The following is a 72,089-nucleotide window of genomic DNA, read 5'->3' on the forward strand; positions in this document are numbered from 1 at the left end:
ATGAGCCACATGGTGCTGGTTACCAGCGGGACGCACGGTCTTTCCCCTCACAGAGGGTCTTCTTGGTTTCACATGGGAGGTCACAGCATGTGCCTCTCCATCTTTCTTCTTCGCAAACGACCCATAACGTTTGGTAGAAGAGCCTTCTTCTCTGGTCAGACGTCCTTCTCTAACCCCTTATTCTAGACGCATCCCCATATTCACCATCTTGGTGAAGTCAGAAGGAGCGCTAGCGATCATCCGCTCATAATAAAAAGAACTTAAGGTCTTCAAAAAGATCTTAGTCGTCTCTTTCTCTTCTAGCGGAGGCACGACCTGTGCTGCTAACTCTCGCCACCTCTGGGTGTACTCTTTGAAAGTTTCCTTATCCTTCTGGGACATGGCTCTCAATTGATCCCTATCGGGAGCCATATCCATATTGTACTTGTATTGCTTGACGAAGGCCTCGCCAAGATCGTTGAAGGATCGGATGTTCGCACTGTCTAAACCCATATACCAATGCAGAGCAGCACCAGACAGACTGTCCTGAAAGTAGTGGATGAGCAATTGGTCATTTTCGGTCTGAGTCGACATTTTCCTGGCATACATGACTAGGTGGCTGAGAGGGTAGGTATTTCCCTTGTATTTTTCAAAGTCAGGGACCTTGAATTTCACAGGGATCTTCACATTAGGAACCAAGCAGAGTTCGGCAGCAGACTTGCCGAAAAGATCCTTTCCTCTGAGAGTTTTCAATTCCTTGCGAAGCTCAAGAAATTGATCATTCATAGAATCCATCTTCTCATAGACATCTGAGCCCTCAGACGGCTCAGAATGATAGATGGTGTCGTCTACTCTAGGCAGAGTATGCACGACAGGAGGAGGAACAACAAGGACCGGGCTAGATGCTGGCATAGGAGCAAAGGTGGGAGCAGGACCCTCAGGCATGAAATTGGGAGGCATCCCCCACGGGAATCTAGATGGCATGGTTGTTGGAGCAAAATGTGCACTGGCTGCAGGCACAGTCAAGGAGACAATCTCAGAGATGACTGTCCTCTGGGGAGGAGTTGAAGGTGTCGGAGAAGACTGGCTCTGGGCAGCCATGAATGACTCCATCAAGGCATTTAGTCTGGCCACTTCCTCTTTCAGCTCGCGGTTCTCTTGTTCCAGATGATCCATCAGTCTTAAAATGTTGGCTCTGGTGTAGTACCGGTGAGTTAGCTTGTCTTCAAAATAAATGAAGAACACAGAGTTAGACCACAGGACAAGAAGCCGGGAACAAAACCTGCTTATGCACATGATGCATGCAATGCTCGTGCATATGATATTTTCTTTTATTTCAATAGGAACTTTAGGGTTCTATTCGCAAAGTTTGGAAATATTAAACATTTATCACATATGGAAATATTTCATTAAATAATATCGGGGAATATTTGTACACTAAAGAAGTACAGTATTGGTAACCATATATAGGAGAAAAGGAAAATAATCATCCTATGGATCCCTAGAAACAATCATCTAAAGCTCAGGACACAGGAAGATAGGATGCACGAAGCCTCTTCACTTCCCTCTCGTAGGCTGCCTCCATATCTGCCTTCTCCTTGGCGAGTCGGTCGTACTTCCTCTTCCAAAACTTGGAAGACTGAGGAAGTAGAGAATTCCATGCAGCATTAGGATCATCAATAACTTGATGTTCGAGGAACTCTATCAAAGCATCTTTCTCCTTGATCTGCTGAAGCAACTCCTGTCTTTCACGGATCCAAGCACGTGATCGGTCTTCGTCTCTCAACTCCTCTACTCCTTGGTTAGGGAAGGTTGAAGGCCCAGCCATAACCAAAGGTGTAGGTCTCGGATACTCATAAGGCATGAGATACTCAGACGCTCTCTTCCTAACCCAAGCAGTGTAAGGCTCCATAGCAACACAATTCTTAGGACCCAACTCTTTCCTTCCTTTCCTATGAATCTTGCGCCAAGCGCGGACCATTCTGCCCTTCAAGTTTTGGGGATCTTTACCCTCCTGAAAGAACACACCCTCTAACAGAATGTTATTAGGTTTATCCTTTAGGGGGAACCCAAGCTGACGCCATGCCAAAACAGGGTTGTAGTTAATCCCACCACATGTACCAAGAAGAGGTACATTGGAGAATTCACCACAAGAGTCGATAATCTGCACACCATCATACACACGGTTGTACCAAGAGATATCATCATTAGTGAGAGACATGAGTCTCGTGGACCACCGTAGACATCCCTTGTTCTCCTTGAAGGCGACCGTCTGTGGTAAGTGAGAAATAAACCACTTATACAACAGAGGCAAACAACACACAACGGCACCACCGCCCTTTGCATTCCTCATATGCAAAGAGAAATAGGTATCACCCAACAGAGTCGGAACGGGATTAAGAGTAGAGAAAATCCTAATAGCGTTCACATCCACAAACTTGTCGATGTTGGGGAATAACACTAACCCATAGATGAGAAGTACAAATATGGCCTCAAAGGCATCCTCACTCATGGCCTTCCCATACACAGTAGCTTGAGCAATGAGGAACTCAGAAGGGAGACCTTGAAATCCACCTTTGGTAGTCATATGAGCACCAACCAGAGATTCATCTATACGCAACATGTCAGCTATCTCTTGAGAAGTAGGAACACTCTCCAAGCCACTGAACGGAAACTGGTCTAGAATAGGTATACCCACAAGTTAGGCATACTCCTCAAGTGTAGGCAAAAGCTGGAAGTCCGGAAACATGAAGCAGTGGTACAAGGGATCATAAAACTGCACCAATACACTCATCAACCCTTCGTCCACCTGATTAGTCAGAAGAGGAAGAAGCTTCCTAAAAAGAGCCTTGAAACCCAAGGGATCTAGTACATAGGATGTCAGATTCCTTAACTCTTTCAAATCTGGTTGTCTGAAACTGTACTTCTTTGTATTCCTTCTTTGTCTTTCCATGTCTGAAAATTTTGCAAATAAACCCCCTTAAGTTCCTTGAAAATTTTCTTCATTATTGATGATATGAATGCAAATGGGTGCATGAATGCATGAATGCAATAATCACACTCAAGGATCAAGCAAAGCACACCAAACAAAGGTCATGGGATGGATCACATCATCCTTAATATCAATCATCCATTTTGGTGGATTATGGTTTACACCTTATCGACACCCAAGTTCCATTGATATTAAGGATACACGAATGGATCAACCATGAATCAAGGGTTTGTTGCGAGTCACGAGCATGGAGTCTCGGTTAAGAACCACCCAAAGGGAGTGTACTAGGGTTTAAACCTGCCAAACATGTTCTACAAGAGGTTCCCATAGTCATCATCCCATCTTTCGGATATTATCGGATAAACGACTACTCGTATTCCAAAAATATTCTCATGAGAGACTCTTATGAGTGTAGTATCGCGTAACAGTCGTATCAAATCTTACACTTGAACGACTTTCACACTACATCCTAAGAATAGGCCAAGATGGGCTTGGTAAACTAAGGTCCTTGGCTTCTAAGGTCTATATTGGGAAGAGTAATGTCTAACCACAACTACTTGTGTGACATTATTGATCCCAACATGACCTCCACCAAGTGAATGGACTTGCAAGTCAACTTGCTAAGGAATAACTCCACAAAAGTCAACAAGACTATGCCATTCTCCTATCCTAAGTGCGCTCGAGTCCGTGTATAGAACTCATCTCACAAAGATCACCAAGCATACAAGGAATTAATATTCAAGCAATTCAATCATTACATACAATACAGTAATCCCAAATTGCACAAAAATATGTCACAAGACAATACAATACAATACAATACAACAAAAATGAAAAGTAGGCAAAACCCACTAGGCAAATAGTCCCCAGCAGAGTCACCATTTTTCTGTAGCAGGGTATTCGTTACCATTAGAAATATTGACTAAATCCAAGGTAAATCATACAAGTCGAGTCGCCACCGCACTTCTATTTATCCAAAGGAATGGTCAGAAAGCGAACAAAAACCTAATAGTTTTATCGAATCAAAAACTAGTAAAAGAGAAACAGAGATCTGGGTAAGGGGGTTGGTTATGTAATGGGAAGGTGTTAGGCACCAAAAACATCCTAGGTACTCCTAGGGAGCCCTTTTCACACTTGTTGTAAAGGTTGTTGTTTTGTGAAAAAAAAATATTTGTGCAAACATGATTGAAGGGATGAGAAGAGAATATACAGGTTATTTACATTTTGTGTTTGGATGGATAAACCCATTGCCTACGTACCATCTTAAAAAGATTAGGATCAAAACCTCGTAGTTCGGGGTAAAAATCTCAAAATGAGTTGGTGAATTGATTGGTCCAAAAGCCTTAAGGTCTTTTGTTATCAAAGGGAGAAAACTCAACCTAAAACTACAAATCCACCATGTGAGGATAGCTAGTGAGGGGTTAACCCTATAATAAGCATGGAAGACTCATTGTCCATCACTAAGGATATAGGTGAGTATTACATCTACCACAAGGATAACTCAAACCTAATAGCTAAAGGTTATGAAAATTTGATTAAGGAAGTGGCCATTGGAACCACAAAAAGACATTTGAATGGGTTATATTGACCAATTAGAAGTATATACAAAATGGTCAAAGTTAACTTAAAGATTCAATTCAAAATAAGTGTTATGAAAATAAAGTTTGAAAATAAAAAGCCTAAGGCTTAGGTTTCTAATGTTTGAAAACAACGGTTAAATGTTTGCACAAAAAGTTTTGGCTTGGGTTAGAGTGGAGGGAAGAAGAAGAATGGCTAAGTCTAATGTAAAAGCAAAAAGGTGACGGATAAAGAAACAAAACCACAATGGAGTTCCTCTCTTGAGATCATATTGATGTTCCAAGTAGCTCCCATCCTTTGGAATAAGCAATCACAATAATAGTAAGCTCAATCAATCAAACAAGTCTCTCAAGAGATCCTCAATGTATCTTGTGTCTTTCACTTTGGATGATCATGGCAATGGTCCTTCAATTTAAGCTCTCATAGAATCCCCTAACACAAAAGCACACACATCAAAAGTTCCATGAAGTAAATCAAGAATGGACAAGAGTGAGTTTAGAGATTTGGTCCTTCTAATCCATCTTCATCATTAAGGTCTTTTTACTCCAATTTTGCATAGGGAATGTCCTAGAAACTAAGTCCATTTGTCCATTTTTTGCATTTGGTCCACAACAATCAAAACAAAACACAAGCACAATAGTATATACACAATTATGTGCTCAAGTGAGCAAAAGGCAAATGGCATTAATATAAACATGTACTCAAGTGAGCAAAGAGAAAAGCAAATGGATAATATGTGCAAGAATAGTAAATTGCATAAAAGTAAAGTGCAATAAGTAAATGTTAATGGTTAATGGTTAGTGTTAATAGTTAGTGTGCCATAAGGGAAATTTAGCGCTATGTTAAGCAATCATAATTGGACTTATGTAGAAGTCACAACTATCTGAGGCCGGTCAATAATAATGTAGGCAACAACACAAGTTAGAAGTCTTGATTAGTGAACCAAGTTCCAACAACTTGCCATGCCAAAAAGAAAAAGAGAATTGATCTTGTATTGGTTTAAGCTTTTTGCATGATTTAGAAAATAACCTATCCTTAATGCAAATCCATTCACTTGATCACTTGATCAAGATGAATTAGATTTGAATCAAGGAAGATTAAGTCTCCCTAAACAATGCTAACTTATCAACCTTCAACTCTTTGATCAAAAAAGAAAGAAGAAGAAGAAGAAGGGGATGAAGAATGGATAAGGAAATGGAAAGATCAAAATGCATAAGGTCAAATAAAATGTACCAATCCATGTGTATTAACCAAGTGACATTGAAGGTCAAAGTCAAACAATGAGAAATCAGAAATGAGATGAAGATTGGAGATCAAACAATAAGCAAAATATTTTTTGACATTTTCAATATTAAAATAAACTTGAATTAAAAATAAAAGAAAGGTCAAACTTCAAAATCACTTCAAATCAACCTTGAAAGGTCCAAGTGATTTATCCCAAGTTCAACAAGGTCAAACAATGTTTGACAAAAAATTTCAGCATTTTTAAAAGTCAGAAACTATTTTTAATCAATTAAAAGTGAATAAAAATAACCTAATTGAACTGAAATCTCAAATAAATCTCAAATCAATTAAAAAATTGATGAGAATATTTTTCATAGATCCATCATCATTCAAATAGGATAGGAAAATATTTTTGTATTTTTTGAATATCAAAAACTATTTAAAATGAATTAAAAATAACCAGAAAAGAGAAAATTCACAAAAAATATCAAATTATGAAATAAAAAATATTAAAAATCAAAATTAGAAACTAGAAATTATTTGGGGGAGAATGCAATTGGTCCCATATTTTTTGGATTAAAAATGAAGAAGATATTGATTTTTGAAAATAATGGAAATTAAATAAATTAAATCAGAAAATTGGAAATTCAAAAAAACCAGGAGCGTTAGATCTGAGCTCATTAATTGAGCTGGCAGATCATGCGCTCCAGATGCGCGCTTCCACCATATGTCCAAGTCCACGCGTAACATAATGAATAAATGAAAGTCATAACAAGCGAGGGCCAGCATTAGATCTGGGAAACTCAATCCAACGATCCACATTCAAACTCGCAATGGAACGGCCACCGGAGCCACCTTCTTCTCCGATGAGCTTGTGTTTTCCGGCCAAAATTGCAGGCAACCAAAACTTAACCAAAATACACGATCCATACATCATTGGAAAGCTGGGATGATGTACATCATCCCTGTATCACTCAATTCCACTCTAGATCTCTATATTGAGAGAAATCAGAGATGGAAATTCTGTGATGTTCAAAAGAACTTGATGGATTTCAACAATTAAGTACTCAAATCAATTGCCTCTATGAAGAGGACTTCAGCCAACACAAGATCCAAGCAAATAGAACAATTGATGATGAGTTTCGAAGAAAAAACCAGTTGAAGAACAACCTTGATTTTTGGAGATTTGAGCTTGATTCCTTGCTTCCTTTGCCAAAACAGAAGATCAATGGAGTAAAGGATGAAGGTCTAGAAGCTTTAGATCCAAATATTCAACCAGATGTAGTTAAATTTTAGATCTGAAAAATTTGAGGAAAAGTGAAATAGCTTCTTTGGTGAGAGGTTGGGTTTTGATTTCTGCAGCAATTCAGGTTGATTCGAGGGTTCAAATTTGAATGGAATAAGGTCCTTATTTATAGAGGGAATGGCAAGGAGAGGGTGATTCAATATGTGTGCATGAAGTTGGACATTCCTTGCATGGGCTTGCATGATCATGCACAAGGCCCAAATTCAATGCCAAATGCAATCTGAACATACCAAAGTGAAATGGACGTGTAATCTGAATGACAATTTCTTGTGCATGGAATTTTGAAGTGTTATGCATAATTGAACCAAAAGCTTCTCCTCTTCGAAAATACCATTTGCTAAATCCAAACATGAGCATGTGAGTAATGGTTGGAAAGGTTTTGATGTAAGGAACAATTGTTATGTTGGGAAAAAATCCATTTGAAGTGTGGAAATTGGTGAAATTGGAGTTTAAAGTGCAAGGTGCAAAACATGTAAAGGCAAAGTTTCTAAATTTGGCCAATGTTCAAGCCCTTCTGTTATGATGATGCAAGCCTCGACTGAAAAAACCTCTAACAAAAACGTTGTAGAGCTTTTCAAGACAATCAAAATGGACTTAAATTATGCATCATTTGGATTTCTGATGAAAGCGTTATGGGCACTTGAAGTTGGACTTTTTTTGCCTTTCAATGCATTTGGCCCAAAATGACCTATAATGTCTTGCATTATCACATGTATTTCCTTTGAGATTTTTATATTTTGTCCAACATAACAGTTGAAGTAGACATCTTAAGATTTCCAATTCCTTTGATACCACCTCAAAATCATAAACAATGAATGAGTTATGTTCTTGGGAAGTTGACCCAAAATTAGGGTTTCAGTCAAAAATGACCTATAATGTCTTGGAATGGGAGATGACCTTCCAAGCTTCAAATCAATTTTTGATGAACATGAAAGTTGTTCATATTGTCCTTAAGATAATTTTTGATATTGAGATCATCTCCACTTGACCAACACATAAAAAGTTAGGTCTCAGTGCATTTCAAAATAGTCAGATGAATTGACTGATCAACTTCTCAAGTCCACAACTCATATCCTAATGAATTGATGATTGAGGACACTCAAATAAGTTCAAATATGCATGAAATGATGAGTTAAATAACTTCCCTTGATTGTGTTTGACCATGGGCTGAGGTTGCTTCATGAGCAAGGCATTGTGGTGCACAGATGAATTAGGGTTTCCCTGAGGAACCAACCTCAAACCCTTTGACTTGCTTTGATCAAAATGATAAATTGAGATGCTAGGGAGACACATTTGATGGATGAGAGCTTTGGGAACCATTACCATGCTTGCTATCATCTCCTCTTGACCATATCTTTGTACCAATGATCTCCTTGAAGCTTTTAACCTTGTGATTGCTCAAGCTACAAACAAAGGATGTTAGTGACATATTTTTGTGCTTTTGGTTAGTAAACAAAATGAGAAAAGCAATGATATACAATTCAAGCATGCTTGGTGATCTCAAACCACTCACAAGAGGTCCCACCCAAAGGGCCAAGGGAACCAACATGCTAATGATCCTTGAGGCAATGCAAATGCAATGTTATGATGCCATGAGGGATCTTAGGGACAAAATTAGGGTCTTTCACTAAACATGAAAAGATGAGGGAAGAGAAATAAAACCACTTGGAGTTCCCTTCTTGAGATCATAAAGATGATCCAAGTTGCTCCTTTCTTTTGGACTTAGCAAGCAATAAGCAAATAACTCAAGCAATCAAGCAAATATTCAATCAAGCTCCTAGGAATCTTCCAATTGGATTTTGTCTCTCTTATCTTGAATGCTCGTGACAATGGTCTTTCTAATTGGCTCAAGTTTAGGATCCCTATTACACAAGATAACACAAATCAAAAGTTCCACAATGCAATAAAAAGAATGGAAAAGAGTGAGTTTAGAATTAGGGTCCTTTCAATTCATCTTCAAGATTAAGCATTCTACAGGCATGAGGCCTAGTTGCTCTTCAACATATTTAGCATTCTAAAGGCATGAGGCCTAGTTGCTCTTGAAACTCCATTTAGCATAGGTAAGGTCCTAAATCTAAGTCCTTTCCCAATTTGCATTGGGTTCACACAAACAAAAATAAGACAAGCACAAGGCAATAGTATATACACAGTAATATGCTCAAGTGAGCAAAAGTCAAATGACATAAACATTAACATGAGCTCAAGTGAGCAAAGGGCAAAGACAAATGAATTAATGAGAAAGAAATTAAATTGCATTAAAGTAAATAGCAAGAATTAAATGCTTGAATTAAAAGTTAGTGATTAGTAGTTAGTGTTAGTGTGTCATAAGACAATTTAGTGCTATGTTAAGCAATCATAAGTGGACTAACGTAGTAGTCACACCTATCTGAGGCCGATCAATAAAACTATAGGCAAATAAACACAAGTTAGAGATCATGACTAGTAAGCCAAGCTCCTACAACTTCCCATGCCAAAAGAAAAGAAGAATGACCTTGTATGGATTTAGGTTTTTTGCTTGACCAAGAAGCAACCTATCTTTAATGCAAAGCAATTCACTTGATCTTTGATCAATATGAATTTGATTTGGATCAAAGAAGGTTAAGCCTATCATATGTCAAGGCTAACCACCAATCATTAACTCATTGGTCAAAAAGAAAAAGAAGATGGAAATGGAATGTACATAATTGAAATCCAAAGAACATAACCAAGACACATTGATCAAACATGAATGGAATCAACATCAATCAATGGTAAACAGAAGTGAGATGAAGCTTAGAAGTCAAGAAATAACAAAAATATTTTTGGTATTTTTTTGGAATCAAAATAATACATGAAATAAAATAAAAAAATAAAGGTCAAACTTCAAATCCAATTCAAATCAACTTGGAAAAGTCCAATTGGATCATCATAAGTCTAACATGGTCAAACAAGGTTTGACAAAAAATTTCATCATTTTTTGAAAACAGAAACTAATTTTAAACAATTAAAAATGAAGAAAAATAACATAATTGAACTAAAATCTCAAATAAATCTCAAATCAATTAAGAAATTGATGAGAATATTTTTCATAGATTCATCATCATCCAAAGTTGTTAAGAAAATATTTTAGGCATTTTTGAATATCAAAAAGTATTTTAAATGAATTAAAAACAACCAGAAAAGAAATAATTCACAAAAAATATTAAATGGAATCACAAAAATAATTAAAAATCATTTTTAGAAACTAGAATTTAAGAGAATATTTTTGCAAATGGTCCCATATTTTTGTGATTCCAAATAAAGAAGTTATGAATTTTTAAAATAAAATGGAATAAAAGATAACTAAAATAGAAATTAAAAATAGCAAAAATCCTGAGGCGTCAGATCCACTTCATTAATTGACGTGGCTGATCTGGTGGATGAGAAGCGCGCGCTCATGGTAAACCTTAGTCAATAGTGTGGCATATGGCATTAAATAAAGTCAAATAGATCAACAACCAAGATTAAAACGTGGAACACTCATCCAATGGCTGAGGCTAGGACGCATGGGGACGGTGGTGGAAACCACCGTCTTCTCCGGCGAGAAGGCCAGTTCCGGCCACCTGTTGCAGGTTTTCAAACCTCAACCATAGCACGCGATCTATATACCATTCGAAAGTTGGGGTGATGTACATCACCCCTGTGACCTTAGTTTTTTCTCAAGACTCTCATAGAAGGAGAAATCTGAGATGGAAAAACAAGGTACTCAAACTGAACTTGTTCAATTCACAAAATTAAAAGCACAAATCAATTGCCTCTCACATGAGGACTTCAGAGGTACCAACCAATACAAAAAATGCTCAATATCCAAAGAGATTCCAACGAAAACAGTTGGAAGGAAAACCTTTGAAGTGAACTTTTCAGTGCTTGATCCAATCCAATTCTTCAGTGCAGCTTGATCTTGAAGTAACAAGGAAGCAAGGCTTAGGAATTATAAGTCAAAGATCAACCAAGGAAGTTGAAATTTGAGCTTGAAAAATGAAGAGAAAAATCAGAATTCCTTTAATGGAGGGTTGGGGATTCAGTTGTGTAGAGCTTCAGGCGCCTTTAGGTTGAGATTTGAAGTGAGCAAAGCATCCTATTTATAGCCAAGGCTGATGCAATGCAATGGAAAATTCGTGTGTGCATGAGCTTGGGTCTTCCATGCATGGGCCTGTACAGGCGCATGTGAGGCCCAAACTCAATTGGTTTTGCATGCTGAACACAAATGAATGAGTTTTAGACGTGCAAATGGCAAGGCAATGTAGTATGCAAGAAGATTTCACATGTTATGCATAATTGAACCCAAAACTTCACCTCTTTGAAAATGCCATTTGCAAAATTGAAACATAGGCATGTGGGTAATGGTTGGAAAGGTCTTGACATAAGGAACAAATGTTATGTTGAACAAAAATCCATTCGGAGTTGGGAAAATGATGAAAACTAGCCATGAAGTTCAAAGTACAAACATGTATATGGAAATTTCGCCAAAATGGACCAACTTCAAGCCCTTCTGTTTCAGTGATGCAAGCCTCAAATGACAAAACCTCCAACATCAAAGTTGTAGATATTTTCAGGACAATCAATTTGGACTTAAAGTTTGCATCATTTGGAATTTGTATGAGAACGTTATGGGCACTTGAAGTTGGACTTTTTCACATTTCAATGGCTTTGGTCCAAAGTGACCTATAATGTTTTGTACTATCACATGTGTTTCGTTTTGGATTATGAAATTTTGTCCAATATAACAATTGAATTAGACATCTTAGACTTTCCAATGCACTTGGTCCCCCCTTAAACTTATGAAAAATGAGTGAGTTAGGTCCTTGGGAATTTGACCTAAAATTAGGGTTTTAGTCAAAATGACCTATAATGTTTTGAAATGAATGACGACCTTCCAAGTTTCAAATGGATTTTTGATGAACATGAAAGTTGTTCATATGGTTCTTAAGAACATTTTTATCTTAGGGTCATCTTAATTTGACAAACACATCAAAAGTTAGGTCTCAGTGGATTTCAAAAATAGTTAGATGAATTGACTGGTCAACTTCTCAAAGACAAACTTCAAGTCTTGATGAATGAATGATTGAGGACACTCACATGGGATCATATATGAATAAAATGATGAATGAAATAACTTCCCTTGATCATATTTGATCATAGGTTGAGGTTGCTTCATGAGCAAGGCACAATCAATGCACATATGAATTAGGGTTTCCTTGGGAAACAAACCTCAAGCCCTTTGGTTTATCTTGATCAAATTGGAAAATTGAGATACTTGGGAGGCACATATTATTATTGAGATCTTTGTGAACCATTTTCATGCTTGCTTTCACTTTCATCTGGCCACTTCAATGGGCATAGGGGTCTCCTAGGAGCCTTGGATCACATGACTGCTTGAGCTTCAAAACAAACAAAGTTAGTGACATATTTTTGTGCTTTTGGTTAGTAAACAAAATAAGAAAAGCAATAATATACAATTCAAGCATGCTTCGTGGTCTCAAGCCAACTCACACAAGTTCCAACCCTAGGATAAAGGAGCCAAGATGTTATGATCCTTGAGGCAAATGCAATGAGCAATGTTATGATGCCATGAGGGATCTTAGGGTCAAAATTAGGGTCTTACAGATATAATGTCACATTCAGTAAAGATTTATGTTAAATGTATAGGATGTACTCAATGTGTCAGAGCTTGTCCCACATATGTATTAGAAATGATACCTTGGGGTGGATGTAAAGCTAAGCAAATAGCTTCTGCCCCAAAAATGGAGGACTGTGTTGGTTGTAAGAGGTGTGAGTCCGCTTGTCCGACGGATTTCTTAAGTGTTCGAGTTTATTTATGGCATGAAACAACTCAAAGTATGGGTCTAGCTTATTGATTCGTTTCAAACAACACCACACGAATACATTTTTTACTCGCAAAAACTCGTGCTCAAAATAAAATAGAAAATCTTTTTTTTCTATTTTGAGCACGGGCTTTTTTGGCCCAAGTGTATCTTATTTTTATTATGAATTATTTTCCTTGGTTAACAATCGTTGTTGTTTTGCCAATAGCCGCAGGTTCCTTAATTTTCTTATTCCCTCATAGGGGAATAAGGTAATTAGGTGGTATAGCATTTGTATATGCTTAATCAATCTCCTTCTAACAACCTATGCATTTTCTTATCATTTCTAATTGGATGATCCACTAATTCAACTGACGGAGAATTATAAATGGATCCATTTTTTTTATTTTGAATGGAGATTAGGAATAGATGGACTCTCTATAGGACCCATTTTACTAACAGGATTTATAACTACTTTAGCCACTTTAGCGGCTCAGTCGGTTACTCGAGAATACCAATTATTCTATTTGCTGATGTTAGCAATGTATAGCGGTCAAATAGGACCATTTTCTTCTGGAGACATTTTACTTTTTTTCATCATGTGGGAATTGGAATTAATCCACGTTTATCTACTTTTATCCATCTAGGGGGGGAAGAAACGTTTCTACTCTGCTACTAAGTTTATTTTGTACACTGCAGGAGCTTCTATTTTTTTATTAATGGGAATTATGGGTATCCATTTATATGGCTCTAATAAACCAACATTTAATTTTGAAACATTAATTAATCGATTGTATCCCGCGGCACTAGAAATAATATTCTATACGGCATTTCTTATTTCTTTTGCTGTCAAATTGCCAATTATACCCTTACATACATGGTTACCAGATACCCACGGAGAGGCACATTACAACACTTGTATGCTTTTAGCCGGCATATTATTAAAACTGGGAGCATATGGGTTGGTTCGAATTAATATGGAATTGGTTTCCCACGCTCATTCGATATTTTTCCCCTGGTTAATGATATTAGGTTCTATTCAAATAATCTATGTCGCTTCAACATATTTTGGTCAACGTAATCTAAAAAAAAGAATAACTTATTCTTCGGTATCTCATATGGGTTTTCTAATTATAGGAATTGGTTCCATAAGTGATACTGGTCTCAATGGGGCCATTTTACAAATCATATCTCATGGATTTATTGGCGCTGCACTTTTTTTCTTGGCAGGAACTAGTTATGATAGAGTGCATCTTCTTTATCTTGACGAAATGGGGGGAATGGCTATCCCAATGCCAAAAATATTCACAATTTTTACTATCTTATCAAAGGCTTCTCTTGGATTGCCTGGCATGAGTGGCTTTGTTGCAGAATTGATAGTTTTTTTTTGGAATAATTAGTAGTCAAAAATATCTTTTCATGATGAAAATACTAACTACTTTTGTAACAAGAATTGGAATGATATTAACTTTGATTTATTTATTATCAATCATATGGCAGATGTTCTATGGATATAAGTTTTTGAATACACCAAACTCTTATTTTTTTTAATTTTGGGCCCAAAGAATTATTTATTTCTATTTGTATCCTTATACCCATAATAGGTATTGGTGTTTACCCCGATTTCATTTTCTCATTTTCGGTTGACAAGGTTGAAGCTATTCTATCTCATTTTTGATGGATTAAAAAAAAACACATTGTGAATACTTTTTCTAGTTTCATATTATTCATAATGTTCATGCACATTTACAATTAATTCAAAATAGATCACAATATAAGGATCGAATGGACAACACTATCACGACGCTACGAAGAATCAAAATAAAAATAATAGGAGCAATAGGAAGAATCAGAAGAAAATTAAACAAAATTCTGAATTTTATGAGTCCTATTAAATTCTCGGGATTCTATATTCTTTGGTTCTTTATTAAGCTATTTTTTTATATTCGTATGCAAACTGTATCTATGTTGTTATTAATTTTGCATTATTTTTTTCTCCTTCTTTCTGACTGGTTAAGATTAATAGGAAGAATTAGAATCTTTTTCATTTCGATTTTGATTTCCCTTTTGATTTCAATTTTCATTTCAATTCATAATTTTCTAGAAGCTCAAAGCAAAAACATTCATAATTTTCTAGGAGCTCAAATCAAAAAAATTGAGAATTTTCTAGGAGTTAAAATCAAAAAAAATCAGAAGGTTCTAAGAGGAATCAGAAAAATAATGAAAATACTTCTTCATTTTATGCGTTCTTTTCACTTCTGGAAATTCTATCTTCTTTGGTTCTTCATTAAGGCATTCGTCTATAGTATTCTCGTAAAATCTAAATATGGCTTGTTCGTGCTTTGTCATTTTCTTTTGGTCCTTATTTTTGAATTATACCTTATTTTTGCACTACATTTTGGTTTGCTATTTGGCTATTTTGTTTGTTCTGATTGTCAGCTACTTTGTGTCAAAATAAGGACACGGTATTTTGTGAATTTATTCTTATCTTCTTTTCTGCTGTTCGTTTTCTTTTTTCTTTTTCCAAGGTTCTTATAGAGATAGTCAATAGAGTTAAGGTTAGTCAATGCTAGCCACTTGACTAACCGTAATTCTTAAGATAGTATATAAATATACTCAGGTATTAGGAAAATGCATTTAACAAAATCATGTATGTATATATAAATAATAAGATGAATGGAAATAAAAGGAAACAAAATATTATGCTAATATTAGGAAAATGCATTTAACAAAATCATGTATGTATATATAAATAATAAGAAGAATGGAAATAAAAGGAAACAAAATATTATGCTAATATTAGGAAAATCCATTTAACAAAATCATGTACGTATATATAAATGATAAGATTAAAGGGGTCCACGAAGCATTTTGTCGCTTACTACGCCCTTCCTCATCTCTTTAGTCGTTCCACCTGTTAAGTAGTCATGCATTACGATAGGAACGCCCAATTCTCTAGCAAATACAACTCTTTTTAGCATTTCTTCACATGTACCCGCAATAGCAGTGAAATAATGTCCTTTGATTTCACCTGTTTTGGCCTGTGATTTATAAATTGCTTCGGCACAAAATAAGAAACGGTCTCTCCAACACATAAATGGTTGGGTGTTCAGATTTTCATCATCTTTGGTAAAATCAAGTCCCCCGCGGAGACATTCATAAACTGCTCTACCATAATTCTTAGCGGATAAACCCAATTTTGGTTTAATAGTACATCCCAATAGGGGACGTCCATACTTGTTCAATTTATCTCTCTCAACTTGGATTCCGTTAGGAGGACCTTGGAAAGTTTTAACATAAGCATCAGGGATTCGCAAATCTTCTAGACGTAGAGTGCGCAAGGCCTTGAACCCAAATACATTACCTACAGTGGAGGTAAACATGTTAGTAACAGAACCTTCTTCAAAAAGGTCTAAGGGATAAGCTACATAAGCAATAAATTGATTATCTTCTCCAGGAACAGGCTCGATCTCGTAGCAGCATCCTTTATAACGATTGAGGCTCGTAAGTCCATCGGTCCATAAAGTTGTCCATGTACCAGTGGAAGATTCTGCAGCTACCGCTGCACCTGCTTCTTCAGGCGGAACTCCAGGTTGAGGAGTTACTCCGAATGCTTCCAAGATATGAGTATCTTTAGTTTGATAGTCAGGAGTATAATAAGTCAATTTATAATCTTTAACACCAGCTTTGAACCCAACCTTTGCTTTCGTTTCTGTTTGTGGTGACATAAATCTCCCCTACAACGCATGAATTAAGAATTATAGCAACAACAACAAGGTCTACTCAACATAACTTAGGAGTTAATAAAACCTTTTACAAATGATCCATCAACTAATATTATCAATGAATCTGACTGGGTCATTGTTAAATTTTACCATGATATTTGATTTGGGAAATACATCATTATTCTATACTCTTTCATATGAATGGCGCAACCCAATCGTTTTTTATTTTGAGTCTGTTATTTTTTTTTGGAATATCATTTTCTAATCTAAATAATAAAAAAGATATTCTTGACCTTGACAGTGATCTATGTTGTATATGTAAATCCTAGATGTAAAAATCGGCAGAATTTTCCCAAAAAAAAGAAAAATTGGTAAAAATGATATGCTAAGTATAAATCCTATGTTGAGAAAATAAAAAAGAAGGACCAATGAGATAGAAAAACGGAATCATAAACAAAGTTCAGGTTCTAATTCCATAGATAATATAGTATTGTCTATAATCTAGATGACTGGGTTGCCCTTGAAAATTCAATCATTGAAATTTTAAAACAATTGAATTGATTGGATGGTACCAAGAAAATAGATTATTAACTTACATTTATTATTCAATATCATTAACCACTTGCTTTCTTATCGAACTTTTTTTTTTCAAAAAAAAAAACCGATATTTTGCAATATGACAATAACTCCTCCCCCTTGTGATATACATTCCTCTTAGTCTCGACGTTAGGAATTATTTTTTTCGCTATCTTTTTTAGAGAACCCCCTAAAGTTCCAACTAAAAACACGAAATGATTTTGAATTATCTCAATTGAAGTAATGTGCCTCCAATATCGTAATATGGGGGGCTCATTACTTCAACTAGTCCCCATGTTCTTCGAATGGATCTCTTAGTTGTTAAGAGGGTTGCCCAAAAGCAGTATATAAGGCATACCCAGTAAAACTTACAATTAAACCGGATATAGAGATGGAAATTAGGGTTGCTGTTTCCATGATTGTATAATATCAAGACTACAATGGATCTATAGGGTAAGATCCTTTATCTACAGCGGAATGGTATACAAAGTCAATAGATCTCAATCAAAAGAAAAGGATTCATGGCTACACAAACCGTTGAGGGTAGTTCTAGATCTGGTCCAAGACGAATTGTTGTAGGAGATTTATTGAAACCATTGAATTCAGAATATGGTAAAGTAGCTCCGGGGTGGGAAACTACCCCTTTGATGGGGATTGCAATGGCCCTATTTACGGTATTTCTCTCTATTATTTTAGAGATTTATAATTCATCCCTTTTACTGGACCAAATTTCTGTGAATTAAAGAATTCTATTCACAAGAACCAACTAACTAGCTTTTCAATAGAAAAGTAAAGTTTACCATTTAGATTGTTCCTTTTTAGCCATTCCATTTTGATTTATTTGGTAGTTCAACCGCGAAACTTCTTTCTTTCTATATTTCCGGAATATGAGTGTATGACTTATTATAATGGATCCTATTAATAGTACAGAACATAAAATGGATACGTCATCTTATCTTGATAGATGACTTTACCCCGTCAGATATTTATTCTAGTATCTGGAGCATGGAATATAGAAAATAAATAGATTCTAAAGTGTTAGAACTATGATTCATACTTAATATTTATATTTAGACCTCGCAACCAGACGAAAAAAATGAAAGACTTAGAAGAATTCATTTAGAAAATGAAATGGAATTTTATTCTTTAAAACTGCCGCCGCTTATCCATTTCTTTGTATTTTTTTTCATTATATCTATTTCTTGAAATTGAATAAGTGACGATTCAGCAATTCTTACTCAGGGAATTCTTGGACTTCGATTAAAGGTTTTTTTCCGAAATCATCGTGGTTCTGGTATGAATCTCAGGTTTTTAATTGATTCTTATAGGGTCTTAACAAGATAATTCTTATCAATAATAATAATAAAAAAGACAACAGTAAAATCTTATTATAGACACAATACAAAAAAATGAAGTAAATAATAGAAGATTCACGAGGCCGACAAGGATCAAGAGAAAAGACGAGTGAGCCGACTTGAAATTTTGGCATTATAAACACTAAGAATATTTTTTTTTATTTCTATTTTTTTTTATCTTCAAAAAAGACTGGAATCATAGGATTAAGTTAAGAAGTGTAAAACTTTCTATTACACATATCTGTTTTCCAAATAACGAGTATTTGAGTCTTTTTGTTTGAGCCGTACGAGATGAAATTTTCATATACGGTTCTAAGGGGGGTCCCCTAGTTTACCTATCTCAATAAAGTCTACGATTGGTTCGAAGAACATCTTGAGATTCAGGCCATTGCCGATGATATAACTAGTAAATATGTCCCTCCTCATGTCAATATATTTTATTGTCTAGGAGGAATTACACTTACTTGTTTTTTAGTGCAAGTAGCGACGGGTTTTGCTATGACTTTTTATTATCGTCCAACCGTTACGGAGGGTTTTGCTTCTGTTCAATATATAATGACCGAGGCTAACTTTGGTTGGTTAATCCGATCAGTTCATCGATGGTCAGCAAGTATGATAGTCTTAATGATGATCTTGCACGTATTTTGCGTGTATCTCACTGGTGGTTTTAAAAAACCTCGTGAATTGACTTGGGTTACAGGTGCAGTTTTGGGTGTATTGACTGCATCCTTCGGTGTAACTAGTTATTCTTTACCTTGGGACCAAATCGGTTATTGGGCAGTCAAAATTGTAACAGGTGTACCCGACGTTATTCCTGTAATAGGATCCTCAGTGGTAGAGTTATTGTGCCGCAGCGCGAGTGCGGGACAATCTACCTTGACTCGTTTTTATAGTTTACATACTTTTGTATTACCTCTTCTTACTGCCGTATTCATGTTAATGCACTTTCCAATGATACGTAAGCAAGGAATTTCTGGTCCTTTATAGAGAATACGAATCATAGATATTTGTAATCAATCATTTTGGGGAGGAGTCATAGTATTTCATTGCTACAAATATGCATTATTTTTTTAATAAGACATGTATTTGGATATTTCCCTTCAACTTAACAAAATCAATTGGATTTTTTATTTGACATACACGAATAGTTGATGGGAACTCTCAGAAAAAAGAATGGATTATGGGAGTGTGTGACTTGAACTATTGATTGGGCCATGCAGATATATGACTTAATCTTATCTTCCACATTTGAATTCACAATTAAATGTGTCTTTGTTCCAACCACCGCGCGAGTCCTCTATAGAGGATAGTCCGGTTCGCTTGAAGATAATCTTTTCTATGATTAGACTCGATCATATCCTGCATGAACAGGCTCCGTAATATCCAGTAAAATAAGTAAGATGATATAATCTAGATTATGTCATATGTATTTCATTAAACTTAATAGTATGGAAATCCATTCATTTCCTATGCATTGACTCAATTTATGATACTATCGGAGTTAAACAAGTAGATCTAAAGAAAAAGGGGGGGGGGGGTTGTATTATATTAGTAACAAGTAAATCCTTTCTATGTCAAAAATTCCGAAAATTCTATGTCTAGTTGCATTTGCATTTGCAATGGATAGATGAGTGACTAACATAGAAAGAATTTCTATGTCTACATTCAATTCGTTTGATTCGTGCTCGAGCCGGATGATGAAAAATTATCATGTCCGGTTCTTTCGGAGGATGCATCTATAAGAATTCACCTATCCCAATAACAAAAAAACATGACTTGACTGATCCTGTATTAAGAGCTAAATTGGCCAAAGGTATGGGTCATAATTATTATGGCAAACCCGCATGGCCTAACGATATTTTATATATTTTTCCAGTAGTGACTCTGGGGACTATTGCCTGTAACGTGGGCTTAGCGGTTCTCGAACCATCAATGATTGTGGAACCCGCGGATCCGTTTGCAACTTCTTTAGAAATATTACCCGAATGGTATTTTTTTCCCGTATTTCAAATACTTCGTACCGTACCCAATAAATTATTGGGCGTTCTTTTAATGGTTTCAATACCCATGGGATTATTAACAGTACCCTCTTTGGAGAATGTTAATAAGTTCCAAAACCCATTTTGGCGTCTAGTAGCAACAATTGTCTTTTTGATTGGTACCGTCGTGGCTCTTTGGTTGGGTATTGGAGCAACATTACCTATTGAAAAATCCCTAACGTTAGGTATTTATTAAATTGATTCTATTGTCAAATAAAATATCATGACAGATGTATTGTGTATCTAGGGAAAATTCACTTTGAAATGACCAATCCCTAGATACCTCTATTTCATTTGAGACCTATTATGAATAGATTGATTTGTGCTAAAGATTCAAAAAAATCCAATGTATTTAAAATTTATACAAAATGATTTTCGATTTGTAAAATGTTTAATATAAATTTTAAATCTTCTACTCGAAAATGTTCAATTTTCATAAGGTCTTCTTGACTCTTATTCAAAAGTTCCAATACTGTATGTATATTGGACTTTTTAAGACAATTATAGATCCGGGGAGGCAATTCTAATTGGTCAATAAAAATGGATTTCAATGTAACTTCTTTATTATTTTTCCTTAGTTTATCCTTAACGAATCTATCATGATCATGAAAAGTAAAAAGGGGAAATGTCATGGAAAGAATCTATTTAGAATTCCAAAATTTAATTTGATTAAATTGAATAGAAATATTCAAAATAATTAAGTTTGGAATAGTAATCCGTTTCCAATCATCTGGATTCTCGGGATATCAAGATGGCAACAATTTCAATATTTGTTTGATTCAAATAGCTTTTTTTTTTCTTTTCAAGATTATATATACATGGAAAATATTACACCACTAGAATACAATAGAATTTCTAAATCTAAATAAAAATTTATTTCATTAATTAGTATTAATGAAATAGTTCAAAATTGGAAGAACCCCAGCTAGAAAAAAATTACGACAGTTTGATGCCTTAACTCAATTAGTATTACCTTTAGAGTCCACTTCTTCCCCATACTACAAGGGAAAGGGAAAATGTAAAAACTACCATTAAAGCATCCCAAGCAAGACTTACTATATCCATGTCAATTATGTCTCCTATCTATATCAATATGAATCAATTCTTTTATTAATTCTTTTTTTATTGTTTACTCATTTTTCTTGTGTTTTTTTTTGTTTTTCTTTTTCACTTAAAATTGGAGAATATCTTATAATAATAGTGGAATCGCTAGTACAAAGTCAAAAAAGGATTCCATTTCGTCCTAACACCATTGGCGAAACATCCAATTAGAACATCTAGCAAGTTCTTATCAGATTTGGAGTAGAATTGACAAATTGGAAGCATAAATAAAAAATATACTTAGAAGTAGTAAGGTAATGAATCATACTAATAGGTAGGAATACAAAGACCTATGTTTTATTTCCCCTTTCATTAAGTAAAAAAGAAAGAATCAAGATAGATTCCTTTACATACTCTTATTTGCATCTGTTAGTTCCCTTGGATCTAATCCTTATTGTATCCCGTCCCGATTCGTTCTCTAAAACAATTGGAAAACAGGCTAGTAAATTCTTTTATTATGGATTACCCAAAAGAAAGATTTTTCTTTTTCGTAGACTGGAAATCGAATAGAATTATTTATTTATTTTTTATTATCTTGTCGACCAGGCGACACCCGGATTTGAACTGGGGAAAAAGGATTTGCAGTCCCCCGCCTTACCACTCATCCATGCCCCCCAAATGATACAAAAAAATAGATTAGAATATAAAAAAACTAACGTATACCTTTTCAGTCACAAAAGAAAAGTAAAAATTTCGGGACAAATAGCAACCGTTAACTACAAATTCTGGAAGAATTAAGGAATCTTCATTTTTTTTTAATGAGAAAAAAAGATATAAATTGCTACATAACAAATCAATATTATTATATCTTTTTTTCGAATTCTTCTCTATTTCCATTATAACAAGAACTGTTAATATATGTCAACCCCAGAATATCCATTTTTATTCTTACACATTATCTAATCGGGTATCTTCTATGTATTTATAGATTACAGGGAATTTTCCATAAATTCTCGTACTTTCATTTTTTTGCCAATTTTTCATTAAATAGATTGATGAATGAATAGAAAAAACAAATTACCACAATATATGATGTCCCGAACAAATAGGACTGCAATAACCTAAGAGACATATATAGATATCTATAGCTGAAGTTAGATCTATGAATGTTTAATAAATCCCAGTCTTTTTATGCACTGCAATCCTACAATTCTAAAATAAGGGGTCAAAATATCTCTCTTCTTTGTGAATTCTCATTCTTTTTTGAACACTTGAAATGGTAAAGGGCTCAAAAAAATAGTATATTTTTTTCTGATTATTTTATTTTTTATATCTTTCTCTCATGGAGCCGAGCAAATACTGAATTTACTTTTTGGATATTAATCGAATTGGAATATGGAATATCATACTATACTAATAGTATAAATAGAATTCATTTTTTTTAGATTGTAAAAAATACCCCGACCCGAAGTCTACGTGAAAGTTATCCATTTGTTTCCATTGATATTACAAGTTCAATTCTATTTGTTTTGTTGCAAATTCTAATTGGAGTATCCAATTTCCTCCTTTCATAATAGGTATTTCATAGACGTAGTTAGGTAAAATTTCATGTGATTCAGTAAAGTAAAAAGAACAGAAGTTCCATTATTGATAAATCTATTCATGTGATTCGATGAAGAATGACAGCAAATAATGGGATATTTTCGAGAAAAAAAAGGGGGGAAATAAAAAATGCTTGGGGTTGGGGATGAAGGAATGTCTACACTACCCGGATTGAATCAAATACAATTTGAAGGATTTTGTAGATTCATTGATCGGGGCTTAACAGAAGAACTTTTGAAGTTTCCAAAAATTGAAGATACAGATCAAGAAAGTGAATTTCAGTTATTTGTGGAAACATATCAATTGGTAACATACATAAAAAGATGTTGTATATGAATCACTTACATATTCCTCTGAATTATATATATCCGCGGGATTAATTTGGAAAAACAGTCGGGATATCCAAGAACAAATTATTTTTATTGGAAACATTCCTCTAATGAATTCCCTAGGAACTTTTATAGTAAATGGAATATACAAAATAGTAATCAATCATATATTGCAAAGCCCCGGTATCTATTATCGGTCAGAATTGGACCATAACGGAATTTCAGTCTATAGTGGCACAATAATATCAAATTGGGGAGGAAGATTAGAGTTAGAAATTGATAGAAAAGCAAGGATATGGGCTCGTGTAAGTAGGAAACAGAAAATATCTATTCTAGTTCTATCATCAGCTATGGGTTCGAATTTAAGCAAAATTCTTGATAACGTTTGTTACCCCGAAATTTTCTTGTCTTTCCTCAATGAAAAGCAGGGAAAAAAATAGGGTCAAAAGAAAATGCCATTTTGGAGTTTTATCGACAATTTGCTTGTGTAGGCGGAGATCCCATATTTCCTGAATCTTTATGTATGGAATTACAAACAAATTTTTTTCAACAAAGATGTGAATTAGGAGGAATTGGTCGGTGAAATATGAACCGAAGGATAAATATTGATATACCTGAGAATAATACATTTTTGTTACCGCGAGATATATTGATAGCTGCAGATCATTTGATTCGAATGAAACTTGGAATGGGTACACTTGACGATATGAATCATTTGAAAAATAAATGTATTTGTTTCGTAGCAGATCTCTTACAAGATCAAATTATGATTGGCTCTCGTTCGTTTAGAACATATAATTAGAGGAACTATATGTGGAGCAGTTAGATCTAAATTGAGACCGACTCCTCAGAATTTAGTGACTTCAACGCCATTAACAACCACTTATGAATCTTTTTTTGGATTACATCCATTATCTCAAGTTTTAGATCTAACCAATCCATTGACCGAAATAGTTCATGGAAGGAAATTGAGTTCTTTGGGTCCTGGAGGATTGACGGGGCGAACTGCTAGTTTTTGGATGCGGGATATCCATCCTAGTCACTATGGACGCATTTGTCCTATTGACACCTCCGATGGAATCAATTTCGGACTTATTGGATCCTTGGTAATTCACGCAAGGATTGGTCGTTAGGGGTCTATAGAAAGTCCATTTTATGAAATTTCTGAGAGATAAAAAAGAATACGAATGCTTTATTTATCACCAAGTAGAGATGAATACTATATGGTAGCGACGAGAATTTTTTTAGCACTGAATCAAGGTATTCAGGAGGAGCAGATTATTCCAGCTCGATACCGTCAAGAATTTCTGACTATTGCATGGGAACAAATTCATCTTCGAAGTATTTTTCCCTTCCAATATTTTTCTATTGGAGCTTCCCTCATTCCTTTTATCGAGCATAATGATACGAATAGAGCTTTAATGAGTTCTAATATGCAACGTCAAGTAGTTCCTCTTTCTCGGTCCAAAAAGTGCATTGTTGGAACTGGATTGGAATGCCAAGTGGCCTTAGATTCAGGAGTTCCCGCTATAGCCGAACACGAGGGAAAGATCGTTTATAATGATACTCATAAGATTATTTTATTTAGAAGTGGGAATGCTCTAAGTATTGCATTAATTATATATCAACGTTCCAACAAAAATACTTGCAGGCATCAAAAATACCAGGTTCAGAAAGGTAAATGCATAAAAAAGAGACAAATTTTAGCAGATGGTGTTGCTACAGTTGGTGGTGAACTCGCTTTGGGAAAAAACGTATTAGTAGCTTATATGCCATGGGAAGGTTACAATTCTGAAGATGTTGTACTCATTAATGAGCGTCTGGTCTATGAAGATATTTATACTTCTTTTCACATACGGAAATATGAAATTCAGACTCATGTGACAAGCCATGGTCCTAAAAGAATCACTAATCAAATTCCACATCTAGAAGCCCATTTACTCCGAAATTTAGACAAAAATGGAATTGTAATTCTGGGATCTTGGGTAGAAACGGGTGATATTTTAGTGGGTAAATTAACGCCTCAAATGGCAAAAGAATCCTCATATGCCCGGGAAGATAGATTATTACGAGCTATACTTGGGATTCAGGTATCCACCTCAAAGGAAACTTGTCTAAAACTATCTATAGGTGATAGGGACCGAGTTATTGATGTGAGGTGGATCCACAAAAAAACGAGTTCTAGCTATAATCCAGAAACGATTCATATATATATTTCACAGAAACGTGAAATCAAAGTAGGTGATAAAGTGGCCGAGAGACATAGAAATAAAGGTATCGTTTCAAAGATTTTGTCTAGACAGGATATGCCTTATTTACAAGATGGAAGACCCGTTGATATGGTCTTCAATCCATTAGAGGTCCCTTCTCGAATGAATGTAGGACAAATATTGGAATGTTCACTCGGGTTAGCCGAGAGTATTCTAAATAGACACTATCGAATATCACCTTTTGATGAGAGATATGAACAAGAGGCTTCTACAAAACTTGTGTTTTCTAAATTATATGAGGCCAGTAAACAAACATCGAATCCATGGATATTTGAACCCGAGTATCCAGGAAACAGCAAAATATTTGATGGAAGAACAGGGAATGATTTTGAACAGCCCGTCATAATAGGAAAGCCTTATATCTTGAAAATAGTTCATCAAGTTGATGATAAAATACATGGACATTCCAGTGGACATTATGCACTTGTTACACAACAACCCTTTAAAGGAAGGGCCAAACAAGGAGGACAACGGGTAGGCGAAATGGAGGTTTGGGCCCTCGAGGGATTCGGTGTTGCCCTTATTTTACAAGAGATGCTTACTTATAAATCTTATCATATTAGAGCTCGTCAAGAAGTACATGGAATTACAATTATTGGAGGAACAATATCGAAACCTGTGGATGCTCCAGAATCCTTTCGATTGCTCGTTCGCGAACTAGGATCCTTGGCTCTGGAACTGAATCATTTCTTTGTATCTGAGAAAGACTTTCAGATTCAAAGGAAGGAAGTTTAATTGGACTTAATCGGAAATTATATTTTATGATTGATCAGTATAAACATCAACACCTTCAAATTAGATCAGTTTCTCCTTTACAAATAAGTGCTTGGGCAAAAAAAAGTCCTACCCAATGGAGAAACAGTTGGGGAGGTAACAAAACCCTATACTCTTCATTATAAAACCAATAAGCCTGAAAAAGATGGATTATTTTGTGAGATAATTTTTGGGCCTATAAAAAGTGGAATTTATGCTTATGGAAATTATCGAGTAACCAGAGATAAAAAAGACCAACCAAAATTTTGTGAACAATACGGAGTAGAATTTGTTGATTCTCGGATACGTAGATATCAAATGGGATATATCAAACTAGGATGTCCTGTAACCCATGTGTGGCATTTGAAACGTCTTCCTAGTTATATCACGAGCCTTTTAGATAAACCTCTTAAAGAATTAGAGGATCTAGTATACTGTGATGTGTGATTTGATAAAAAATATTATTGTACAAATTTCGAATTATAAATTGTCATTCCATTCAATTAAATTGGAATTTCCTATATCTGGCATGTCTCTTGGGATGAGTAACATGAAGCTCAGAATTCATGGGTGTATTGAATACTCCCCAATCAATAAGGGAATTGGTCTATGGTCAATTCAGTAATAAATAACTATTTATATTGTATGTACCTTGTGAAAAAAACTTTTTCGTGGAATGAATTATTCCATCTCTTTTTTATTTATTTGAAAAGAACGAAAATTATGTTTAAAGAATAAAATATATCATGATTGCAGAAGTTTATCTATCGCATATAGGCTTTAAGACATCGTGGCAAACCCGTCGAGGTGACGACTTGACTTAAAAGATCAAACGGTATGATACATAGACAAAGAAATCTCTTATGAATTAGAGGATATTCCTTTGTTATTAAGAATTTCATTTTAGAGGATTCCTCGTTCGAAGGGAGGTAGACTACTCAAGAATTTTACATTTTATTTCTGTCGTAATTTTGAATTGGATAAGAAGTTCAGAAAAAAAGAAGAGTGTATCAATGAAATGTTGCTTGGTATTTATTTATAACTTGAGTAAAGAGTAAACCTTTTTTATTTTAGATTAGAGGTTTTAAAAAATTGGAAAGCGGAAACCCCTTTCTTTATCTTTAATTGTGTTTAAATACTTTAGCCGGATGAGAGGAAACCCTCATGTCCGATTTTCAAAGGGGGAGATCCATCTTATTGGATGGTTTTATGTCTATTACCAGTTCTTCCTCCCGAATTGAGACCAATTATTCAAATAGATGGCGGTAAACTAATGAGTTCGGATATTAGTGAACTCTATAGAAGAGTTATCTATCGGAACAATATTCTTATTGATCTATTAACAACAAGTGGATTTACACCAGGGGAATTAGTAATGTGTCAATAAAAATTGGTACAAGAAGCCATGGATACACTTCTTGATAATGGAATCCACGGACAACCAAAGAGGGATCGTCATAATAATGTTTACAAATTGTTTTCCGATATAATTGAGGGTAAAGAGGGAAGATTTTGAGAGACTCTTCTTGGAAAATGAGTTGATTATTCGGGGTGTTCTGTTATTGTCGTAGGTCCATTACTTTCATTACATCGATGTGGATTGCCCTCCGTGTAGCGGGGTATTCGTTACCTTTAGATTTATTGACTAAATCAAAAGTAAATCATACAAATCGAGTCGCCACTGCACTTCTATTTATCCAAAGGAAAGGTTAGAAAGCGAACAAAAACCGAGAAGTTTTATCGAATAAAAAACTAATAAAAATGTCAGAGATCTGGGTAAGGGGGTTGGTTATGCAATGGGAAGGTTTTAAGCACCCAAAACATCCTTAGTACTCTAAGGGATCCCTTTTCACAATAGTTGTAAGGTAGGTTGGTATTTGTGAAAATTATTTCTGCAAACATGATTGGGGGGATGAGAGAAGAATGTACAAATTATTTACAATTTTGTGTTTGAATGGATGAACCCATTGTCTACGTACCATCTTAAAAAAGGATTAGGATCAAAACCTCGTAGTTCGGGGTAAAAATCTCAAAAACAAGTTGGTGAATTGATTGGTCCAAAAGCCTTAAGGTCTTTTGTTATCCAAGGGAGAAAACTCAACCTAAAACCACAAATCCACCATGTGAGGATAGCTTCAACATGCTAGTGAGGGGTTAACCCTATAATAAGCATGGAAGACTTATTGTCCATCACTAAGGATATAGATGAGTATTATATCAACCTCAAGAATAACTCAAACCTAATAGCTAAGGGTTATGAAAAACTTTGGTAAGAAGTGGCCATTGAAACCACAAAAAACATTTGAATGAGCTATATTTACCAATGAAAAGTATTTACAAAATATGGTCAAGGTTGGCTTAGGATTCAATTCAAAATAAGTGTTATGAAAAGAAAGTTTGAAAATCAAAAGCATAATGCTTAGGTTTCTAATGTTTGAAAACAAATGTTAATGTTTGCACAAAAGTTTTGGCTTGGGTTAGAGTGGAGGCAAGAAGAAGAATGGCTAAGTCTTAAGCATACAGAGTGGAAGGAAAAGAAGTATGACCACAAATGGAGTTCCCTTCTTGAGATCATAGTGATGATCCAAGTAGCTCCCATCCTTTGGAATAAGCAAGCAAATAAGTTTATACTCAAGCCATCAATCAATCAAGCATGCTCTTAGGAATCTTCCAATGGCTCTTGCATCTCTCACTTTAGATGCACATGACAATGGTTCTCCAATTTGGCTCAAATAGGAATCCCTAGCACAAGAACACACACATAAAAAAGTTCTATAATGCAAATAAAGAATGGACAAGAGTGAGTTTGGAGATTAGGTCCTTCCAATTCATCTTCAACATTAGGTCCCTTTTACTCCATTTTTGCATAGGGAATGTTGTAAAGTCTAAGTCCTTTTGTCCATTTGCATTTGGTTCACATCCATCAACACAAAATACAAGCACAATAGTATATACATAATTATGTGCTCAAGTGAGCAAAAGGAAAATTGCATTAACATAAACATGTGCTCAAGTGAGCAAAGGGGTAAAAGCAAATGAATAATATGTACAAGAATATTAAATTGCATTAGTGTAAAGTGCAAGAATTAAAAGTTAGTGGTCAATAGTTAGAGTTAGTGTGCCATAAGGCAATTTAGCGCTATCTTAAGCAATCGTAAGTGGACTAATATAGTAATGACACCTATCTAAGGCCGGTCAATAAAAATATAGGCAACAAACACAAGTTAGGGATCTTGATTAGTAAATTAAGCTCCTACAACTTGCCATGCCAAAGAAGATGAGAAATGATCTTATATTGATTTAGGTTTTCTTGCTTGATTAGGAAGCAACCTATCCTTAATGCAAAGCCATTCACTTGATCTTTGGATCAAGATGAATTAGATTTGAATCAAGGAAGGTTAAACCTCCCATACATCAAGGCTAACCACCAATCTTTAACTCATTGATCAAAAAAAGAAAAAGATGAAGAAGGAGATGAATAAGAATGGACATTAATGGAAATTCAAATGAAGTAATCAACATACATAGACCAAAGATAGATGGAATCAAGGCCAAACATTAATAAACAAAAGCAAAATGAAACTTAGAAGTCCAGAAACAAATAAAATATTTTTTGGTATTTTTGGAAATTAAAATAATACTTGAATTAAAATAAACAATTAAAGGTCAAACTTCAAATCCATTTCAAATCAACTTTGAAAAGTCCAAATGGATCATCCTAAGTTCAACAAGGTCAAATAAAGGTTGACAAAAAATTTCAGCATTTTTAGAAATCAGAAAACTATTTTTAATCAATTAAAAATGCATCAAAAATAAACTAATTGAATTAAAATCTCAAATAAATCTCAAATCAATTAATAAATTGATGAGAATATTTTTCATAGATCCATCATCATTCAAAGAGGTTGAGAAAATATTTTTGTATTTTTTGAATATTTAAAACTATTTAAAATGAATTAAAAATAACCAGAAAAGAGAAAATTCATAAAAAATATCAAATGATAAAATAAAAAATGTTAAAAATTATTTCCAGAAACTAGAAATTAAAATAGAAATAATGCAATTGGTCTCATATTTTTTGGAATTAAAATGAGAGAGATATGATTTTTTGAAATAAAATGGAATAAACAAAAATTAAAAGGAAATTCAGAAAATGAGAAAAACCACATGCGTTGGATCAAATTTCATTAATTGACCTGGCCTATCAAACGATCCACATGCGTGCGTCCGCCAAAGTCTACGGTCAATGAGAAACATGTGGTAATAAAAAAAGTCATAAAAAAGGAAGGACCAGATTAGATCTGGAGATTAGATCTAAGGGTTGTGGTTTGATCTGGAGTTGGGACGGTGATGTACACCACCGTCTTCTCCGACGAGCTCATCAGCACCGGTGAGAGTTGCAGACATGGCAATCTCAACCAAATGAAGCGATCTATACAACAATGGAAAGTTGGGGTGATGTACATCACCCCTGTACCATTTATTTTCACTCTAGATCTCCACGGGAAGAGAAATCAGAGGTGGAAAATGATGGTGTTCAACTTGAACTCAATGCATTTTCAAAATTAAAAGCATAGTTCAATTGCCTCTGATGAGAGGACTTCAGCCAAACCAATAAATGCAAGAAACAAGCTAAACAATCAGTGTGTTTCGAAGAAGAAAAGTTTGTGTATCAACCTTGGAAATGTTGATCTGTGAAGCACAATTACTCTCAACTATTGATTACAGTTCACTCTTGAGATGAAGTTGAAGCAAGGTCAAGGAATTTTGAGTCTGAAAATCAACCAATGTAGTTGAAAATCAGATCTGAATTTTTGAAAAGAAAATGTGAATTCCTTTAGGTATGGCTATGGATTGACCGTTGGACGCTTTTGGCTCTATCATGCCAATCATGTCAATTCCCCACATGGAGAAGGGCCATGGTGATGAAATCACATTCATAAGTGTCGGGGGAATATGAATCTTATCCGTATAAATCTAACACTTATGGCATTTCTTCACATATTTACAGTAGTCAGACTCCATTGTCAGCCAATAGTAGCCTGCTCTCAACATCTTCTTTGCCATGGCATGTCCATTGGAATGAGTACCAAATGAACCCTCATGAACTTCATTCATCAACAAGTCTTCTTCGTGTCTATCCACGCATCTAAGCAAGACCATGTCAAAATTTCTCTTATAAAGCACTTCGCCATTGAGGTAAAAACTACCAAATAATCTCCTCAAAGTCTTCTTATATTTAACAGATGCCCCAGGCGGGTATGAAGGTGAGAAAAACAAGAAAGGGGGGTTTGAATTTTTTTGGAAAATAAGCGCTTTTGCAAAAATAAAATCACACAGGATTTTATACTGGTTCGCTTATAACACAAAGCTACTCCAGTCCACCCGGCCAAGGTGATTTCGCCTTCAATAAGGACTTAATCCACTAATCTTGAAAGATTATTACAACCAACGTCTAAGAGAAAGATCTCTTAGTCCTCTCAAGTATACAGACTGCGCAGAGTCACTTGAGGAATATAAAACAACTTAGATAAAAACAAAGTTTGTAATCTAGAGTGCTTCTAGGATAAAGCAAATATTACAGCAGTAAGAACAATTAGAATGTTTCACGTTCTGAGCAAAAGCTCATGAAAGGTTGAGAGAGTGAGAATATTTCAGAGTGTTTAAGTCTCTCAATGCTGTTTGCTGTCCTTTATATAGAGGTGAAAGGACCGTTGAAATTGATGGCAAATGATTTTGTCTTGATTAGAAATTAATGTCATAACTTCTGTTGTTTCTTGCCAAAACAACTGTCTCCCTGAGTAACTTCTTTCCAATAATAGATTCTTTCCATTTGAATTTGAAGTTGCCGTTACTCATTCTGAATAAGGAAATCCATTATTAGAGTCTGTGTTGCTCTGTTAATCCGAGATCTTTAGAGAGGTGACTTTAGAGCTTCTGATAGTCTGATATCCCGTTGCTCAGAGTCAGAACTTCTAGAGCGCGCTTCTTCTTCAGATGCTTCTGATATTCTGATCCGCTGTTGCTTGGACTCAGAACTTCTAGAGCGCGTTTCCACTTCAGATGCTTCTGATATGCTGATGATTTGTATCTGATTTAATTCTGTATTTGATGACGTCATCAGATTCCTTTCTTCTTGTTTAGAGTCCTGCACATTTTAGAACTTTTCATTAGACTGCTATTTTTGGTTTCATCCTTTGTTATCATCAAAATCTTGGAATATGTTTGTAGAACTATTTTTGTTCTTACAATCTCCCCCTTTTTGATGATGACAAAACAAGCTCAATTGTCAGATGAAACAAAAAAAATTAAAGAGTTTATCAGATCAGATAGAAGTGAGCTCCCCTTAAGATAGGCTAGGGAGTTCAGAAGTTCTTACCAGAGCTTCCAAGAAATGAAGTTTCTCGATTACCTTTCTGCAATTTCTTAAGTCAAGTGTCAGATAGATTTATTTTAGAGAATAATATGTTTGCAGAGTGCTTTAAGGTATTAGGCAATTTTTCATCAGAGCTATTTGATTTCTCCCCCTTTTTGTCAGAATCAAAAAGACTTAAACAAAATAATAAGCAGGAAAGAAATATGGATATATTTAGATAGGAGCAAAACATCAGAGACAAAGAAATAAGCAACAAGCAAAATAAATCCTAAGTGCCTAAGGGTTGGGAGGTGGAGGCATTCTCTGAAGCAGTTGATTAAGCAGATTCTGGATGTTGGCGTTGACTGTGTCCTGTTGATCCAGTCTGGCTCGGACTTTCTTCTGCTCTTTCTGAAGTTATTCAAGCGTCCTGAGAACCAGGGGGCAAAAGTAGAGGACTCCCCCTGAGTCAGAGCATGTTGTTCTTCAGCGGCTTTGGCTTCAGCTTCAGCAACAGCCTTTGCTTCAGCTTCAGCAGCAGCAGCAGCAGCGTCAGCTAGAGCTTTAGCTTCAGCTTCCCTTGCCCTTTGGATTTCTTCTTCTCTGGCTCTTTCTTCTTCTTCCCTTCTGGCCTATTCTTCAGCTTCTCTGGCCAAGCGCTCCTGTAGTCTTGCCTCAACCTCTCTAATGAAGTCGTTTCTGACTTGCTCAGAGATGTGTTTCAGCTTTAAGGCCTCAGAAGTCATCCAGCCAATGACTCTGTTCCAGTGTGTCCTTACAGAGGATGGATCATCACTAATGCCAGAGTTTATGGTCAGAGACTTGACCTTTTGCACTGAAGCCCTTGCGAACAGCATAATGGCTTCCTCTAGGGTAGGCATGGAATGTTCTGGTTCAGATGGTTGAGGTGGAGAGGTTGGAGGGCTTAGGTTGAGAGTTGGAGGTTCAGCGGATGTGTTTGGAGGGGTAATGTCAGAGGTATGGAGGTCAGAGGGTTGAAGTTCAGATGGAGTGATGGTTTGTTGTTCTGTGGGAGGTGAAGTTACTTCAGGTTCAGGTGGAGGTTGTTGTGGCTGTTGTGAATTACGGTTTAGAGATTGAAGTTGTGCTAGAGTGGGAGAAGCGGGGTCAGAGGGTTCTGTGTCAGAGGAAAGGATAAAGTAGGGAGGTGATTCTGGGGTTGAGGATGAGGAAGTGGTTTGGTTTAATTCTTCAACTTCGGATAGTGGTAAGAAGGTATTTGCAAGATTGAATTTTGGTAGAGGTTGTTGTGTTCTGGTTGTGGAAGGAGGGGTTTCAGATGTGGTGTAGATGGGTGTTGGTAGAGGAGTAGAAGAAGCCAATGGCTGTACAGAGGGAACAGTAGAGGCAGACTTACCAGAAGACTCGTGCAGAGGCGCTGAAGGTCTTGATTCGGAAGATTCTCCTAGCTTTGCTTTCTTCACTCTTGAAGACTTCTCAGATGGACCTCTTTTGAACTTCACGAATTCTGGTTCTGAATCTGGCAGATCGCTTAATCTAAAGTCTGAGATGTCCACTCCTTCATCCTTCAGACGTTGGAGATAGTGGAGAATTGCCTCTTTGGGTTCATTCTTGTAGAACCTACAAAGACCGTTTGGCATAACCCTCTGATCTTTTAAGGCTTCCCAAGAGGTGTCCAGAGTAGGTTTAACTTGAATCTTCTTCAGAATCCCCATGCTCTTCAGATTTCTGGAGTTCAGAGGCCTTCTAGTTTCTATTGCCATGTCTTCCATGAGGTTGTGTTTTTCCAGATGGTCTACGAGCCCATTTTCTATCAGTACATCTGATAGAAGTCTTCCCAGAGGGATGTAGGTTCTGGGTTTCATGTTGTTCCTGGTCTCCCGTACGGAGTCTCTGAGGTATTTGAAGAGGAGTGTTGGGAGGCAGAGCTTCAGACCCTTGTGAATACAGTACAGAATACACTTCTGATCTGTATTGATGTAATCTGAGGAGTTTGATGCTGGGCGGTGATGAATGGTTCCCAGAATGATTTTGAGCCATACCCGGAGGTTCTGATGTAGTTCCTTGTTCTTTGAGGGGTTTCCTTTTGTGTTGAGTTTGAAGATAGTTGGGTTGATTTCATGAGGGATGTATTTGGCTCTGGGATTTATGTTGTAAATTCTGCTTCCTCCAGCCTTTTCCATGTTCAGCAAGGCAGCGATTGACTTTTCAGTTATCACTATTTTTACACCCAAGACGTAGGAGACGATGAAATGGTCGTCAACATCAGCAAACCTCCAGAATTCCTTAATGAGGTTTGGGTAAACAGGGCCATAGAGGCGTTGAAAGTAGTTTTCCCAACCTTGTTGACGGAGTTCTTCAGTTAGGTCTACTCCATTCCTCTTCATGTTGTTGAAATCCACCAGTGATTCACACAAAACATCCAGTTTATCGAAAGGAGTTGCACGATTGATATGAGGCTCACGGTCAAGAATATGAGGATCCTTGTATACTGGTGTTATAGTTACGCCTGTAACTGTTGGAGTAGGAATGCTTGTGCTTTGAGCTGCGTTGCTGGAGTCCATTTGTTGAGAGTAGTTGAACACGGATTGTTGTTGAGAATCCATTGTTGATGAAGAACGAGATGAAGATGAACTGTTTACAGAAATGCCTGAGGGAGCTAGGTTTGAAAAAGTGAGTGAGAGTGAAGTGTGTGTGAAGTGTGAGAGGAGTGTTTATATACCTAAAAGGAAACGCATGCAAAACGACACATAAATCAGAGTTAGCACAAAACCCAAGATAGCACGTTTAGAGGGAGAAATGATTATGGCTCATTAATGAATGTCTAATCCCAATAGTATGCGCACTGCTCGAGGAGATCTCAAACGTCTGTCCTTTGAATTTCTTCTGGACAGCTGTCTAGAAATTCCAAGGTTAGACGCAATTCACTCCACGTGTTTGCTTTATCTGATCTTCAGGAATACCAACCGAATGGTTCTTGGAGATTTCTAACTCAAATATCTTCTTAACTTGGTAGAAGTATCAGAGTCAGAGGCAGAAGCTCATTTGTTTATGTCAGAGTCTTATTTTACATCTTCAGAGGCACAATTTATTCAGGGCAATTTTGAATGTTCAGATTTTCTAAGATAAAAAGAAATCTATCTCCAGCTAAAGGCTTAGTAAAGATATCTGCCCATTGATGATCTGTATCAATGAACTTCAATGTTACTATCCCTTTCTGAACATAGTCTCTGATAAAATGATGTTTTATTTCAATGTGCTTAGCTCTGGAGTGTAAAATGGGATTCTTACTTAGACAAATGGCGGCAGTATTATCACAGAAGATAGGAATATTACTCTCGAAGATTTGCAGATCTTCTAACTGATTCTTCATCCAGAGCATCTGAGTTGTGCACAGTGATGCAGAGATGTATTCTGCTTCTGTAGTTGATAGGGCGATAGTTGACTGTCTTTTGTTGGCCCAGGATATCAGATTATTTCCTAGGAGCTGACAATTTCCAGATGTGCTTTTTCGTTCCAGTCTATCTCCTGCATAATCTGCATCACAGTAACCCGAAAGTCTATACTCTGATGTTTTCTCATACATCAGGCCCAGGTTAGGAGTTCCTTTCAGATATTTGAAAATTCTCTTAACTGCTGTTAAGTGAGTTTCTCTAGGATCTGATTGGAATCTGGCACATAGATAGACACTAAAGAGAATGTCAGGTCGAGTAGCAGTCAGATAGAGAAGGGAGCCTATCATACCACAATAGAGCTTTTGAAAAACCTTTTTACTTATTTCTTCCTTTTCAAGAATGCATGTTGGATGCATGGGATTTTTTGCAGAGTTGCATTCAGCCATGTGAAATTTCTTCAGAACATCTTTTATGTATTTGTTTTGATGAACGTACGTGACTTCTGAAGTTTGGTTAATTTGAATTCCTAGAAAGAACTTTAGTTCTTGCATTAAGCTCATTTCAAATTCAGCCTGCATTAACTCAGAGAATTCTTGACAAACAGAGGCGTTAGCTGAACCAAAAATAATATCATCAACGTATATCTGGCATATCATGAGATCATTGTTAAGGTTCTTACAGAATAGAGTGGAGTCAACTTTCCCTCTGATAAAATTATGTTCCAGAAGGAAGTTACTTAAACGTTCATACCAAGCTCTAGGAGCTTGTTTAAGTCCATATAAAGATTTTTTGAGTTTAAAGACATATTCTGGATAATTTGGATTTTCAAAACCTAGAGGTTGGTTGACATACACTTCTTCTGATATATAACCATTAAGGAATGCGCTCTTGACATCCATTTGATATAATTTAATAGAATGGTTTATGGAAAAAGATACAAGAAGACGAATAGATTCTAACCTTGCGACTGGAGCAAAGGTTTCATTGTAGTCAATACCTTCTTGTTGACTGTAACCTTGAGCTACCAGTCGTGCTTTGTTTCTGACGACTTCTCCTTTCTCGTTCAGCTTGTTTCTGAATACCCATCTGGTTCCGATAACGTGAGTGCCTCTGGGCTTGGGAACAAGATCCCAGACATCATTCTTTGTGAATTGGTCTAATTCTTCTTGCATGGCTAGAACCCAGTCGTTGTCTTGGAGTGCTTCATCACAGGACGTAGGCTCGATCAGAGACACTAGTCCCAAAGGAGTCTCTTCAGAAGTCCTGAAGGTAGATCTGGTTCTGACAGGTTCGTCCTTGTTGCCCAGAATCAATTCTTCAGATACGTTGATGCGACTTTTAGCTTTCTTTGGAATTAATGGAAGATTAATTTCCTCAGAGTTCTGAGTGGTAGTTGCTTCTAGAGCTTTGTCAGATCCTGCAAGAGTGACTTCCAAATCTGCAAAATTTTCAACTAGCTTTGACTTTTCAGGGTCAAGCTTATCGTCAAATCTGACATGAATTGATTCTTCCACAATTTTGGTTTCTGTATTGTATACTCTGTAGCCTTTAGAGCATTCTGAGTATCCTAACATAATACCTTTCTGTGCTTTGGAATCAAATTTATTTAGATGTTCTTTAGTGTTTAAAATAAAGCAAGAACATCCAAATGGATGAAAATATGAAATGTTTGGTTTTCTTCCTTTACACAGTTCATAGGGAGTCTTTTCCAGAATAGGTCTTATGGAGATTCTATTCTGAATGTAACACGTTGTATTTACAGCTTCAGCCCAAAAGTGCTTAGTCATATTTGTTTCGTTGATCATAGTTCTGGCCATCTCTTGGAGTGTCCTATTCTTCCTTTCTACAACTCCATTTTGTTGTGGAGTTCTAGGGCAGGAGAAATCATGGGATATTCCATTAGAGTCAAATAATTCCTCAAAGGATTTATTTTCGAATTCCCCACCATGATCACTTCTGACTCTGATAATTTTAGAGTCAAATTCTTTTTGCACTTTGGAGCAGAAACTAGTGAATACAGAATGAGACTCACTCTTGTGTTTGAGAAATTTCACCCATGTCCAGCGACTGAAATCATCAACAATGACTAGTCCGTACTTCTTTCCATTGAATGATGCTGTTTTCACAGGACCAAATAAATCAATGTGAAGAAGTTCCAGAGGCTTAGAGGTAGTAACAATAGTTTTCTTTTTGAAAGATGTTTTTGAAAATTTTCCTTTCTGACATGCTTCACATAGAGCATCTGAAGAAAACTTCAGTTTAGGTAGGCCTCTGACTAACTCGAGTTTATTTAGCTGAGATAGTTTTCTCATGCTAATGTGGCCCAAGCGTCTATGCCATACCCATTGCTCTTCGTGAACAGACATCAGACATTTAACATTTTGTTCTTTTAAATCAGAAAGATTAATTTTATAAATATTGTTTTTCCTCTTGCCTGTGAATAGGACAAAACCATTGTTTTGATTTATGGCTTTACATGTTTTTTGATTAAAGATCACATCATAACCGTTATCACTTAATTGACTTATGGATAACAGATTATCCATTAATCCTTCTACGTAAAGGACATCAGATATAGAGGGAAGAGTACCATTACCAATAGTTCCGGAGCCTCTGATCCTTCCTTTCTGATCTCCTCCGAAACCTACGAATCCAGCGTCTTTAAGTTCCAGGCTTTGGAACATTGACTTTCTTCCCGTCATGTGTCGCGAGCATCCAGAGTCCAGATACCATGACTGGTGTTTGAACTTTGCTGCATAGGATATCTGCAAGATAAACAATCTTATCTTTTGGTACCCAAAGTCTCTTGGGTCCTTTCTGATTAATTTTCCCAGAGTTTCTTATAACTTTGGGTTTTCTAGCATTTTCAAATTTTTGTTCTTGTGTGTGTGTATAGTGATATGAAAATGGAGATTTAAGTTGATCACTAGTAGAAGTTTTATCTTCCTTAGGATCATACCCAATTCCTTTTCTATTGTTCTGACTGACTCCATAAATCATGGATGCCATTACACTCCTTCCTATCCCATTTTTCAGAAACTTTTGAAAGGCTTTTTCGTATTTATAAATTATCGTATTTGAAGTTTGTGGGGCTTGAGATAACGCTTCTTCCTGTTTTAAACAATTGTTCTTTGCTGCATCTCTTTGTAATGTTAAGGATCTGTTTTCATCTTTTAGTTCTAGAATTGTCATCTCAAGTTTGCCACATTCTTCAAATTTTTCTTCAAGGCAGCCTTTTATTGCTTTAAACTTTTGTTTTAGTTTCTGATATGAGCTAAGAGTTTCAGACAAGCATGATTCAAGATCAGATCGAGAGAGTTCAGAAAATACCTCTTCAGATTCTTCATCTGAACTGTTATTAGATGTGGTAGCCATGAATGCTACATTGGCCTGTTCATCAGAGTCAGATTCTGATGAGTCAGATTCACTATCATCCCAGGTAGCCATTAGTCCCTTCTTGGTTCTGAGGGGATTTTTCTTGAAGCTCTCTTTTCTGGAATTGTCTTTCTTTAGCTTGGGGCATTCATTCCTGTAGTGACCTGTTTCTTTGCATTCATAACAAGTAACATCTTTGTTAGTTTTACCTTTTGAGGTTGATTCTGATCGATCCCCTCTATGTCTTGGTCTTCTGAAGTTGTTGTTCCTCTTTTTCCATAGTTGTTTGACTCTTCTGGTCAGGAGGGACAACTCTTCTTCCTCATCAGAATCTTCTTGTTCAGAGTCATCTGCGTCTTCTGTCTCAGCCTGGAAGGCTTTGTTTGTGTCAGATTTACGCCTTTCAGATCTGGACTTTAATGCAACGGACTTGTTCTTCTTCTGAGGCTCATCTTCCTCTAGTTCAATCCCATGGCTTCTGAGGGAACTGACAAGCTCTTCAAGACTGATGTTGTTCAGATCCTTTGACAGCTTTAGGGCAGTGACCATGGGTCTCCACTTCTTTGGCAAGCTTCTGACAATCTTTTTGACGTGGTCTGCAGTTGTGTATCCTTTGTCTAGAACTTTGAGACCTGCAATAAGAGTTTGGAATCTAGAGAACATTTCCTCTATGGCTTCGTCATCCTCCATTTTGAAGGCTTCATACTTCTGGATTAGAGCCAGAGCCTTTGTTTCTTTGACCTGAGAGTTTCCTTCATGAGTCATCTTCAGAGAGTCGAATATATATTTAGTTGTTTCCCTGTTGGTGATCTTTTCATACTCATTATAGGATATGGCATTGAGAAGTATCGTTCTGGCTTTGTGATGATTCTTGAATTCGCGCTTCTGATCATCTGTCATCTTACTTCTGGGAACTTCAACTCCAGCATTTGTTACAGGAGTTTTGTATCCCTCTGTGACAATGTCCCAGAGATCAGCGTCATAGCCTAGAAAGAAACTTTCAATTCTATCTTTCCGGTAATCGAATTTCTCTCCATCAAAAACAGGAGGCTTAGCATTGTAACTGTCTTTTTCATTTGTCTGGGCCATAGTTTTTCTCGTTCTGGATCTCTCTACATGGTTAAGTGTTTGATTGGAAAATCAATAACAGAGCCGAAGCTCTGATACCAATTGAAGGTGAGAAAAACAAGAAAGGGGGGTTTGAATTGTTTTGGAAAATAAGCGCTTTTGCAAAAATAAAATCACACAGGATTTTATACTGGTTCGCTTATAACACAAAGCTACTCCAGTCCACCCGGCCAAGGTGATTTCACCTTCAACAAGGACTTAATCCACTAATCTTGAAAGATTATTACAACCAACGTCTAAGAGAAAGATCTCTTAGTCCTCTCAAGTATACAGACTGCGCAGAGTCACTTGAGGAATATAAAACAACTTAGATAAAAACAAAGTTTGTAATCTAGAGTGCTTCTAGGATAAAGAAAATATTACAGCAGTAAGAACAATTAGAATGTTTCACGTTCTGAGCAAAAGCTCGTGAAAGGTTGAGAGAATGAGAATATTTCAGAGTGTTCAGGTCTCTCAATGTTGTTTGCTGTCCTTTATATAGAGGTGAAAGGACCGTTGAAATTGATGGCAGATAATTTTGTCTTGATTAGAAATTAATGCCATAACTTCTGTTGTTTCTTGCCAAAACAACTTTGTCTCCCTGAGTAACTTCTTTCCAATAATAGATTCTTTCCATTTGAATTTGAAGTTGCCGTTACTCATTCTGAATAAGGAAATCCATTATTAGAGTCTGTGTTGCTCTGTTAATCCGAGATCTTTAGAGAGGTGACTTTAGAGCTTCTGATAGTCTGATATCCCGTTGCTCAGAGTCAGAACTTCTAGAGCGCGCTTCTTCTTCAGATGCTTCTGATATTCTGATCCGCTGTTGCTTGGACTCAGAACTTCTAGAGCGCGTTTCCACTTCAGATGCTTCTGATATGCTGATGATTTGTATCTGATTTGATTCTGTATTTGATGACGTCATCATATTCCTTTCTTCTTGTTTAGAGTCCTTCACATTTTAGAACTTTTCATTAGAGTGCTATTTTTGGTTTCATCCTTTGTTATCATCAAAATCTTGGAATCTGTTTGTAGAACTATTTTTGTTCTTACAGGGTAAACCTGACTCTGAAGAAAACATTTGATGTCATAATACCATGGCTTGTCATCTCTCACTTCTTCTATTGCAAATACATGAGTTGGTCTATCCAAGCGCATCACAGAGATATTGGGGACTTCATTCCAGAATTTCACCATAATCATCGAAGCAAGCGTAGCAAGAGCATCTGCCATCCGATTCTCATCTGAAGGAATATGGTGGAAGTCAACCTCAGTAAAGAAAGTTGAAATCCCCCTCACATAATCTCTGTATGGGATGAGGCCAGGATGTTTCGTCTCCCATTCACCCTTGATCTGATTAACAACAAGGGCAGAATAACCATAAACATCAAGATGTTTGATCCTAAGATCAATACATTCTTCTAATCCCATAATACAGGCCTCATACTCCGCCATATTATTTGTGCATTTGAAAGTTAGCCTTGCTGTAAAAGGAAAATGTATGCCCTGAGGAGTAATAATCACTGCCCCGATACCATTTCCATATTGATTTACAGCGCCATCAAATACCATGCTCCATTGGGAACCAGGCTCTGGCCCTTCATCAAGCGTAGGCTCATCGCGATCTTTCATTTTCAAATACAGAATCTCCTCATTAGGGAAGTCGTATTGAACTTACTGATAATCCTCAATTGGTTGATGTGCCAAGTGGTCAGCTAAGATACTACCTTTTATAGCCTTCTGAGCTCGATACTCAATATCATACTCAGACAACAGCATTTTCCAACGGGAAATCCTCCCAGTTAAAGCAGGCTTCTCAAAGATATACTTGATTGGGTCCATTTTAGATATCAACTAAGTCGTATGATTTAACATATACTAGCGTAAGCGCTTAGAAGCCCAAGCCAAAGCACATCATGTCTTCTCAAGCATTGAGTATCGAGACTCACAATCAGTGAACTTCTTACTCAGGTAGTGTAAGACTCTAATTTTGACCCTAAGATCCCTCATGGCATCATATCATTGCACATTGCATTTGCCTCAAGGATCATAGCATCTTGGCTCCTTACCTTTGGGTGGGATCTCTTGAGAGTTGGTTTGAGATCACCAAGCATGCTTGAATTTTATATTATTGATTTTCTCATTTTAATTACTAACCAAAAGCACAAAAATATGTCACTAACATCTTTTGTTTGTAGCTTGAGCAGTCACAAGGTCCAAAGCTTCTAGGAGATCCTATGTGCATTGATATGGATAGGAGGAGATGAAAGCAAGCATGGCAATGGTTCCCAAAGATCTCATCCTTAAAGTATGCCTCCCAAGTATCTCAATTCATCATTTTGATCAAAGCAAATCAAAGGGTTTGAGGCTTGTTTCCCAAGGAAACCCTAATTCATTTGTTCATCAATTGTGCCTTGCTCATGAAGCAACCTCAACCCATGATCAAATAAAATCAAGGGAAGTTCTTTAATTCATAATTTCATTTATATTTTAACTTATTTGAGTGTCCCAATCATCAATTCATCAAGATATGAGGTTTGGATTTGAGAAGTTGATCAGTCAATTCATCTGACTATTTTGAAATACACTGAGACCTAACTTTTGATGTGTTTGTAAAATGGAGATGACCCCAAGAGACACAATGTTCTTAAGAACCATATGATCAACTTTCTTGTTCATAAAACATTGATTTGAAGCGTGGAAGGTCATCATCCATTTCAAAACATTATAGGTCATTTTGACTGAAACCCTAATTTTGGGTCAACTTCCCAAGGACATAACTCGTCCATTTTTCATGATTTTGATGTGGGATAAAATTCATTGGAAAAATTAGGATGTCTAATTCAAATGTTATGTGGAGAAAAATTTCAAAATCCTAAAATAAATACATGTGATAATGCAAGATATTATAGGTCACTTTGGACCAAAAGCATTGAAATGTGAAAACGTCCAACTTTAAGTGCCCATAACTTCTTCATCAAAAATCCAAATGATGCAACATTTAAGTCCAATTTGATTGTCTTGAAAATATCTACAACTTTGGTTTTGAATATTTTGTCATTTGGAGCTTGAATCATTGAAACAAAAGGGCTTGAACTTTGGCCATTTTTGAAAATCTCACATGTACATGTTTTGCACCCTACACTTCATGACCACTTTTCATCAATTTCCAAGTCTCAAATGATGTTTTGATCAACATAACAAATGATCCTCATGCAAAAAGCTTTCCAACCATTACTCATAAGGTTGTGTTTCAAGTATGGACATGGTATTTTCGAAGACTTGAACATATTGGTCCATTTCTTGAAATCATTTAAATTTACATTGCATGAGATGATTATGCACAATCTGCACAACCAATTTGATTCCAATTAGCATAAGCTGCCAAATCCAAGTGGAATTGGGCCCTCCATATGCCTGTACAGGCCCATTCATGGAGGCCCTTTCCATCCATGCACATGAATTGTTCATGCATATTAGCTTGCTTTGGCTATAAATACATTGCTCATGCCTCTCATTTCAGCAACCTGAAGGCGCCCTAAATGTTGCATAATTGAATCCTCACCCTCACTCCAAAGGAACTCTCTCATTTTCTCTCAATTTTCAGATCTAAAATTCAATTGCATCGATTTTTTCTTAGATCTAAAAGTGCCTAAGCCTCACCACCTTGATTCATAGAGTGTACTGCATGCATTAACACCAATAAATTGTGTCTCCAAGCTCTGCAAATCAGAGGTTCACTTCTATTTTTACTTTCTTCGAATCAACTCATATTGTTCTTGTTTCTTGCTGTTGTTGTGTGATCTGAAGTCCTCTGCATAGAGGCAACATTTTTTAGCCTTGAATTTTCAAAATCCAATAAGTTCAGTTAAACACCATAGAAATTTCATATCTGATTTCTCTCGATGTAGAAACCTAGAGTGGATTTGGTTGGTACAGGGGTGATGTACATCACCCTAGCTTTCGATTGGTACCTAGATCGTGGCATTTGGTACACGTTTATTTCTCTGCAAATTTGAGCCTCGCCAGAAGCTAGCCGGAGAAGACGGTGGCGCTGGTCACCGTCTAGTCTCCAGATTGAATCTGAGCCATCCATTTGCTTTTCCAGATTTAATCTAGGTCGCTCCTTGTTATGACTTATTTAATGGCACTATGTGATTCAGTTGACTAGTGTGTATGGTGAACGCGCGCTTCCTGGCCACGTGATGATCCACGTCAATTAATGAAAGTGCATCAGACGCTCCACGTTTTTTTATCATTTTTAAATTCTGATTTTATTTTCTTTTATTTCTTTTAATTCCATTTCATTTTAAAAATTCATATCTCCTTCATTATTGGTCCAAAAAGTATGAGACCAATTTCATTTTTCTTATTTTAATTTCTAGTTTCTAAAAATGATTTTTAATATTTTTTATTTTATCATTTGATATTTTTTAAGAATTTTCTCTTTTCTGCCTATTTTTAATTCATTTTAAATAGTGTTTGATATTCAAAAAATACAAAAATATTTTTCCAACCTCTTTGAATGATGATAGATCTAAGAAAAATATTCTCATCAATTTATTAATTGATTTGAGATTTATTTGAGATTTTAATTCAATTAGGTTATTTTATGCATTTTGAATTGATTAAAAATAGTTTCTGACTTCTAAAAATGCTGAAATATTTTGTCAAACTTTGTTTGACCTTGTTAAACTTAGGATAATTCACTTGGACTTTTCAAAGTTGATTTGAAGTGAATTTGAAGTTTGACCTTTCTTTATTATTTTAATTCAAGTTTTATTTTAATTTTGAAAAATACCAAAAATATTTTGTTTGTTTCTTGACTTCTAATCTTCATCTTACTTTTGTTTACCATTGTTTGACCTTGATCTTCTTTATCTTTGGTCAATGCTTGTTGATTATTTCTCTACATTTCCATTAATGTATTTTAATATTCATCATCTTCTTCTTTCTTTCTTCTTCTTCTTTTTCTTTTTCATCAATGAGTTAAAGATTGGTGGTTAGCCTTGATGTATGGGAGGTTTAACCTTTCTTGATTCAAATATAATTCAACTTGATCATGGATCAAGTGAATGGCTTTGCATTAAGGATAGGTTGCTTCCTAATCTAGCAAAGAACCTAAATCAATACAATATTATTTCTCATCTTCTTTTTGGCATGGCAAGTTGTAGGAGTTTGATTCACTAATCAAAATCTCTAGCTTGTGTTGTTGCCTAAATTATTATTGACCGGCCTCACATAGTTGTGACTTCTACATAAGTCCAATTACGATTGCTTAACATAGCGCTAAATTTCCTTATGGCACACTTACTCTAACACTAACTATTAACCATTAACATTTAACTCTTGCACTTTACATTTATGCAATTTACTATTCTTGTACATATTATTCATTTGCTTTTGCCCTTTGCTCATTTGAGCACATGTTTATGTTAATGCAATTTGCCTTTTGCTCACTTGAGCATATAATTGTGTATATATTATTGTGCTTGTGCTTTTGTTTTGATTGTTGTGGACCAAATGCAAAAAATGGACAAATGGACTTAGTTTCTAGGACATTCCCTATGCAAAATTGGAGTAAAAAGGCCTTAATGTTGAAGATGGATTAGAAGGACCAAATCTCTAAACTTACTCTTGAGTTAATGTTGATTTGGAATCACAGGTTGGGTAGATGTCACAGATGATGAATTGATTTCTTACCTATGTAAATCTATTTTTCTTTTTGTTCGTCCATAATAATCGATTCATGAATCAATTATTTTCAATTGTATATTTCAAGTGGTATTTTTTACTTATTTTCCTATTTTTATCTCAAAAAAAAAATGGAAACTTAGGAAAGTGCTTTATAAACATATGTATAGAAAGAATATATTTCATCTAGTTTCCTTATGCCCACTCTAACCAGTTATTTCGGTTTTCTACTAGCAGTTTTAACTATAACCGCATGTATTTTTATGAGTCTGAATAAGATACGACTTATTTGGTTTGCAATTTTGAGATGGATTGGAAATTTCAGAATATTTTGGATATTCTCCTTATCATATGACCAATTCTTGGTCATTGAGATTCATGGTCAATATAAATTCATATTTAAGGATCGATATTATCCCCACCTTTTTTACTTTCAACCAAACTCAAATGATTGATGTTTTTCTATTTGGAATCATGTTAGGTCTAATTCCTATTACTTTGGCTGGATTATTTGTAACGACCTATTTACGATACCGACGTGGCGATCAGTTGGATATTTGATTTATTACTGTCTCTTTTGTTTATTGACCTCCTATTCTTTTGTTTTAATCCTAATTGACAGGAGATCAAATTAACACTTTGGATTAGACTGTTATCCCATTATTTTAGTCTCAATTTTAGAAGAATGGTATCACGCTTTGTAGGATTTGAACCTACGACATCAGGTTTTGGAGACCCATGTTCTACCGAACTGAACTAAGAGCGCTTTCTTTAATCATTTTATGTCCGATGATGGCAATACATCTTTTGCATGCATACAAACTCAATATGGAGAACTATTCATATAACTATTCATATTGAGTATGTATGTCCAATTTGAATCGCTCACAATTGATCTATTGTTACTGCTGATACGATAACTAATAGTTAGGGATAGGGATGACAAGATTTGAACCTTTTACATTTTGTACCCAAAACAAACGCGCTACCAAGGTGCGCTACATCCCTTTACATCAGTTTCCAGTGTCATTCTAAATTTTTTTGTCTTGTTTTCCACATTCTTCCATTATATATAGAATATATCCTGCCATTTTTTCTCATTTGTTTTTTTACTTTCTTATATCGACCGTATAAAGAACAAATATTCTTATACAATATTTATAGTCAATTAATTAAAAACAGAGAAGCATCTATAAATAATAAGATACCAAGAGTCTAATAACAAGAACAACGAATATACAAATAATAATAAGATATATATAATAGAATTTATATATGAAAAATAGAATAATTAAAAATATTATTTTAATATTTAATTATAATATAATTCTTTGAATAAAAGAAATAAGATAATAATATTTAAATATTAAAATAGTACTCTATAAAAAAATATCTAATTCGAAAGAAAAACGAATATTTAAATATTATTATTTTAGTAGTGAATTATTACTGTACTATATAAAATTCATTAGAACAAAATATTTTAGAATTTGATTTTGGATTATCAACTTATATTTTTTTTCATTCCTTTTTTCTTCTTCCCTTCGAATCTTAAAATCGAAGAGTTAAGTGAATAAAAAAACAAAGGAGGTTCATGGCTAAGCGTAAAGATATCCGAATAACTGTTATTTTAGATTGTACTAGTTGTGATAAAAAGAGTGTTAATAAGGAATCTAGAGGGATTTCTCGATATATTACTAAAAAGAATCAACACAATACGCCTAGTCGATTGGAATTGAGAAAATTTTGTCCCTTTTGTTGCAAACATATGATTCACGCAGAGATCAAGAAATAGAGAAAGTGGATTACTTGTGTGTCACCCTTAGGAGGTAAATTGAAAAAAAATTATAAATAACATCAAAATGAATTATATAGATACCAGAGAATATATCTTAAACATGAAATTATAAATATATATCATTATATAGCATCGATTTTCTTATATAACAAATATATTAGAAAAAGAAAAGAATATAACTAAAACAAATCCTTTTTTATAACAAACGGGATTTTCGGTATAGGAGTAAACAAACCATGGATAAATCTAAGTGACTATTTGTTAAGTCGAAGCAATCAATTCATAGGAGTTCGCCCCTAATCCAATCTGGGGATCGAATTGATTATAAAAACTTGAGTTTACTTTTCAAATTTATCAGTCGACAAGGGAAAATTTTATCGAGACGTGTTAATAAATTGACCTTAAAATAACAACGATTGAATACGATTGCTATAAAACAAGCTCGTTTCAACGATATCAAAATTTTCAAATTATGATAGTGTTCTTCTTTAAAAAAATTCAAACTTCCAAAGCTCGTTTATGTTTAACAATTTATTTGTAGGATTACAACATATGATGACTGTAGCGGTAAATTCATGATCATCAAGCTATGGATAAGCACGACATCAATAAAACCAGAGTTGTCACCGTGCTTTATTGTTTCCAAGGGAAAAGGGAAAAGTACGAACAAAACCCAAAAAGTAAGAAGTTTTCAAATCAAAACTAATAAAATGCCAGAAATTACAGGTAAGGGGGTTGGTTACACAGAGGGAAGGTGTTAGCAGCAAAAGTGTCCTAGGTACTCCTAGGGAGCCCTTTCTTGTGTGCATATGTATTTTGTACAAATTGATGTTTACAAACAAATATAATGGGGGGATGAGAAAAAGAATTCATTAATTATATTTTTTGTGTTTGACAAGACCTTCGGACTTGTGCACACGTACCAACATAAAAATGAGGGATAAAAACCTTGTAGTTCGTGGTATAAATTTCAAAATGGATGCATTGCTTTTAACAAAATTAAGCTTAAAAGGCACAAAGGCCTAAAATGGTTTGAATGAGTTAGTTCTTTTTGTCTTTTGAAAAGTTTTAAGTCAAGTATAGTTAAATTTATTTACAAGTTTGATTAAGAAAAGAAGTTTGAAAATGCAATGGCATAAGGCCAAAGTTTCTAATTTGCAAAGGGTCTAAGTTTAGAAAAAAACAAGTACAAACAAAGAAGTTTTAAAAAAGGGGGAGAGATTTTGAAATTAAAGAAGTGGGGAGGAGATGAAGAGACTATTCCTAAGCACAAATTTAAAAGTTAAGATTTGAAAAGATCTGACTAATGGGTAGCAATCCAATAGACAAGAATGTCATATAGAAACCCAAATTCCCTTGGGCATTAGAATCAAGCAACAAACAATGCAAAACATATCAACTTGAAGAGCAAGGCGTCAAATAAATATAGCCACATCCAAGCTTAGTCACTTCATGATCTTCTTCAAATTGGCTTATGTAGCAGATATATTCCACAAGTCACAGGTTCAAAATAACAGCTTTACAATGATCGTGTTGCAAATAAACTCAAAGGGATCTTCCATGATGTATCAGATGAAGTTTCAGATTACAAGCACTTGGTTACCTAAAGTTGGCATTGGCCAAGTCCTTTTACATAGGGAATGTTGCCTAAATCCTAAGTCCAATTGTCCAAGATCAAACCACCAGTCCACACAATATTTTTTAGGGTTTTTGTTCTTATTATTTACATTAATGGTTAAAGACCACACAAGCAAACAAAATATACACAAACAAGATATATCACACAATATGGTCCAAGTGGACAAAGTGAAAATGACATTAAATGACATTAATATAAAGTAAATGACTTGGAAATAAATGTTAGTTGTTAATGAGTTAGAAGTTAGTATGCTTTTGCTTTTTTTTTTAAGTCATTCTTTGGAGAACACTCAACCCACTTATCACAAGCATGGATCATTGAACCAAGACATCTTCCAAAGGAAGGAAAAAAGGACAAGTTTCCACACAATACCATGAAAGAGGGGAGACTTGCAATCTCACTAACTAGAATGCTATGCCTTTTGTATCAAAAATTTAGCGCTATATTAAGCAATCGTAATTGGACTTATGTAGAAGTCACAACTATTTGAGGTCGGGAAATAGAATTTTGGTGTTAATGCATGTTAGAGACATAGTATGATGGACTATGCTCATGAAACGTACCACACACAAAAAGAATATGCAAAAGAGGTGGCTTAATCTCATCCATACTTATGTTGATTTTTGCAATCAACTAGCCTTAGGGTTTAGAGATATCATAGGCCAAATGGAATGGATGCATAAAGAATGGGAATTAGATGAAGAGGGACGGGAATGGATCAAAACTCAAATAGGACAAAGGAGGACTTTTACCAAATTAAGATCATTAATTCATTTTGGGTGATGGAATGCACATTCATTCAATCCTCTAAATCCAATGATATTAACCTAGAAAAGTCAAATCAACCTTGACCAAGGCCCAACAACACAAGTCAAAATTAGACAAACTAGTAAAATGGTTCAACACAATTATTTGACATTTATTCAATTTAAAAATACTAAGAATAATGCATTAAATTAAATATGATTTGTCAAATTCCTAAAACCTCATTATAACACCAAAGAAATAGCCATGAGATTTATCATAGGTCAAACAAGGTCAAAGGACCTTGGAGAAAAATTTTCAGATTTTTTGGAAACATAAAAGTAGTTTTAAACAATTAAAAATATTCAAAAAATCAATTAAATCATGAAAAATATTAATAATGATCCAAAAAATATTTTTAATTCAAAATATGAAAGAGGATTTTATTTAAATTTTTTTGGTGAAACTCTCATATTTTTTGGATCTATATTAAAATTAATATGAATTAATGAAAATAAAACAAATTAAATGAAATTCAAATAATAAAAAAAAACGTGGACCACTTGATCTTCCTCATTAATTGAGGTGGCAGATCAAGTGGATGAAAACGCGTGTTCCATGGTACACTTGAGTCAGCGTGCCACACCAATGGTAATCAGAACCAACGTGTGAGATTAAAACATTTCAAATGATATCAATGGCTCAGAGCCTGTCCAACACACCACCGATGCTGGAACTCCGGCCACCTTCTCAGGCGAGGCTCACCGAACTGGTTCAGTCATCACCATAAAAAAATGAAAAGGTAGGACATGATCTGAAAGGAAAAATGGCGTAGAGCCCGAATCTGACCTCAATTTCAACTAACTCCAAATATATATAAAGATATGAGGAGTTGAATTTTGAGGTATGTCAGCTGAGTTGCTCCAGTTTGACCTCAAAGCAACTCAATCTTCTTGCCTACATTGGTAGGACTTCAGACAACCAAAGATCCAATAGAATTGATGAGAATAGAGTGATACTCAAAGAGAAGAAGAATTCTAAAAATTACCTTCAATGCTGTGCAGAACTGGATCTTGCTTGCTTCAATTTAACTTGATCACACTCGAGAAGCTTGCAGAAGTGGTTTGGCAATGGAACAAAGCTTTGGATCCTGGAGTTTTTGAATCTCCAAATAGTGAGATTCAAACTCAATTTTCAAGTTGAAAATTCTCAGGTTTTCCTTTGAATTGTGAGGGTTTCAATTGGGGGGAAAAGCTGGCGCGCAAGGTTCATTTGAAATGAGCTCAGAGGCCTTGTATTTATAGCATTTGTGATTGATAATTGCACACTTGAAAATTAGTTAAATTTGGCAATGTGATGCACAAGCTTGCATGGGTGTGTATAGGCCCATGAAGAAATCCATTTTGATCCAATTGCAACTGTACTGAAGTTCAAATGATGCTTGAATGGCAATGCAATGTGAAATGGAGTTTTGGACATTTGATTTTTCCACTTGATGCATACATGTTAAGACCATGCGTCGCCTAAGCAAACCTCAACCAAGATGCATGAAATGGGACTTTTTGGAAAGCTTAGACCAAGGGGAACAACTTTGATGTTGGACACTTTTCTATTTGGAACTTGGATCGTGGTGAATTTTGAGGTGGAAATTTGGAAATTTCAACACGTTGAAAATTTTTCTAAGTGTCAAGTCATATATCTCAATATTCCACCTTACCTAACTTTTTATGTGAGCTCCAAATGAGAAAAGTGTCTTCATGAAAGTTGTATCTATTTCAAATACCTTCAAAATGGTCACTAATTTAATGTCATTTTGATTTATAATGATAGAGTTATGCATTTTTGAAGTTGAGGAAAATCACTTGTTCAATGGTATAGGTCAAAAATGACCTATAATGTATCCTCATACCACATGCTCATAAAATTTGATTTAGCTCTCACTCCCAACATAAAATTTGAATTAGACATCTTGAATTTGATTTTGAAACTCGGAAATTTTTCATCCAATAAAAATTGAGCAAGTTATCATCTTGGGAAGTTGACTTTCAAATTAGGGTTTAGACAAAATGACTTATAATGTTTCAACATAAAAAATGATTTTCCAAGAAAAACTAGCTCTAGGTATCAACAGGAAAGTTGTTTGGAATGTCCGCTATAGTAACTTTGCTCTTGGAATCATTTTCATATGGTGAAACTTCTAGGAGATAGGGTCTAGGGAGACCCAGTTTTGATCAGATGAAAACATTTGCCCAACCACCATCAACTAACTTGCTAACATCCAAATATCTTGACTTTCTAGGCTCATGGTAGATCACATATGCATAAGATGCTGAATTTTGAAGTATCCCTTTATGAATTTGATCAATTGGTGAGGAAGCTTGTTGGAGAAGTTACTTAAGATTCCTTGTTAAACTAGGGTTTCCAAGGCAAATCACCTCCAAATTCTTGAAGAAATCATGATCAATATAACATGTGAAGATCATTGGGACTCATATATGATGCGTTGATGCATTGTGGGTCAATCCTTGGTAGTGCTTTTTTCCATGAAGGTCTCAATCCCTAGATATGAACTTGATAGGTTAATGAGGATCATGCCCTACCTACAAAAGGGTTAGGCAAATGCAAAGACATATTTTTGGTATTTTGGTTAGTAAAATGATAATATACAAGTATGATAAAATAACATAGTTCTTGGTGATCTCTTCCAAAACAAACCCAATGAGAGAGGGGTAAGGAGAATGCCAAGGTATGATACCAATGTTAATGCATATGATGAAATTTCATGAGGGATCTTAGGGTCAAAATTGGGGTATTACAATAATATACTTTAAATTGTAAGGAAGGTGAATGAAAAAAACTGCAAGGAAGATGAAACAGAAGTGAAAGCTGCAATATTATGTGAAAGACCCCGAATGGAACCCATTCAAATTTAACACAAGTTTACAACCCTAACTTAAACTTCATCCTCCTTTCATTGTGGATACTATACTGAGACAAGTAGATCATTTATCCATCTTCATTCTTCATAAATTTTTTCAATTAAAAGGTACATTTCCTAAACATTTTTATGAGTTGATATGTGGTTGTTGTTCAAAATGTTTTCCCTGTTGAGGTTTGTTCATGTTCTTGAAATACCCCGAATGGAGTTCATTTAAATTGAATTTGAAAATGATATTCTGAAAATTAAGTTATATTTGAAAACACTCTTAAATCAACCAATGTTCTTCGATTAGCCTGGATCTTGTAATTCATCTCCCGCTCTTTAACATATATAATTTAGTTAAATGCTCAAGTTCTTAAAAGCAAAATTCATTTTCTTCTATTTTATTTTGAAAAAATCAATTCATTCAAAAATTCAGATTCATCGACATCATTGTCATCATCATTATTTATTCGACAATGATGATTATTATGATGACAACAATGACAACGAGTCCTAATTAGTCGACAAAACTATGCTTTTTAAAAATAAAATAGAAGAGAATGAATCGTTTCTTTGAAGAACTTGGAGCATTGAACCAAATTCGATATGTTAAAGTGTGAGAGATGAACTACAAGTTGCATGCAATTCGAAAAATAGTGGACCGTCTAAGATATTTTTCAAGTATAATTTAATTTTTAGATTATTATCTTCTAAATAAATTTGAATGGTTGTATATGTTTATTGAGGGGTAAGAAAAGACAATCAATTTACACATTTTATAATAAACTCATATATACACCACCACTGTTGGAATATATAACCGTGGTGAAATGTTAATATTATGCTCGCTTTAATTAAATTTTTGTTGATGGGTTTTGAACGCATGAACTATATATATCTATAAGACCCCAATTTTGACCCTAAGATACCTCATGCTATCTCATCATACACATTGGCATTGGGATCACACCTTGACATCCTCCTTACCCCTCTTTCATTGGGTTTGCATTGGGAGAGATCACCAAGCACATTTTGATTGTATCATACTTTTTTTTCATTATTTACTAACCAAAATACCCAAATATGTCAATGTATAGTTTTTTGCTTTTGTAGGTAGTGTGCATGCTCACCTATGCTCTATCAAGCTCATATCTAGGGTTTAAGACCCTCAATGCATGGAGTGCAATCAATAAATGGTTCACATTGGTTCTAGGAATCATATAGGGATCCCCATGATCTTAACATATCATTTTGATCAAGAAATCATCAAGAGTTTGGAGCTTGTTTTCCTTGGAAACCCTAATTCATCTAGGTATCTTGTGCAACTTCTTCAACAAGTTTCTTCAACAAGTGATCAAATATTTCAAGGTATACTATATATTACATCACCATACACATATATGATCCTCCATGAGCCCCAAAAATCAAGAGAATGCCAAGCTAGTTGGATGCTTCATGGTGGTTGACCAGAGAAAGTCAACTAGTCAAAACGGGGGTTCCCTAGACCCTGTATCCTACAATGTTTTTAATATGAAAATGATTCCAAGAGAAACCTTACTCAAAATTACATTCCAAACAACTTTCATGTTGAAGTCAAGAGCTAGTTTTGCTTGGAAAGTCATTTTTTAGGGTGAATGATTATAGGTCATTTTGTTTGAACCCTAGTTTGGAGGTTAAGTTCCCAAGACCCTAACTTTCTCAATATTTATTATATGAAAGCCATTAAAATTCCATGATCAGATTCAAGATGTATACTTGAACATTGATGTTTTAAGTAAATTCAAATTCAACTTGCAAGTGCATGTGCCAAGAGGAAACATTATAGGTCATTTTGGACCAATACCATTGATCAAGTGATTTTCCTCAACTTCTAAAATGCATAACTCCTTTATGACAAATCCAAATGAGTTCAAATTTATGACTAAAATGAATAAGTTTGAAAGAGCTAAAAAATTTATGAAGGAACGTTTCTCATTTAAAGTCCATAGAAAAAGATATTCAACGTGGAAGAAGTGAACATTTGACTTGGGACTTTTAGAAAATTTTCAAATATGTTTGATTTCCCAAAATTCCCCCTCAAAATTCATCATGATATAAGCTTCAAATGGAAAAGTGTTCAACATGAAAGTTGTTCCCCTTGATCTCATCTTTCCAAAAAGTCCAAGATCACCTAATTTGGCCAAAGAATTAAGGACTTTCACATGGGTGCAATGTGAGGTACCATTTGAATTATTTTCACTTCCACATTTCATACACGAATGCATGGCCACATGACATGATTTCAGCATGATTCTCACTCATTTTTGGACCTGAATACATCACTTGATGGGCCTATCACACGCCCATGCAAGCATGCAAATATAATTACTCAATTTTTCCAGTTTTGGAAGTGTGTGGAAATGAATCTCCTTGGCTATAAATACAACCCTCATTGCTCAGAATTAAGGACCTCATGCCTAAGCTTTGAACCTGCAATCCAAACCCTCTCCATTAAAGGATAATCTTGAAGGTTTTCTTTTGAAAATCAAGTTTCAAATCTCCACCTATTTTGAGATTGAAACTTCGAGAGTCTAGACCATTTCTTGATCCTAATCACTTCCAACAATCTTCTGAAGCAAGGTCAAGCATAATTGGAATCAAGATCGAGCAAGTTTGAAGCTCCATTGAATGTGAATTTTCAGAAACCTAATCTCTTCGATCCTCCCTCAATTCTTCACAATTCTTTGTGATTTTTGGTTATCTGAAGTCCTATCAATGTAGGCAAGAAGATTGAGTTGCTTTGAGGTCAAATTGAAGCAACTCAGTTCATGATCCTCAAAATTCAAATCCCTATATATTTTTATATACTTGGAATTGGAGAAAATTGAGGCCAGATTCGTGAAGGTAGAGAAAAACAAGAAAGGGAGGTTTGAATTGTTTTAGGAAAATAAAAAACTTTTAAGAACTTAGACACACACAGACACAAAGGTATACAACATAGAATTTTATACTGGTTCGCTTAAAATTCAAAGCTACTCCAGTCCACCCGTCCAAGGTGTTGAAAAGTATATCTTCGGCAAATATTTTTATATCGTATCCATAAAGATTGGTTGATATTACCGCCGTTCTATAATCCGATTTGTTATAAGTTTAGAAAGTAACAAAGTTGTTTTGGTTGGAAAATTATCTTGTGAGTAAATGTCACTAAAAACAGTAAAATGGTTTTAATCAAATGTAAAAGCTTGGCAAGATTGAAGTTCACTATTTCAAATGCTTATGATTCGTTATGATAACTATATAGATTTAAGATTATTGATGATGTTCAAGTATCCTCTCAAAGTCATTTATGTCTAAACGATATTGTGATAATCACTATATTGATCCTTAGACGATCTCTCCATCTAACTATCAATATAGCAATCTTTAATGTTTGATACTAAAGAAGAGTAATGAATAAATCTATCTCTACAACTTATTCACTACTTGAAAATCTGTTTTATGTCAAGACTCAAATAATCTCTCTCGACAACTACTCAAATCTGGTTTTCAACTTAGGGCAAAAACAATATTCAATACATCAACAATATTTATCATATATATAAATCAAATGGAATACATAAACATATGAGAATAGCTACTACCTCCAATCTTGACAAAATGGAGTTTAGCTCCTCATCATCATTGTTACAAAGCAGAATGCAAAAGAAGAAGAAACTCTATTTTCTCTCTTACAAAAATCTCAATGTATCAATCTGTGAATAATAATCAATAATGTGTTTTTCTATCCTAAAAGAGTTGACATTTCCTTAATTGATCATTTCCATCCAAAGTAGAAAAGCTATTCCAAGGCAGACACCAAAATGGCAAAACCAGCTGGCATGAAAAACAGCACCCTTGGCCCAAAATCAGCTTGCTGGATTCGCAGGGTTCGCTGGGCGAACTTTGTTCGCGGCGCGAACTGAAGCTTTCCATTCAGTTCGTTGGGCGAACTCTGTTCGCTGGGCGAATTGAAGCTACCTCAGCTTCCCTGCTTTGCAAGCTTCATGCAAAATCTTCCACTTTATGATGTTGCACTCCAAAAGCTTTTTCATCCAACAATTCTACAAAACTAATAGAAATGTGAAATAACTATTCAAAACAAAATAAATTAAACGTAATTGCATTTATACGAATTAATAAGAATAAAAGTGTGTAATTACATCAAAACATGGTAAAAGGGACCAATAAAATGATATAAAAAGTAGTACTAATTGGTCCCTAACAACTCTCCCCAACTTAGCATTTTGTTTGTCCCTAAACAAAAGTTTCCACCCTCACAACCAAAGCAGTGACACAAAAGATCGAAGCAAGGATTTACCAAGGACATTCAAATGGTTCAAAAGTGTTTGGCACTTTCTCGATCCACCTATCTCAATTCTCGACAAAACATGAATAAGACAAATGGTTGAGTGCAAAAATCATTCCAAGGAATTCAAAGCCAAATATGTCAAAATTGAATCAAACTTACACACACATCATAATAATGATGAATAACATGAAGGGTTACTTTCACTAATCCTAGCAATTAAATCAACAACAACTCAAATCATGCGGTTATCACAACGAATACCAAATCATGTGAAAAATGAGAATCAAGAGGTCTTTCAAAGGTTGTAATGTGGCTTAGGTTACAAGAAAGGATATGATTAAGAGAATTCAACCAAATTGCCTATCCTAAGGGAGCATTCCCAAATATTCAACTCTACACAATTTCTATTTCTTTGATCCCTATCTTTTTCTTTTTCTTTTTCTTTCCACATCCACACAACCATGAGCATTTCTTTGCTTTTTTTTCTTTCTTTTCTTTTTCATTGCTCTATGGTTTCAAGGGTGATTTCTTTTTCTTGTTTCTTTTCAAATTTTCACCCTTTCATAAAAAACTCACTTTTCCAAGTTTCTAATCACTTCTCATTTTACTCTCCCCAACTTAGGTTTCAAAAGCAAATTTATTAAATAATGCTCCCTACTTAGAAATAAGCAAAAGGCAAAATTTGCAACAACTCGATTTGATGTTTCAGTTGACACGAAAGAAATTAGGATTCATTTATTCCACAATTTTCAATTGATTTTTCAATGATTAATAAAATGAATCCTAAAATAAGCTCAAAGGGGTTTAACTAAGGATTATTCCTCACAAGGTTAGTTGATTCAGACTTTTTGGTCAAGTGGTTTCTCTCACAAACAATGCCTCTATCATTTTCAAAATTTTCACACAAAAATAGATTGATGCATGATTTAGCATGATAAGAATGAGTTGAAATAGTGCTCGGTTTTCCGCTTTTTAGTGTAAAATGGAAAGTCTCCTCACAATTGGTTAAGTCCTATTTTGATTCAAAAATGACATATACTTCAATGAATTTATGACATGGAATTTGCACACACCATCAAACTACTCATGTTAAGTCTAGAAAGTGATAAAGTGTACCTTGAAATGCCAACACTAATTCTTATCATCACCACTCGAAGTGTTCCATGCTTCTTTCTTTGCGAACATTTCTTGGTTGCTTTAAGCTTGACTTAAGAGTAAGACAATTAAACAAAAATGTTGGTAAACCAATTTGATTGTAACACACTTAAATTTCAAAAAGTATTCATGCAATTATCAAAACAACTAACAAACCAAAGTTCAAAATTCAACAAAAATAGTAATAATACACAGCAAACTCAAAATAAAAACAAACCCTACAATTCAACAAACTCCTCAATCTTCCTTCATTTCATCGCCATGGGTTGCACGACCTCCTGCACCCCCCCAAAAAAACTGGTCTGCCCTCAAGCCACTTAGCATAATCACATAATCCTCCTAGGAAGGGAATGGAGAGGAGAAGTTTTAAAATTTGGAGGTTTGGAAGTGGAGCAGCGAGGTTGTTGAAAGAATCTCCTAAGTTTGTGAAAATAGGAATGAAACGAAAATGACATAAAACAGAACTTAAATGGTTCTGCCACGCTCAGTTCGCTGGGCGAACTGATTTTTTTTTCAGTTCGCTGGGCAAACTGAAGGAAATTTCAAAAAAAAATTGGTTCTTCCACTCACTGTTCGCGGGGCGAACCTTGTTCGCGGCGCGAACTGAAGCTTTGAATTCAGTTCGCGGGGCGAACGTCAAAAAACAGAACCCAATTTCTCAAAATTTAACACAGTTGAAAATCAACTTATCAGAAAAAAATAAAATGCAGACTTACAACGTTGGGTTGCCTCCCAACAAGCGCTTTATTTAACGTCGTTTAGAGCTCGACGGTCCACTGATTTGCTCGGTTCAGATAGAGATACGACACACACATCACGATTTACGTCGCCACTATGGTAGACTTTGAGTCTTTGACCATTTACAGTCCAGCTCTCTTGTGACTTTGGATCCTTGATCACAATGGCTCCATAATTGCGCACCTCTTTGACAACGAACGGTCCTAACCACTTTGACTTCAGCTTTCCAGGGAATAACTTCAACCTTGAGTTGAAAAGCAATACCATTTGTCCGACATGAAACTCCTTGTGACGGACCTTTCCATCATCGTATTTCTCTTCAATTGCATCATTTTGGAAAGAATCATGCTTGTCATTTGGATGCTTCATAGCTTCAAAAAGATTCAAGGTCACCTCTTCGTCTTGCACTCTCACCTTCGTTAGTCCATCATCTATGTCAATCATCATCCGGGCTGTTTTCATGAATGGTCTTCCAAGAATTAGAGGAACATCATGATCCTCATCCATCTCTACTATCACGAAATCTACCGGAAACAAGAATTTGTCCACTTTCACTAACATGTCTTTAGCAATTCCGTATGGTAAAGTGGTAGACTTGTCGGCTAGTTGTAAAGTCATCCTTGTCGATTTGATCTCAACATTTCCCAATCTTTTAACAATGGAGAGGGGGATTAAATTGATGCTAGACCCCAAGTCAATCAAACCATTACCAATGTATGTGCTTCCAATGGTTACCGGTAAAACGACTCGGCCTGGATCGGATTCTTTCCTTGGGAGAGTCTTTTGAATGATGGCACTACAACGTGCATTAAGCAAGATGGGTTCGTCTTCCACATGTCTTCTTTTCTTTGTGAGAATATCCTTCATGAGCTTTGCATACCGCGGCATTTGCTCTAATGCATCGGCAAATGGAATATTGATTTGAAGTTGTTTAAATATGTCCATAAACCGTGCATAGTGTCTAGCATTATCCTTCTTTGATGGTGTGTGCGGATAGGGTAGATGTTGAACTGGAATGACATTCACTCCTTTGTCTCTTGTTTTCTTTTTTCTTGGTTTAATTTCCTTCCTCATTTCCGCTTCACACTGCTGTTCTTCCATCAATTGCTGATTCTGCCGTTTTCGCGGCGCGAAGGAAGATCGCGGCGCGAACTGAGCAGTTTCGGCCACTTTCTCCTTCCCACAGGCCACATCCTCATTTTCCAGCACAACATCCATATCATTCTCAACTGTAACTTCCTCACTTTTTTTACTTGTCAACTCTCTACCGCTTCTAGTAAAAATTGCTTTACAATTCTCCTTTGGATTAGTTGGAGTGTTAGCGGAGAAAGAAGATCCTGCAGTTTGTTCCGACAATTGTTTCGCAAGTTGACCTATTTGATTTTCCAAATTCTTGATTGCTGCCTCGTTGCTCTTCTGATTTTCCATGGAGGCTTGCATGAATTGTTGGAGAGTGTCTTCTAGCTTTGAATTTCCTCCTTGCGATTGTTGTCCTTGAGAATTTGGGTGTTGATAAGGACTTTGCTGCTGAAAATTTTGGTTGTTGAACCTTGATGGTTGATAACCTTGATTGTTCCTTTGATAGCCTTGATTTTGATTGTTCACATAGCTTACTTCTTCTAGTGGAGGACAAAAACCAGTAGGGTGATCTCCTTGACATAATTCGCAACATGCTACTTGATGTCGAACATGAGACCCTTGAATTTCCTTCATTTGCTGTGGAAGCTTGGCCATTTGTTGAGTAAGCAACTCCACTTGTTGAGAGAGAAGCTTGTTTTGAGCCAGAATGGCATCATTAGTCTTTAACTCAAGAACTCCCGGTTTACGTTGTGAAGGACTACGGTCATGTTGACTTTGACGATCATTGAGTGCCATCCGGTCAATAATGACTTTAGCTTCTTCCTCGTTCTTTGACATAAGAGAGCCACCCGCGGTAGCATCCAAAAGTGTTCTGTGAGTTGATTGGATCCCATTTAGAAAAATATGGATTTGAGTGAGCTCATCAAAACCATGACCCTTGCATTTTCTCAACATTGACTTGAATCTTTCCCAAGCCTCATTTAAAGACTCGTTGCTTCCTTGAGTGAATACCGCAATAGCCGTTTTGGCTTCCATGAATCGGGAATGAGGGAAATACCTTTCTAAGAACTTTTCTTCTAACAAATTCCAATCCGTCATCACTCTTGTTGCTTGATCAAGGTACCACTCTTTTGCCTTTCCCACTAAGGTGTGTGGGAACATCCTCTTGAATAGTGCCTCTTCACCCGTTTCATCATATCCCGTAGAACCCGCAATCTCATAGAATTTGATGAGATGGGTATACGGATCTTCATGGTCCATTCCGGTGAATGGATTTGTATAGAGAAGTTGGAGGATTCCGGTCTTCATCTCCGTATTTCTTCCTCCACGGGCAAATTGAGCATTCCTTCTTGGACTATTAGCGGACATTTCGGTACGATTGTCATCCGCCATGTTTCCTTCACAAGCCTCTACAACCACTTCTTCGATTTGAACAAGTGCGGAAGTAGATGCTTCTTCTCTCCAGTTCCTCTCTTCGGCTAGTTTCCTTCTTCTTCGTGTTTTGCTATTGAGCTTCCGAAGTGTTCTTTCAATTTCAGGATCGAATTGAAGTTGCTCCTCGATAGCTTTTTCTCGCATGCACTAGAATCTACAAAACTAACAAACCAAGTGAAACAAAAGAGGGATAGTAATAAAAGTGACAAAACTTAAAACAATGAATTATTGCAATGCTTGTAATATCGAACACCAATCCCCGGTAACGGCGCCAATTTGTTGAAAAGTATATCTTCGGCAAATATTTTTATATCGTATCCACAAAGATTGGTTGATATTACCGCCGTTCTATAATCCGATTTGTTATAAGTTTAGAAAGTAACAAAGTTGTTTTGGTTGGAAAATTATCTTGTGAGTAAATGTCACTAAAAATAGTAAAATGGTTTTAATCAAATGTAAAAGCTTGGCAAGATTGGAGTTTACTATTTCAAATGCTTATGATTCGTTATGATAACTATATAGATTTAAGATTATTGATGATGTTCAAGTATCCTCTCAAAGTCATTTATGTCGAAACGATATTGTGATAATCACTATATTGATCCTTAGACGATCTCTCCACCTAACTATCAATATAGAAATCTTTAATGTTTGATACTAAAGAAGAGTAATGACTAAATCTATCTCTACAACTTATTCACTACTTGAAAATCTGTTTTATGTCAAGACTCAAATAATCTCTCTCGACAACTACTCAAATCTGGTTTTCAACTTAGGGCAAAAACAGTATTCAATACATCAACAATCTTTATCATATATATAAATCAAATGGAATACATAAACATATGAGAATAGCTACTACCTCCAATCTTGACAAAATGGAGTTTAGCTCCTCATCATCATTGTTACAAAGCAGAATGCAAAAGAAGAAGAAACTTTGTTTTCTCTCTTACAAAAATCTCAATGTATCAATCTATGAATCTGTGAATAATAATCAATAATGTGTTTTTCTATCCTAAAAGAGTTGACATTTCCTTAATTGATCATTTCCATCCAAAGAAGAAAAGCTATTCCAAGGCAGACACCAAAATGGCAAAACCAGCTGGCATGAAAAACAGCACCCTTGTCCCAAAATCAGCTTGCTGGATTCGCAGGGTTTGCTGGGAGAACTTTGTTCGCGGCGCGAGCTGAAGCTTTCCATTAAGTTCGCTGGGCGAACTCTGTTCGCTGGGCGAACTGAAGCTACCTCAGCTTTTCTGCTTTGCCAGCTTCATGCAAAATCTTCCACTTTATGATGTTGCACTCCAAAAGCTTTTTCATCCAACAATTCTACAAAACTAATAGAAATGTGAAATAACTATTCAAAACAAAATAAATTAAACGTAATTGCATTTATACGAATTAATAAGAATAAAAGTGTGAAATTACATCAAAACTTGGTAAAAGGGACCAATAAAATGATATAAAAAGTAGTACTAATTGGTCCCTAACACAAGGTGATTTCGCCTTCAAAAAGGACTTAATCCACTAATATTGAAAGATTACACAAACAACCGTACAAGAGAATAATAATCCCTTAGCCCTTTCAAGTGATCAGACTTCACAAAGTCACTTGAGGAAATATATTAGCAATGATATGATTACAGTAATGAATAGTGCTTCTAACAATAAGCAGAGATTACACAAGATAAGAACAAGAAATATTCTCACGTTAGAGCAGCAGCTCATGAGAGACTGAAATAATGAGTGATGAAAGTATTATATTCTCGTGTGTTTCAGGTGTGTTCTTTGGGAAGCGTTCCATCCTTTTTATAGGAGAGTGAGAAGACTGTTGGATGATGTTAATGTTAGAATCTTGGGCATTGATGGATGATTAACGTCATTAATCTCCGTGTTCTTTCCAAAGCAGTATTTGGAGCGCCATAACTTCCTTATGAAAATAGTTTCTTTCCATAAGCAAGTTTCTTCAAAGTTAAGCTTTCTTGAATCAGCGGATCTTATAGTCAGAATCTTCATTTAGCGATTTGCAACCTCAGAGGATGCCTGTTGTTGACTGTCTTCAGAGTTTCTCTTTATTTGACTTCTTCAGAGCGTACGTCTTCAGACTCTAGAGTCATTCTTCTCCTTTAGAGTGTCTGACTTCTTTAGTTTAGCTAACTTCTGCGTTAGATCAGAGTTAGAGCTTATGGTCACGTATCTTCTGAGTAGCATCTTAGCGCTTTATTCTGTATTTGAGGATTGTTTATCTGATTGTTTTGATCAGAGTCCTGCACATTAAGAATTTTTTTTGTTAGGGTACCATTTTTTTTTATCCTTTGTTATATCAAAATCTTAGAGATACATTGTAGAACTAAATTGGTTCTTACAATTCGTGCTCCTGAGCATTTTTCCTTTAAATTAGTGTATTCACTTTTCATTTTTCATGAAGTTGAACTTGAACCAGACCGATCGTGATCACCAGATAAGATGACTGGAGCTAGGGCTTTGGTGGTGCGCTAGATCAATCCAAGCCATTTTGATATGGTTCTCATGTTCTAATCCCACGCGTCCAAATTGATTAACATGCGTGTGCACGCATTAACTGCAGTGTTTGGTGGAAGTGCACGCTTGGCCATCAGATCTGCGACCTCAATTAATGAGGGAGATCTGAAGGCCCTTGTTTTTTTGAATTTCTTTTTATTTTCTGATTTTTCATTTAATCCATTTATTTTGATTAATTCATATTATTTTATATTTAATCCAAAAAATATGGGACTTTCACAAAAATCCTTAAATATTTTCCTCTTTCCTTTTCCTAATTAAAATTAAGTTTTGGATTAATTTTGATATTTTTCATGAATTAATTGTTTTTGTGCATATTTTAATTGTTTAAAAATTCTTCTGAGTTTTCAAAAATTATGAAAGTTTTTGTCTTAGGTCGTTTGACCTTGTTTGACCTAAGATAAATCTCTTGGCCATTTATTTGGTGTTCTGAAGTGGTTTTAGGTTTTGACCAAACTAAATTTAATTTAAATGCATTTTTAATTGATTAATTGTGTAGAAATTATGTTGAGCCACTTTTATTAACTTGTGATGATTGACTACTTGTTTGGGCCTTGGTCAAGATTGATTTGACTTTTGTTAAGTTAAAATCATTGGATTTAGGGGATTGATGAAATGTACATTTCATCTCCCAAAATTAATGAATGATTTTAATTTGATAAAATTCCTCCCATGACCAATTTGTGTTTCTCTCATCTCCCCTCCCTCTTCATCTTCAATCCCATTCTCTCCCATCCTTTCCATTTACCAATGAAGTCTCAATATCCTAAGGCTAATTGATTCATCAATAACCTCGTGTTAGATGAACCAATACAAGTATGGATGAGATAAGTCCATCCTTTGATCTTTTTCTTTTTGTGTGTGGTATGTTTTAGGAGTTTGGTTCATTATACCATATCTCTAACATGCATTAACACCAAAATTTCTATTGCCCGACCTTAGATAGTTGTGACTTCTACATAAGTCCAATTACGATTGCTTAACATAGAGCTAAACTTTGACCCTAAAGGCATATCATTCTAGTAAGTGAGATTGTAAGTCTCCCACCTTTCATGGTATTGTGTGGAAACTTGGCCTTTTTTCTTTCCTTTGGAAGATGTCTTGGTTGAAGGATCCATGCTTGTTAATAGAGGGTTGAGTGTTCTCCAAAGAATGACTTAATCAATTGAAAACAGAAAACACCACTAACTTCTAATCAACTAACATCTTACTAACTTTTATTAATATTGCTTTTATGTCTAAGTCATTTACTTTATGCAATTTAAATTCAAGTCATTTACCTTTTCATTTGGCATTTACATATCATTTAACTTGTTTATGTTTATGTCATTTTCACTTTGCTCACTTGAGCTATATATTGTGATTGTATATACTTGTTTGTGTATTTTGTTTGTGTTTGTGGTCTTAGGACCTTAAAATACTTAATAAACAACAAAAACCCTAAAAAATGTGTGTGTGGATTGTTGGTTTGATCTGAGCTTTTGAACTTAGAATTAGGCAACATTCCCTATGCAAAAGGACTTGGCCAATGCCAACATTTCTGAGACCAAGTTATTATGATTTGAGTTTTCATCTGATGCAAGTCTTGGGATTCATTTTGATTTATTTGCTACATGGTCTTGATGCAACTATTACATTAAACCTGTGTATAAGCCTTATTCTGAGTTAATCAAGGAGTATTTCATCTGATACATGAGAATACAAAGAAGTCTGTTAGATGTGAAGTTGCTTGCTTGGATATGGACATCTTTGTTTGATGCCTTGCTCTGTATATTTCTATTGGCTTGTTGATATTTCTTGAATCAAAGTCCAAAGGGAAAGTGGATTTTGTATATGACATTCTTGTCTGTTGGATTGCATATCATTGGTAAGATATTTTCAACTCTTAACGTTTAATTTTATGCTTAGGATTAGTCTCTTCATCTCCTCCCCACTTCTTAAATTTCAAAATCCCTCCCCCTTTTAAAAAAAATATTCTTTTCTTGTGATTTCAAAACATAGACTTTATTGCAAATTAGAAACTTTGGTTGTATGCCATTGCATTTTTTTAAACTCTTTTCTTAAACCAAACTTGTAAATGAATCTAATTATAATTTATATTGACTTAACATTTTAAAAAGACAAAAAAGAACTAACACTCATTCAATTTTTTGGGGCCTTTTGGCCCTCTTTTAAACTTAAATTTTGATTAAAAGCAATCCATTCATTTTGAAAATTGATACCACGAACTACGTGGTTTTGATCCCTCATGTTTATGGTGGTAACTAGGCACAAGTCTGAAGGTCTTGTCAAACACAAAAATATAATTAATGAATTCTTTTCTCATCCCAACATTCTATTTATTGCAAACATCTTTTATACCAAAACATATACACACATAAAAAGGGCTCCCTAGGAGTACCTAGAATACTTTGGATGCTAACACCTTCCCTCTATGTAACCAAACCCCTTACTTGTAATCTCTGGAATTTTATTAGTTTTGATTTGAAAAATTCTTTTCTTTGGGTTTTGTTCGTACTTTTCCCTTTTCCTTTGGAAACAATAAAAGTGCGGTAGCGACTCTAGTTTTATTGACGTTAAGTTTATCCATAGCTTAATGGTCATGAATTTACCGCTACAGAAATTAAGTGGCGACTCTGCTGGGGATTAGTCCTCAGTGGGTTTAACCTACTTTTTTGTGTGTATTTAATTGTATTTTGGATGTTTGTATATTTGTTTTGTGTGATATAATCTCCTTGTTTTGCGTGGCGATCTCTGAGTGGTGAGATAAGTTCTAACCCGAACTTGAGTGTAATTAAGATGGGAGGATGGTATAGTCATGTTAGAATTATGTGGAGTAGTCCTTAACAAGTTGGCTTGAGACCCATCTACTCAGTGGAGACCCTTTTGGAGCTATTGATGTCACACAAGTTATTTGTGGTTAGGCATTACTTTCTCTGATTTGGGGTCCGAGAAGCTGAGGACCGTAGAACATTTAACCCAACTTGTCCTATTTAGGACATAGTGTGGAGTCTGTTCAAGTGTAGACTTGATAACAGTTACGCAATACTACACTCAGACGAGTTTCTCTAAAGAATATTATGGGTTGATGAATCAGTCATCCTAACCTATACTATCTGATAGATGGAATTAGAACTTTGGGAACTTTTTAGAACATGATCTACATGTTTTTATCCTTAGTACACTCCTTTGGGATGGTTCTTAACCCGACTCCATGCTTGTGACTCACGAAAAACCCTTTGATTCTTGGTTGATCCAATAAAGTCTTATCAATATCAATGTAACTTGGGTGTTGATAAGGTGAAAACCATAATCCACCAAAATGGATGATTGATCTTGATAATGACTTGATTCATCCCTTGACCTTTGTTTGTTTTCCTTGTGTGTGATCCCTTATTTGTGATTATTACATTCATACATTCATGCGCATCATAACCTTCATCAAGAGAAAAATAACTTCAAGGAACTGAGGTTTTATTTGCAAATATTTTCAGACCCTGGATTGCGGCCGAAGGAAGACTAAGAAGTATAGTTTTAGATGTCCTGACTTGAAAGAGTTTAGGAAGTTATCATCCTTTGTATTAGATCCCTTGGACTTCAAGCAACGTCATGGGAAGCTCTTGTATGTGTTATCTACTGATGTAGTTGAAGGACTCTTGAGTTTGTTGGTTCAGTTTTATGACCCTCTCTACCTGTAGCCGTAAATTCATGACCATTAAGCTATGGATAAACTTATCGTCAACAAAACTAGAGTCGCCACCACGCTTTTATTGTTTCCAAGGAAAAAAGGAAAAGTACGAACAAAACCCAAAGATAAGAAGTTTTAAAATATAAACTAATCAAATTCCATAGATTACAGCTAAAAGAGTTGGTTACACAAAGGGAAGGTGTTAGCACCCAAAGTGTCATAGGTACTCCTGGGGAGCCCTTTTTTGTGTGCATATATGTTTTTATACAAAATGATGTTTGCAATAAATAGAGTGTGAGTATGAGAAAAGAATTTATTAATTATATTTTTATGTTTGACAAGACCTTCATACTTGTGCCTACGTACCAACATAAAATGAGGGATCAAAACCTCATAGTTCATGGTATTAATTTCAAAACGAGTGAGTTGCTTTTAACAAAATTTTAAGTTTAAAATAGGCATAAAAAGCCTAAAAGAGTTTAAATGAGTGTTAGTTCTTTTTATCTTTTCAAATTTTAAGTCAATATGATTAGATTCATTTACAAATTTGATTAAGAAAAAGTGTTTGAAAATGCAATGACATAAGGCCAAAGTTTCTAATTTGTAATAAAGTCTAAGTTTAGAAATCACAAGCAAAGAAGATTTTTAAAAGGAGGGAGATATTTGAAATGAAAGAATGGGGAGGAGATGAAGAGACTAAGCCTAAGTAAAAATTTAAAAGTTAAGAGTTGAATAGATCTGATCAATGGGATGCAATCCAATATATAAGAATATCATATAGAAACCCAAATTTCCCTTGGACTTTAGAATCAAGCAACATAAATACACAAATAGAAAGATGAAGAGCAAGGCATCAAATAAAGATAGCCACATCCAAGCTTAGAAACTCCATGATCTTCTTCAAAATCTCCCATGTATCAGATGACTTCAGAGATATGCATTAGACACATATTCAAAGTAACTGCTTCAATAAGACCATGTAGCAGATGAATTCAAATGGGATCTCAATCCTTGTATCAGATGAAAGTTTACTTCACAAGCACTTTGTTTCATGAAAGTTGGCATTGGCCAAGTCCTTTAGCATAGGGAGTGATGCCTACTTCTAAGTCCAAAGTCTCAGATCAAATCCAACATTCCACACAAATGTCTTTTAGAGTTTTTATTGTTATTATGTACATTAAGGTCAAATGACCACAAACACAAACAAGTATATACAGTCACAAAATAATCACAAGATATGGCTCAAGTGAGCAAAGTGAAAAAAGCATTAAAGTAAACAAGTTAAATGGTATCAATAATGGCAAATGAAGTAAGACATAAAATTAAAGTGCATAAAAAGTAAATGACTTAAAATTAAATGTTAGTTGTTAATTAATTAGAAGTTAATATTGCTTTTGCTTTCGTTTTGTTAAAGTAATTCTTTGGAGAACACTCAACCCACTATTCACAAGCATGGATCCTTGAACCAAGAAATATTCCAAAGGAAGGAAAAAAGGCCAAGTTTTCACACAATACCATGAAAGAGGGGAGACTTACAATCTCACTTACTAGAATGTTATGCCTTTTTGTGTCGAAATTTAGCACTATGTTAAGCAATCGTAATTGGACTTATGTATAAGTCACAACTATTTGAGGTCGGGCAATATAAATTTTAGTGCTAATGCATGTTAGAGATATGGTATTATGAACCATACTCCTAAAACATACCACACTTAAAAGAAAATACAAAAGGGGTGCACCTAATCTCATCCATACTTATCTTGATTTTGCAATCAACTAGCCTTAGGATATAGAGATATCATAGATCCATGAAATGAATGAGAAGAGAATGGGATTGAGATGAAGAGGGAGGGTAAATGGAATAAACACAAATTGGTCAAAGGAGGACTTTTATCAAATTAAAATCATTCATTCATTTTGGGAGATGAAATGTACATTTCATCAATCTCCTAAACCCAATGATTTTAACTCAACAAAGTCAAATCAACCTTGACCAAGACCCAACAACATAAGTCAAACTCAACAAGTCAATATCAAAAGCTCACCACAATTTATTTTGCAATTAAAAAATTAAAATCAATTAAAAATGCATTAAATTAAATTATGGTTGGCCAAAATCCTAAAACCTCATCAAAACACCAAAGAAGTGGCCATGAGATTTATCATAGGTTAAAGAAGGTTAAAAGACCTTGGAGAAAAAATTTCATTATTTTTGGAAACTTAAAAGTATTTTTAAACAATTAAAAATATGCATAAAAACAATTAAATCATGAAAAATATTTATAATGATACAAAAAATAATTTTAATTCAGAAAATGAAAGAGGAATTTTTTTGAATTTTTTTTCTAAAAGTTCCATATTTTTTGGATCAATATTAAAATTAATATGAATTAATGAAAATAAAGCAATTGAACTAAAAATCAAAGAATAGCAAAAAACGTGGACCACTTAATCTCCCCCATTAATTGAGGTGGCAGATTAAGTGGATCTTAGCGTGCGTTCCATAATGGACACTAGTCAATGCGCTGCAGGGATGGTATTTAAAACCAACACGTGAGATTAAAACAAATTACAAGGATCTTATGCTCTGACACGTGCCAACGCACCGCCGGAGCTACAACTTCGGTCTTCTTCTTCGGTGGACCTCACCGGACTGGTACTCCTTCAACCATCACCAAAATAAAAAAAGAGGACATGAATTTAAAGAAAAAATGCTCAGGAGTTCGAATCTGACCTCAATTTTTCCAAACTCCAAGTATATTGAAAGATACAGGGAGTTGAAATTTGAGGATCACGACCTGAGTTGCTTCGATTTAACCTCAAAGAGATTATGGAGAATTGAGTAGGAATCAAAGAGATGAAAATTGAGAAATTCACATTCACTGAAGGTCTAGATGAACACGATCTTGCTTCCAATTGCATTTGGCCTTGCTCTAGACACTTGATGGAATAGAATTGAATAAAAAAGGAAGCATGACTCTTGTTGATTTGAATCTCAAAATAGTGGAGATTCAAACTCGATTTCGAATGGAAATCGTCAAGGATATCCTTTGAATGGCAAGGTTTGGAGCTGGGGATTCAAAGCTGGCGCGCAGGGTCCTCATTTCTAATCATGGAGGGCTCTATTTATAGGCTAAATGATTGATAATTGCACACTTCTTTCAAAGTTCCAAAAATAGCAATATCCTTTGCATGGATGCATGGGCGTGTGATAGGCCCATGTAATCATTCCTTCGGGTCCAAAATTGAGTACAAGCATTGCTGAAGTCACATTAGCAAGCCATACAATTGTGTATGAGGAATGCAAGTTAATTATGCCAAATGTTCATCTAAGTTCAAGCCATGCGCAAGTCACTCATACTTTATACAAATGGGATGTATTTGGACTTTTTGGAAAGGTTAGATCAAGAGGAACAACTTTCATGTTGAAGACTTAGCCATATGTTCACTTCTTCCCCCTTGGCTAACTTTTTCTATGAGCTTCAAATGAGAAATATTCCTTCATCAAAGTTGTATCTCTATC

General features: G+C 35.2%; 2 protein-coding genes, 1 non-coding gene and 1 pseudogene across 3 annotated transcripts; 2 read left to right on the forward strand and 2 right to left on the reverse strand.

Moving 5' to 3' along the window:
- Positions 1–15,750: 15,750 nt before the first annotated feature.
- LOC127107071 (ribulose bisphosphate carboxylase large chain-like) lies at positions 15,751–16,720 on the reverse strand. The gene has a single exon (XM_051044348.1). The coding sequence runs from the start codon at positions 16,627–16,629 to the stop codon at positions 15,751–15,753; it is 879 nt and encodes a 292-aa protein (XP_050900305.1). The 5' UTR covers positions 16,630–16,720.
- Positions 16,721–18,896: 2,176 nt separating this feature from the next.
- On the forward strand, positions 18,897–20,792 carry LOC127136689 (uncharacterized). Its single transcript, XM_051063223.1, has 2 exons — positions 18,897–19,533; positions 20,287–20,792. Exons 1-2 carry the CDS (start codon positions 19,056–19,058, stop codon positions 20,790–20,792), a joined length of 984 nt encoding a protein of 327 aa, XP_050919180.1. The 5' UTR covers positions 18,897–19,055.
- Positions 20,793–22,775: 1,983 nt separating this feature from the next.
- LOC127136680 (DNA-directed RNA polymerase subunit beta-like) lies at positions 22,776–26,869 on the forward strand (annotated as a pseudogene).
- A 20,322-nt stretch (positions 26,870–47,191) lies between these two features.
- Positions 47,192–47,265, reverse strand: TRNAW-CCA (transfer RNA tryptophan (anticodon CCA)). Its single transcript has one exon. It is a non-coding gene; the product is annotated as a tRNA-Trp (tRNA).
- Positions 47,266–72,089: the final 24,824 nt, after the last annotated feature.

This window comes from Lathyrus oleraceus, chromosome 1 (genome assembly GCF_024323335.1).
Source record: "Lathyrus oleraceus cultivar Zhongwan6 chromosome 1, CAAS_Psat_ZW6_1.0, whole genome shotgun sequence".
Lineage (NCBI taxonomy): Eukaryota > Viridiplantae > Streptophyta > Magnoliopsida > Fabales > Fabaceae > Lathyrus > Lathyrus oleraceus.

Excerpts from the sequence above, each read along its gene's own strand:
- LOC127107071 (XM_051044348.1), bottom strand. The coding sequence starts at position 16,629 with ATGTCACCACAAACAGAAACGAAAGCAAAGGTTGGGTTCAAAGCTGGT.
- LOC127136689 (XM_051063223.1), top strand. The coding sequence starts at position 19,056 with ATGACTTTTTATTATCGTCCAACCGTTACGGAGGGTTTTGCTTCTGTT. Across the intron at positions 19,534-20,286 it reads ACGTAAGCAAGGAATTTCTG|GATGCATCTATAAGAATTCA; the intron begins GTCCTTTATAGA and ends GTTCTTTCGGAG.